Source organism: Protopterus annectens, chromosome 2.part0 (genome assembly GCF_019279795.1).
Source record: "Protopterus annectens isolate FY-2018-M chromosome 2.part0, PAN1.0, whole genome shotgun sequence".
In the NCBI taxonomy this organism is placed as follows: domain Eukaryota; kingdom Metazoa; phylum Chordata; order Ceratodontiformes; family Protopteridae; genus Protopterus; species Protopterus annectens.
In genome coordinates this window covers 1,966,545,267-1,966,617,355 of record NC_056728.1, presented here as the reverse complement: position 1 = coordinate 1,966,617,355, position 72,089 = coordinate 1,966,545,267, and positions in this window count along the sequence as shown.

Genomic DNA, 72,089 nt, shown 5'->3' with positions numbered 1-72,089 from the left:
TGGCAAAATATGTTCCTTAAGCCAAGCATGCCTTCTAAGAACAGACCCAGTGACAGCAGCCCTGCAAGATGCTTCTAAGGCATCAAAAGGACATTGCAAAGTATGTTTTCCAACTTGGATAGCAGAATGCATTAACATGTGTAAATCTTTATGTTCTGCACAACCAGGAATCAACATCATTCTCTGTTTAATTAGCTCCATAATATGCTGCTGATGCTTTAACAGATGAAACTGGCAATTTAAAGCCCTGATGTCAAGAGGAGCAGAGGTGTATATTTTCTTACCCCATCTATCTAAAGCCCTAGAATCCCTGTCCGAATGGGTAGGGCTTTTGGCTATTGTACCTTAATGCCTTTAGGTGCCTGGGAAATGGTCTCTGGATCTGCAGTAGGATTCTTAAAGAGAAACTTGTGGGAGTCAGGTACTCTCTAGTACCTGTCAGGTTTCCTGGCCGCTGGAGGCAAGGTATCAGTGTTAAGGCTGGATTCCAAGAAGACATCAACAGGGAGTATAGCTAGAGGCCTGTGCTAAGGCAAGTCTAAAAATTCTCTGAGTCTCTTTTTGGACTGTGGGTAGTCCTGGCATTGAACAAGGCAGGAAACCACTGGATAAACACTTTATATAATTAAAGCTTTCGGATACAATCCTTTCTCAATACAAAACAATGCATAGAACCAGCTCTTTATATATAGGTCCAAATATATCACATGACATGCAGCCAAAATCACATATGTCATCCAAATCACAAAAACATTTTAAAGAAACATTTTAAAAAAAACGTTTTTTAAAAAACTTAATACAAAAACTTGAAATACTTTAATAAAACTTTAAAAAATATATATATTTAGATAAAACTTCAGGCTAAGAGAGATTAGCTCTACTTAATTTAACTAAAATAGGTTTTATCTAAATATATATATTTTTTAAAGTTTTATTAAAGTATTTCAAGTTTTTGTATTAAGTTTTTTAAAAAACGTTTTTTTTTAAATGTTTCTTTAAAATGTTTTTGTGATTTGGATGACATATCATGTGATTTTGGCTGCATGTCATGTGATATATTTTGACCTATATATAAAGAGCTGGTTCTATGCATTGTTTTGTATTGAGAAAGGATTGTATCCGAAAGCTATCCTAAGTGTTTATCCAGTGGTTTCCTGCCTTGTTCTTTGCATTTTGGTAGTCCTGGCATTCCCAGCGAAAATGCTCTGCTAAGGTATGCAACATTTCACCAAAAGAAAAATCCTCTGGAGGGGAGGCAGAGGGGATGGAATCATCTGCATCTGAATCCCCACAGGTAGAAAAGGGAATGCCTGGTAATCAGAGGGAGCAGAGTCATCAGGCTCACGGTCTGTAGAATCAGAAGGAAAATCAATCCTTTGTCTTAAAGAGGGGGATAGCTGGCTTCCCCTAATTAAAGTTATTAAGTCAGGTCATCAGCCATTCTAAGCATTTGTTTCCGTGGCATGGGAGCTTGAGCATGCACTTTGGTTGTCGGTTTTATAGGTGAAGTGTGGACTCTGGGCCTGAGAAATTCGGTAGTTTTAGTAATAAACGAAGACGTTGGTTTAATACGAACATCAGAAGGTTGAAATACACCCTCAGAAGCTGGTGCCTGCACAGCGGCTTCAGACCCATCCAAGGTAGAGACATCTGCAGGTTCCACAGTCAAAGAAGCAACTTGTGGCATACCGGACTCTGAAAGGGTCTCAGCAGAGGCCTGCGAATCTGTAGAAGTGGGTATCAGGGGCTGCGAAGGCACCTCACTGAGTACTGGCCTATGCAGTCTGTCTCTGTCTTTATTGTTATGTTTTTTTGAAAGATCGGTAGTCGGATGGCTTATCGAAGCCATTTTGGAATATGGAGAATGACAGTGAAAGAAATTAGCAACAAAAATAGCCCGATGACGAATAGTTCGGGCGTTGAAGAAGGCACAAAACTGACAATGAGAAACATCGTGGTCTGGGCCTAAACAGGTGACGCAGTAAGAATGAAACTGAGGTATTGTCTTTCCACAGGCAAGACAATTATTAACTTTTTCTGACATCGGTTAGAGCAAGAAAAAAGGATCCCAACGGGGTACTTATCTTCTGAAACTTGAAAAACGAAAATTTCAGGAGGCAGCCAACTGACACTTGTGAACTGCTTCTGCTTTGGACACTGCATGGCAAGAAAGACTGATGTAATGGTGTCGGCTGCATGTTTTATACCCATGACGTCCTGACATCATGGAAGAAGTGACAGCATCTAACGCAGAAATCCGAAGACTCTTTTATTCAGGCTGACTGAGGGCTACCTGCAGGCAGATAACCCAAATGTGATGACTGCAACAGTGAAACCTGATGAACATCCGTCACTGTCCAGTGGAAAAGGGGCCTTTGTACATCTTACTGAGGACAATGAACCTGTTAAATTGCAAGTAGTAGTCAGCACATCTGGAGCTAAGTATGCATTCTGGGTATGCCCACTACAAAGCCAAAGCTACTTATGATACACTTAGTGGCCAAGAAGAGGTCACTGAACAAGGTGTGGGAACACAGACAGCACTTAGTATCACTGCTATATTCAATGGCCAAGAAGAACAGTTTAGTGGAACTGTCTGTTTACATCTTGCTGCTAAGGAAAGAGCATGTAGCCAGCAGCAGAGTGTAACAGTGTCTGATTGCCCTTTGGATTTACTGCTGTTGCATTTACTTTTATTTTGTTTAAGGTCTTTTCTACGTGTCGTGAAACAGTAGTACCCTGTGAAAATGTAGTTGACTATCTTCTCCAGTTCCAAAACTTATTGGCTGCGTTAGTGAGGTCCCTTCCTACTGTGAAAGGGCTGTCCTCTTTCTAGCAGCCCAGAAGTGGGTGGTCAGGCTTTGTTAGAAGTGCGTGTTTGAGCTTTGCTACTGGGAAAGGCTACATGATATCAGTAGTACAAAACAACAGCGTGCAAGTGCCCTTCCAATTTCTTGTTCTTGCATTTTCTTTTATTTTTTTTTAATTTATTTTAGCATGTACTTCAGTACAAACCTGAATACCCAGTGAACACGCAGCTCAATCTTCCTCATTTCCTAAACTCACTGGTGGTGTCTTTGATTGGCCTTCTCCTGCCCAGCGAGTTGTACTCTTTTAAGGCACTCCAGTGAAAGTGATCATAAGCAGAGACGAGCAAGTTAGCAGTGGCACTGTTACTCTTCCAAATTCAGGGTGTTTAGGTGATGTCTCATATTAATAGTTTTTATTAGTCTTTACTTTTGATTTACTGCTAACTCTTCTGCTATTCAATTCCACAAGTTTGGTTAATCAGAGAAAACACAGCGCTTGCACTGCCTACTGGTGAACAGACCACAAGTCATTCAGGAGTTCAGTATAATTCCTAGACTCTTCATGATCTGGTCACATGCCTAGCATTTTGTATCAAAACTTCTGCTAAATTAAATTATAGTTTAAGATGAGTAGCTCAAAGTTAATTTTACATCTAGGCTATTTACTCTTACTCACATAATACTCACATTTTTCATCCAGCCACTATATAAATGAAATGATTTCATGTTGCATTTAAATTGGTAACCTAACTGTACCAGAATTAAAGCATTAAAGATCAATTTACATATCTGGCTGTGCCCTTCTTTATTTCTATTCCCTGGACTATACTGAGTACAAATGAGTACATTAAGCATTTAACAGTCTTCCTTCTTTTTCAGGACTGTTTTTCATTACCTTTTCATGGGTTTTACTTCCCCTGTGGCATTAATAGGTTTGCAGAGCAGCATCTAACTCCAAATTGGCAGATTGCCTAAATTTTCAATGATTACTTGACAAGTAATGCCACCAACTCAAAATACATGTCGCCTCACACCCTATTAAAAATCACTGAATCTGCTAGCCGACTATTTGTGCAGCAAGCTTTACATAACATTAGATGTTCATGTACAGGACCACTGGTATTTCAAGTACTCTTACTAATATTCTAGGTGACACAATTATTCAACTTTTTGTTTATTCTTTTTGCTGCATTCCTACCTAAGGAGTACATCCCTGTAGATGGGAGGCTGTCTTTGCCATCCCCTTCACAAAAGAGGGAACAGACACTGTGTTAAAACCTGCACATCTACAAGCCACAGAAGTATTTTGGGTAAATTTATTTTATTTATTTTATTTTACATTTGTTAACCGGGCTAGTCTAACTGAATATATTTCCATTTTCAGCAGAGGCCCGGGGAGAAAAGCTCCACATATAGACAAAAGAGATACAAAATATGCAAAAATAACAGAGTAAAATCTGGTGGGAAATAGACAATGTACATTATTAAAACATAGGACTTCAACATCCTAGACATAGAAATGGACAACTTATTAAACATTATTTAACATTTTAAAACATAAAGAGAAAGCATAAAAAAGGAAAAGAAAATCAATAATAGAAAGAGTGAGCAGATTTATTAAAGTTATAGACTATCTGCAAAAGAGACATAACCATATGGAGGAAGGATATATGGGGGAAGTCCATATAAAGTGGAGAAAGTATGCCATAGAAGTAAGCAGAAGGCATAAAAGGAGAGGGAGAGAGAGAGATAACTAAGGAAGTTAGAGTTTTAATCAGGATTAGAGCAGGGACATATCCAGTGACTTTTAAGGTAAATTCTAAGTTTTTGTTTAAACAGAACAGGAGATGCAATGGAAGTAAGCTCAGTAGGAAGTTGATTCCAGTATTTACCAATGGTATTAGAGAAAAGGGAGTCACCAGCAAGGTTATTAGATTTGGTTAAGGTTACTAGCAGTTTGCTTGAAGAGCGAAGTGAATTCAGGTTAGAGTAAGGGGTAAAGAGGTTAGAAAGTACAGGTGTGTTATTAGGTTGGTAGAAAGCTCTTTGGACAAAGGTAAGTTGGGAAAGAAGCAACATGTTTACTAGTTCAAGCCAGTTAAGTTGCTGTAGGTTCAGACAGTGGTGAGTTCTGAATTGTTTACCAGTAACAAATCTAGCTATACTATTGTAAGTGTTAGACAGTTTAGAGAGATTATTTTTCTTAAGGTTAGTATAAATTGGTGAGGCATAGAGAAGAGTGGAAATAAGATGAGAGTGGGCAAGAGTAACTTTGGCTGTAGGGGTTAAGAAAGTTTTAATTCTATAGAGAGAGCCAAGTTTCCTGTTTACAGATTTAATGGTATTATTGATGTGACAGTCAAAGGTAAGATTGTTGTCAATCATGACACCTAGCAGCTTAGTAGTAGAGTTGGGTGATGTAAGGGTTCCATTATTAGATGAGATAGTGAAGTCTAATGTGGGGGATCTAGTAGTAGGCTTAAAGAGAAGGAGTTTTGTTTTTTTTTGCATTTAGAAGTAGGCAACGTTTTAAGAACCATGTTTCAACTTTGGAAAATACAGTTTGAGTAATAGTTTGAAGTTCAGAAATGGATTTTGCAGAACAAATAAGTGTGGAGTCGTCAGCGTTTTGTATGCATGTAGCTTGGGGAATAGCTACTTGTAAGTCATTTATAAAGAGGGAAAATAGAAGAGGTCTGAGAATAGAGCCTTGGGGGACACCAAGTGAAATTGGGAGAAGAGAAGAGAGTTTGTTATCCCAGAGGACAGCCTGTTTCCTGTTAGTGAGATAGGAACTAAACCAGTGGATAGCCTTAGACTCTAAGGAAAGAGATTCCAGAATCTTTAAGAGGAGAGGGTGGTATATCAAAGGCTTTAGACAGGTCAATAAAGAGAGCTGAAGAAAGGATGTTATTATTGCGATTCTTGTTAATAAAGTCTGTAAAGGAGAGGAGAGCGGTGGTAGTACTATGAAAAGGCCTAAAGCCATGTTGACAGTTAGTAAGAATGTTGTTTTTTGTTAAGTGGTTCATTAACTGATAGTGAACACATTTTTCCATGATTTTTGCAAGTGGAGACAGGAGAGCTATGGGCCTGTAATTAGAATATTCATTGGAGTTACCACCTTTATGTAAGGGTATGATGTGAGAGATTTTCCAGATGTCAGGTATGGTTTCTTCATTAATAGTTCTATTAATAAGAATGGATATGGGATAGGCTATTTCAGTGGCTGCTTTTTGAAGGAATTCCGATGGAAGCTGGTCAGCCGAGGGGGTACATGGTTTAAGTTTGTGGATACATTTCTGTATAAAGGTGGTGGAGATGGGTTGTAATCTAAAGGTTGGTAGTTTAGAAGATGCAAGGTCAGGGATGCTAGAATTGTCAATGGAGAGGCGAGAGGCCAAGGAATTAATAGTATCAATAAAGAATGAGTTGAAAGTATTGGCAGTGCCATGACAATTGTTTCATCTGTAAAATGAAAATGCTAACAACTACGGCATGCTAACAGACATGCATCCATGGGCTTTTATGTCTAGACTATCTACAACTATCTGTCTGATAGACTCCTATGGCACTCTAAGCAGATAATGGCCTGGTTGTTCCTGTGGTATATTTAGGATTTGCCAAAACATTTGACTCTCTTCCTCATAATAGTACGTAGTCTCAGTTAATCATTAATTCATATATCACTCACTGGGTTAACAGCCAGCTTCAGGGTAGGATTCAGAAGGGTTTGCTTATGGGTGACTACTCTGTGGAGGGAAATCTATCAAGCCTGAGGTTCCCAAGGGCTCTGTGCTAGGGCCGATCTTGTTCAACTTTGTCTTCTCAAACTTCCCTAAAGTTTCTTACTGCTAGCACTAACAAAATATGGAAAAGACAGTGAGTTTTGGTGCAGTTGCATTGTCTCTTTATGTCATTACCCACATAATTTTTAATTTACATAAGACATCACTTTGATCTAAAAACTTTGGACTGAATTTTTGGTGTGGCAAACACAAAGTTTTAATTTTTGACAGTTATAACCTGAAATATCCAATTTTTCCAAATGTTTTCTTATGGGTTGTTGACAAAATAAGATATCGAGACATGATTATCAACAACAAGGCTACTTTTAAGGAAAATACCATCTTAGTTAAAACCAAGGCACTACGGCGAGTCATTCTTTTATATATAAACCTTTTTTTTCCTGACACTCTTTCACCCTAACATGCATAAAGGCATCATCTACTCAGTGAGTACAATAGAGCTACATCTTGACTGATATCAGTATGCTGAAAACAGCATTAAAACAATTGTAATATAGTTCTTAGTGCCTTGGGTTTGCCTTACATTGAAGAGCTATTAACCTTCACAGTATTAACTATCAGAACCATCCATCGATCCATCCACAACCCTTTTTCCCATTTTTGAACATGGGGTCACGGTGTCACTTCAACAGTGACAATCTACTAGAGCCAAGGTTTACACCACTGGGTAGTTAAACCTGCTGTGGTGGTTCTTCCACTTTGCACACTCGCACCTATTGCCATTTTAGAGGGTCCAACTATAAGACAGTCTGGGAAAACTCTGCATAATTTATAAAGCTATTAATGATGAAGTACTTAGGGCCAATCTAGGTTTGGACTTAAAGGAAATTTTCAGAAGTTGTGCTCTGCTTTATGGACCAACTTCTAGCAAAATGTTAGATGTGCAAAGAACGTTTCATGCTTTTAAATCCTCACTACATACTTGGGTATTAGACCTTAAGTTTACTTTTAATTTTTAGGAGTCTGTGTTCCTTGACGGTTTTGGAACCTGAACACAGTTAAATATCTGCTACAGCCCTATGAACCTACGAAGATGTCAGCAATGTGTAGACATTCTAGTCGCCAGTATGTGTCTAGACGAATCCTGGCCTTACAACATGGAGAGTGCTTATGATGCTTCTTTGTGCTTATAAGAGGGAGGCAGGGCAGCACTGTTGCACTGCGAGGAAGAAACCCCCTCTGCCAGTGACAGCTGGTTTCCGTGACTGGATTAGCTAGGGGTTCCATCTAAGAAAACTTAACATAAACAGTGCCAACAAGAATGGATTCACTAAGCTAATGATGCAGTCTGCTAAAACCTTCTGATTTTAGATGACAAAGAAATTTAAATCTAACAAATCTTATGCTCAGCTGCCACAATCTGGTCCTAGAAAGTAGCACTGAAAAAATTTATTAATGGTGAACCTCTTACTTCAGCAACAGCACATAAGTAACCCCTCTCCCTATGTGACGACGAGCTGCCAAGGCAATGATATATGTCACTGGGCACCACTGCATCTCTTATTATTAGAATATAACTTCAAAAGGTTGATCTGCAAGTATAACATTTCCTCTGCTACTGTTCCATTACAGCACTTTTTTTTTTTTTTTTACTACTGCCAAAATTCTCTTTTCTGCTTGAAGAACACAAAGTGAAACTAGAAATCAGGCTGATTTTTATTCACAAGAAAATAGACAAAAAGGCAAATGATAAATCAAGGACTATGAGTGTGTCTGCGCTTTTTAACTGATGGAAATTTCAGCAATGCTGCCAGAACTGACTAGGAAATGTTGGGTTCCTATCAGCAGACCGAAGACGCATGTTTTCGAATGTGTCTTGGTCGAACTTACAAAACCGAAACTGCAAAATATCGAAATGACATGTAAACGAATTCTTTCCCTGGGAAAGAATTTGCTTGGCCGCTTCGGTACTTTGCCGTTTCCGGCACTGTAGTGCAGTCTCGGAGTTGGTATATTTAAGTACACGTCGGGGATGTGGGGGGCGAAGCCCCCCACTTAATATCATGTTTTAATGTGCTTACCTTTTTTTTTTTTTGAACAGCGATTTTTTTCCAAGGGAAAAAAAATCGCTGTTCTGACAGTTCGGTTTTGTAAGCTTTTGCTTACATGGGGTCGATTAATCACCGTTCGCTTACCTAAGCATTCGGTGATCTAATATAGACCCGAAATGCTGAAGAATTATCTATTAAGTGCTGCCATCTGGTGTCTAAAGTAAAAAATTCCTAGACCTGCTTAGTTATTTAATTAGGTGAGTCTTTGTAACATCTTATTCCTCACTACTATTAATATAAAGAAACAATCACTGGGTCATGAAGATGAGAATCAGTCCTAATGTTCATCATATTGATCGCTGTTGCAGTATCCTTAGGCATATGTGTTATATCCTGCCAAGAATATAACAGCCAGTTTACAAAGTGTCAGGGCACCACCTATCAAATAAACTGTCAGGCAGCTCAAACTGAGCTGACTAAAAGCCAAGGCTTTCGAGGAACAATGGTTGGCGTATGCTGTTCCTTTGTTGGGCAGATAAGATATTTGTGGGAAAAAAACTTCCATTAAATTTTTTGTTGATTATTAACATCTTCCTCTTCAGGAAAATTATTTTAAAGCTAGGTGTTTTGTTTTAATGGACTGTCACATGACTGCTTTGTACTTTAAAAAAATGTTTATGAAGTATTTAAAAAAACATTTTTTCTGGGAAGAAATTGTCTTTAGTTTACTTGTTGGAGTTGGCAAAGTGTTTCAAAGTGCTTTTTACTGTTTTTGCAGCTTGTTTTCCATGAGAAAGAGGCACCAGTTTTGGCTTGGCCACGGTGCAAGGTATTGGTCCATTGGTCGGTCCTTCTTCCAGCCAACAAAAGGAAAAGTTAAGCATAACAGACATTGCCAACACAGCAGACTCAACCACAGGTGGATGATTCTGCTGTGGACATTTGCTGTTCTTCAGCTCACTCATCTTTTAACCCAGATCCCTCTGGCACAGCACATGCAACCACTGGGGACTGGGGCTATTGGGGTTTCGTTGGTGGAGAGCCACTCTTGTTGGTCCTTGGAGAAGTAACACTTTTCTGTTTTGTCAAAATGTTGTGCGGAAGCTGTTGTTGCTATTTATAACATTGCCTGTCCCATTTTTTTTGCCAAAAAGAAACTGAAAACTAAACATACATCTACTCTTCGTCAAAGTTGCTTAGACAGGAAAAGTTTACTGGGTCTGGCTCAGATTTTTATTCTGGCTTTTGATCCTGTTTATTTACTGCTTCATAGTGAAAGAAAGAAAGAGAGATACCTCCTTTCCTGAAGAGATTCATGATTTTGAATCTGGACAGGAAGATGAAGGGACAAATACAGGTTTTCTCCTCAGTTTTCTGATTCAGACTCCAAGAGCAGCTCTGTTTCTGATTCTCTCTTTTGGGTTTCACTCCCTTTGAGACTATTACAAGGATGTATCAGTGTTTCAGTGGAAGTACACTGAGGTTTCTCAGTTCCTCAGAAAATGTCATGGCCTGTTACAGAAGGAATTTCCTGAACCTTCACCAATTCCTCCAGTTCTGTCAGCTCTGGAGGATGTGTATCTTCCTGTATTTTTCCTAATAGCCAGCCTGCTCCTCCTAAAAGGGCAGACAGACTATATAAAGTTCCCCAGACTTTTTAAGTTTTTATATACTCTTTCCAAACCTGATGCAGCAGCTATAGCTTCAGTTAATCCTACTGGTGCTAAACTATAAGTTAACTCCTATCCTGACTCATATGCTACTCTTTCTGTAAGGATGGGAAGATCAAAACAAACAACAAAAAAAAAATATTTTCTGTTTTGATATCACTGTTCTTTATTCACTTGGCCTGCTTCATTTGTAAGGATGGGAAGATTACTGATGGTTATGGCAAAAAAATGTATGTTTCTGCAATTTTAACTTTCATTATTTTGAATTGTCAGGCTCACGTTAATGTTTACTCTTACTAATTGTGAAGAGTATGAGGAATGTTTGGTCTGCAGTCTCTTCGTGACAAAACATCTGCTTTAAATTATTTAGTTTCTTCTACTGTAAAAATCACTGCTCTCTGTTTATAGTGTGTGTATGACTCCAATTTATAATTCTTCCAGGGCTATGGCCTCTGGTACTGTTTTGTGCACACTTGCCAGGCTGCATTCTCAGAGTCTCCTGAGAAGATGTGAATAATGAGATTTTATTTTTTCCTTTGACTAGAGACTCACTTTTTGGTTCCTTTGGTGTAAAGGTGATCAACAAGTGTGATGAAAGGGGTAAGTTAAATCAAAAAAATCTGTAAGATTTTTCTGCCCTCCCTTTTCAAGCTAAGTAATTCTCTAAATTCCAAAAAGAACTCAGGAACCCTGAAAACCAAAGACAATCCAGCTAGTAAGTTTGACTATTGAAGGGAATTTGTCCCCCTCTCACCCTGTCAGAACATCCACTCCTCTTTGGCAACAGATAGTTTCAGACAAATGGGTTCTGAAGATCGTTCATCAAAATTATAGATCTCAGTTAAGAGGACATTCCTCCTTACCATGAGGTTATTCCTCAAATGACTTTTCACCTGCCCTTTATTACATACATGTTGTTTCGCTGAGCGATAGAACCAGTTCCTCCTTCCCAAGTTGGGACATGTTTTTGTTCAAGGATATTTTTAGAGTCAAAGAAATAAGATGTTATTAGACTAGCTCTGATTCTTAGACCTGTTTGTGATAGTACCTATCTTCAAAACAATGTCCCTTCATAACCTGTTACCTCTTCTTCCTCATTCAAGTTTCCTGGTAACTCTACATTTAAAAGATGCTCATCACCACATTCCTTTTCATCCAGAATTTTTAAGGTGTTTCTAAAGGTCTGTGTGTCTGAATCACATTATCAATTCTCTACATTATCCTTTGGACTATTCACTGCATCAAGAGTGTTCACAAAGTGGCTAGCTTCAGTTATTGCTTGTTGCAGGTTAAAGGGTGTATACTTTTTTTTTCACATTTAGAAGACTTGCTTAACTGCAGAGTTTTTATCAAAGCAACAGGAATCACTCACTTGGGTGAGAGATCTCTTACATAAGCTGTGATTCCAACAGAAACATTCAGAAGTCCTTTTTGACTCCTTATAAAAGACTGTGTTCCTGAGGCATCAGGTGGACAACTCATTGCAAACAGCTTTCCTTCCACATTAAAAAATAAATCTGTATATGTATCTATTTGTAAGGTTTTCAACTCAGACTTTGGTGACTGCAAAGGAACACCTCAGGATTTTGGGTCTCATGGTATCTATGATTCTCATGATAATCCTGGCAAGACTCCACATGAGAAAGATACAATGGTATCCAAAGTCTGTTTGGTCCTAGCATCCACAGTATCAACATTCCTTGTCTTTTTGAACTCTAGTGTTGGGGTATGTCAGGAGAAAAAATAAGATTTGCTTGGGGAGCAACTTCAGGAAGAATAACAGTGCAAGGTGTGTGGTGGACCTAGGACAGATGCAAGCACATAAATATAAAAGAGATGCTTGCCCTGATGAAGGCACTGAACTCACTGAACCATCTGTGGTCCCCAGGACCTCTTCATATTGTTTCATACAGTACTACAGTCATGTGGTACATCGACAAGGAGGAGAGAACCAGGTCGTACCCCTTTGCAGACTAGCCATCTTAGCTTGGGATATAGCTTCATAGCACAATCTTATTCTACAGTCATCCTTCATTCCATGGCAGCTATACTGTGTGGCAGACAAGCTGAACAGGACAGGGCAGACCCTCACATATGCAAACTAGATCAGGGGGCTCTTCCAAGATTTGATCTATCTGTGGGAGTTCCTCTAGTAGATCTATCTATCGCCACCCTAAATAATCAGCTGGCAAGATTCTGCTTCAGGGTTCCATGCAAGAAAGCCTGAAAGACAGATGCCTTTTCTTTTCCTTGGATAGGAATGTTCTTGTATGCTCTTAGGTTCATAGGTAGGTACTAGGCTATCGGCCCAAGGGCCTACGTAAGCCTAGCTAACAAGGTTCCCTGTCTTATGCCACACAAGAAAGTTATTTTCCTGTGCCACTGTCAAGCAGAGACACAGAAGTGATCCCCGGGGTGTATTTCCTATTTCACATCCACTCATCAAGATTTTTCTTGAAGAGTGCTAATGAAGAACTTTGCTTGACATAGATGGGTAGCCTGTTCCAGAGTATGGGAAGTCTCTGGGACAGGAATCTATCCCTCCAGCATGTCCTGTTTATTGTGGTGAGAAGGTTTAGGTCCCTAAAGCGTGTAGCTCAGAGGGATTGGGATTTCTTTAGGTGTAGCATGTCCAACAGCTCTGGGTTTGACATAGCTTTATATGTTAGGCAGAGATCACCTCGGAGTAGGCGATATGTTACAGAGTAAAGCTGGAGTTTTCTGAGGCAGTCAGTGTAGGGCATTTGTTTGAGGCCAGTAATCCTCTTTGTGAGGTACTTCTGTGGTCTTTCCAGCTGCTGCAGATGTCTTGTGAGGTACATTCCAAAAGGGGCGTTGTACTCCATAATGGGTCTAATGAGTGTCGAGTACAGGGGAACAATGACCTCTTTTTTCCTGGATGAGAACCCTTTTATGATGGGGTGTGCCACGTAGAAGGACTTCCTGACTACTGTGGCGATGTGACTATCAAAGGAGAGACTACTGTCCACCTGGGTCCCAAGGTCTCTTATCACACATTCGGTGTTAGATTGCTGCCTATGTGGTAGTTCATGGGTACAGAGTTTTTACCAAAGGGATGACACTGCACTTTTTGGCATTGAGCTTGAGGCCATGGCTCTGACACCAGGCATCTGTCTCAGCGAGGCCCTTCTGTAGGATGTCCACATCATTTGGGGACTTGACTATGGCTCCTAGTTTGCAGTCATCTGTGAACTTCATTAGCCAGAGGCCTTCTGTGTTAGCCTGTACTTCAGAGAAGTAGATACCAAACAGGAGAGGTCCCAGGACGGAACCCTGTGGTACTCCACTTGTCACTGCTTTGAGGTCAGATATGGAGTCTGCAACTTTTACAGTGTGGGTTCTGTCAGTGAACCAGTTGGCAAACACATCTTGTGATGTAGGGATTTCCAATATCCAGGGTATGTTTGCAGATTCAGAAGAAATCCTCCAAGATCAGTGTGGTGACTCCCTTTCTGTCCCAGGCAACAATGATTCTTCCCTTCTTTTGGAAACAGTCAGGGGCAATTACCACACACTTTCTCATAGAATGGATCTACTCACACAAGATCAGGGGAATCTGATGTACACCGACTCCAATCAACTTCAACTGACTGGATGATAGGGTCTTAATTTCATTTAGGCACTTGTTTACCAAGGACATGCAACAGGTACTAATGGAGACAAAAACTCATGCTATTAGAAAATCATATATTAGCAAATGAAAATAGTTTTCTAGTTACTGCTAACATAAGCAGCACCCTTTTAGGGTTATATGTTCTCTGGTTTTACAATATTTGCATGAGTTACTTTCCTATGGCCTTCTTTACTCCTCCATTACAGTACATTTATTGGCCATTTCAGCATGTCTACTCATGGATCCTCCACTTTCAAGGCTTTCTCATGTCAAAATGTTTTTGAAAGGGGTTTTACTTAAGAGGCCTCCAAGAAAACTAGTAGCCCCTTCTTGGGATCTTAATTTTGTATTAGAGAAGTTAACACTCTATTTGAACTGGCTAATCTGGCTGACTTAAGGTTTTACTAATTGCTCTGATCTTTTCAAGAAGAATAACTGAGTTGCAAGCACATATGGTGAGTCATCCCTATCTCATTTCTACAGAGACAGGGTTTCCTTGAGAATTAATTGTTTTTTTATGCCTAAAGTGGTGTCTGAGTTTACTGTAAGCCAAGCTTGCCATTCCCCATTTTCTTTACTGATCTTAAAAATGAGAGAAAGGATACTCAATACCTTGGGTGTCCACTGATAACTCAAGCATTATCTTCACAGTACTAAATCTTTCTGCTCTTTGGATCTGCTGTTCTTTTCTTGAGAAGGTAAGAAGAAGGGGCAACCTGTGTCAATACAGTCTATCAACAAATGGTTGTCCAAGGCTATTGCATTTTCTTATACTTACCATAACAATTCTTTTTCCAGGCAGGATGAAGGCCCATTCTACCAGGTCCTTTGCTTCATTCATGGCTTTCTGGAAAGGGCTGGACTCTATGTAAAGAATTTGCAATGTGGTCCTCTGTACATACTTTTATAAACCAATATAAGCTTGATTCCATCTCTAGGTCTAGATTAGGCTTTGCAAAGAACCATTCTCCACGGCCTCCTGAACTCTCCGCTTTCCACCTCCCAATGGAGTAAGCTAGGATAATCTACCTATCTAGCTAAGGCTGCTCCATCAGTGATCAATATGATAATTAACTTACACAACCATACTCAGTTTAACTATAACAATTGATGTTTGAATGCTCACTACTGCAGTGGTTACTCCATCTCTTCATCCCCTTGTTTTTTGGTATGTTGCTTATGTCAGGATGTGGTTATTTATTTTTTGTTTTTCCTAGCATTATCCTTTCATAGCTCAGCTTCCCTCTCTCTGTTGGCAGGAAAACTATGAAGGGCTTGGTGCCCAAACTTGTCTTTTATTCAGCTCGGCTTGAGCTGACAGTTTGGACACGTGAAAGGTGCTCTGAAACTTTGGAAGCTAGCTGACTGTTACATCTTCAGTCGGATATAACCCACAAAGCTAAGGTTCCTGCAGTAGTAATCAGTTGAACATCTACTGTTATGGTAAGTTTACTTGCACAACTGTACTTTCCTCTTTTTTTTGGTTAGTCACTGCTCATTACGGTGTGAATCATTTCTGAAATTGACATCTCATACATTAGACAACTGACTTTTTTGGGATATGTTTTGCTTTTTTTCTACTGACAGTAGGGAATTCCTGGTGTTCTGTGCATTCTACTCATTCCAGGATTAATTTACAGCTGTGTTTCTGACCGACTGTGACCTTTAAATTAGGCTTCACAGTAGGTTGTGCTACTTCATACCTGGGCTGCTTTGTACTGCATCTCCTTGCTATACACTAAACTGTCCACTTCTACCCAGATTTGACCTTGCTACACTATGCACTGCCCAGGGGTGCTTTATGCTGTATAGAATAGTTTGTTTTGTTTGTTTTAAAGTGTTTGTAACTATTAACTTACATTCTCTACTTTCATCTTGGTCCCTTGCTGTAGAGAGCATGCATATGTACCTTTAAGAAGCATTTCCAGATGTAATACATGCACATAAATACAGAGCACGTGCAGGCAGCAGTGCCATTTTGAGAGAACAGCCAGAGTGTTAACATGTATGAATGTGGTAGTCAGTCTGTCTATAAGTTTGTTTAAAGTTTAAGTTACAAAGCCTCATTTCTGATGTGTTTGTGTGTAATAATGCTGCGTGGACAGAACCCACAAATGTTCGTCTGCTTTATCCTGACTAGACGAGCGACATTGTGTCAGAACTGGGATTAGAAGAACTGCTACTTCAAGCCATGAGGTGCAGAGTTGAAGGTGAAGGTAGACTAAGCAGGTTGAGTGAATTAGATCACAGACAAATGAAAAAGGGCTAGAAATTAGCTAAAGGTAAAGAAAACTGCACAAATATTTGGCAAAGAAAATTAAATGGCGCATTTCTAAGGCACAAAATGCATTATTAATCAAACGAATAAGACAACACGTATTATTACGCAAATTAAAGACACAAACTGACATTATTAATTAAATGAAATGTTTGAAACCACAATATTTGATACAACTAGCAAAGCTATTCATATGGGGCTCAGAATTATCTTTGGTTTGCTTAATGAGCATGTTTAGAGTAAAATGGGCACAAGAAAAGCATAATGAGCATGATAAGAGTTAAAAAGGTGCAACGAGTACAATAAAAGGGCAAAATTAAGCTTAAAGGTGACTGCATGTTTTTTAGTAAAAGACCATGTTTTGGGCACAAATTACTATTTCGCATTGACCGAAGCCATTCAAAGCATAACTAGAGTTGTTTGAAGTATCTCAGAGTGTGCAAAGTGTTTGCAGGGTGAATGCTTTATTACGGTGCAACTATTTCAAAGAGTTTGCTGTGTGCAAAGTATAGCTATACTGCAAAGTCCAGTCAAAGTACAGCCATTTTGAAAAGTTTCTTGTTCTGTGTGCATTTACTCACAGAAAGCCGCCATTTCAGTTTCTTAAACTGTGCAGTTATTTCGCAAAGTACGGCCATTTGAAAGGTTCTTGTGCTGTGTACAGTTTATTTGCAAAGTGCATTCATCTCGAAGTGTTTCTCACTCTGAGCTTCTTCTGTTGTGTACAGTTTATTTGCAAAGTACAGTCATTTTGAAGTACTTCTTAAACTGATAAGGATTGGTTTCATAAAGTAAAGTGATTGCAAAGTGTGCTTGTGCCAAGGAGACTTAAGAGTTTGTTGTGCTACTTGAATAATTACAAGTACTGGCATAAAGTTCTGGCATATCTATTTGTGTGTGTATGTATGTATGTACAAGATTTCAAGCACCTTCAGTACTGTGTGTTGATATGGCAGAGGCATTTCGCAAACCAAGTCCACTTATGTTTGATCATAATACAGCAGAGAATTGGAGAGTATTCAAGCAGGAATACAATATTTCATACAATCAGCTTTTTCTGACAAAGATGCATGTACAAGGGCATTCATTTTGCTTAACATCGCTGGGTCAGAAGCTATTGAAAGAGAGCATTAATTTGTGTGTGCACCCGAAGTATATGCAGGAGAAGGGGCAAACCTTCATATTACGGTACCGGCTGAATCAAGGGAAGACCCTGAGTGCTTAAAATGCAAAATTTATAAAAATGTGCAACCCCAGAGAAATGTTACATTAGAAAGGCACTCATTTTATACAAGAGACCAAAAGCCAGTTGAAACTTTTGCAGCTTATATCACTGACTTGAGAAACAAAGCTAAAACGTGCAGATTTGTTGACTTGAAAGATAAGTTAATAAAGGACAGGCTTGGGTGTGGTATTAATAGTGTTGCAGTGAGAAAGATTTTACTTTGTGACAGTGATTTAACACTGAGCAAAGCCATAGATATTTGTCAAATCCATGAGCTCACAGAAAGGAACACAAGTATGTTTACAAGTGGTAAGAGCATGGTTTTATCAGCCTCTAGAGCAAATGTATACAGCATGCAACACGTGGCAAGCAGAAATAGGCCTAAGCACATGGCAGCTGCCACCCCTGCAGGCTCCCCAAGGAAAACCCGTACCTTTCTAGTAAGTTCCAAGAACAGCTCAGTACAGTATAAGAGTGAGTCAGCAAAATCCAAGTCAAGTCTTATTGTTAACTGTTGTAATTATGGTGCCAACCATGAGTCTAAAAGAGAGAACTGCTTAGCATTTGGTCAACAATGCCGCAAGTGTAAAAAAAATGGAACCATTTTCAAAAGTTTTTGTAAATCAAGCAAACCTCATTCAGTTATTAAGAAAGGTCACTCAAAAAAGGCATGTTGATCATATAGAGAGTTGCAACCCTACTTTCTATGTAGATGGTGCATCAGTGGTTGATGAAAAGGTTAATGCAGTAGATTTGTTGGCAAAGAATGAAGTATTTTGTACTGCACTGATGAATGGTAAACTCAGAGAGCTCAAAGTAGACACTGGTTCAAAGTGTAATGTAATGTCAGCAGAAACTTTTGCTAAAGTGAGGGCTGCTGAGCAACTTAATTTGGTCAGTTGTGCAAACCATGTTGCTTATGCCGGTGAAGAGATTTAAACCAAAGGCTCAATAATGCTTTCATGCTATTCAGCTGGGAACAGTTACAGCTTGCAATTTTATGTACTCTGAAGGCCCGTGCAGTCATTATTAGGTCTTAGAGACAGTTTAAGAAAGAAACTGCTTTCTCTTACCAAAGAAGTCCATCATGTAAGCACTTATCTCAGTTCCAGCCTCAGTGACACTATTTTCTCAGAGTATGCTGATGTGTTCAATGACAAGCTAGGTAAACTTCCAGCAGGACAGTCAACGTCCAGTTAGACAAAATGGTACAGCAAGGTGTGATTTGTCAAGTCACAGAACCAACTGAGAGGATGTCGTTCATGATAGTTGCACATAAGAAAAATTCAGATGAAATCAGAATATACATTGACCCAAGCGACATGAACAAGGCATTAAAAAGACCTCCTCATCCTATGTGTACAGTCGAGGAGATTGCTACCATCATGCCAAATGCTACATTTTTTTCTGTCTTAGATGCAAAGAGTTCATTTTGGCAAGTGCTGTTTGATCGCAAATCTTCGCTTCTGACTACATTCAATACCCCATTTGGTAGATACAGATTCCTCAGGATGCCTTTTGGAATAAATTCTGCCAGTGAAGTCTTTCAGCGTGCAATGGAGCAACTTTTTTCAGGCTACCCGTGTGCAATAATAGTTGATGATTTACTGATTGGAGGTAATGGTGAAGCAGAGCATGACATGAACCTCAGGAAAGTTATGGACAGAGCATGTGAAGTGAATTTAAAGCTCCATCCTCTGAAGTGCAAATTCATACTACCAGAAGTTACTTATGCAGGTCATTTATTTACCAGTACAGGCTTATGACCAGATCTTTCCAAACAAGCAACCATTCTTGATATGCCAGCCCTACAGCGTTTTCTTGGCATGGTTAATTATTTAGGCAAATTTATCCCTGACTTTAGTGAGTTATCAGCACCTTTAAGAGAGCTGACATGGAAAAATATTGGCTGGTCATGGTTAGAACACCAGAGAACATTTGATAACCTCAAACAGCAAATTGCTAACCCAACTACATTAAGATACTATGTTCACAAACCAGTAGTTCTTTCCTGTGATGCTTCAAAGTTCGGTCTTGGTGCAGTTATTCTTCAAAAGAGCAGACCAGTTGCCTCTGCATCTAGAACTCTTACCCAAACTGAGATGCAGTATGCTGAAACTGAGAAGGAATTTTTGACAATTGTGTTTGCAAGTTCGAAGTTCCATGATAAGCAGCTCACCCTATTATTCAGGCATGACCAAAAGGCAACTTCAGGTGCACTCTCCAGTCCAGCTGGTGAATCTGGGTATCCTGAGGCAATGTTACAACTGCCGCATGTACATAGACAACCCTCTCCTCCTACCACAAAACACTAACATATGCGAGAGATGCAATTATACAACCAAACTGGAAACAAAGCTGTCTCCACCTAAGACTGGAACAGACAGTCAAGAGGAGAAGGTTAACACTTGCACCACAACTCCAGCTTCACACAGACCTACTAAAACAGCACTGGCAAACAATACACATAAATACACAAAATCATACTCAGAAGCTCTAAATAAAAACCTGCAAAAGCATCAGAGACCTTCAAAGCAGGCACCCAAACAACCTGCACTTCCTGTCACAAACCAGACAACACATAAAACACAAAATAAGTGTGCCGCACAATCACAGCCCTTAAGGTGAAATAACATACCTAACACACTAGTAATAGGTGACTCTATAGTCAAGCACACTGATGTCCCACTCACTAGGCTGGACAAGCAGAAGGTTACTGTTAGCTGCCTGTCGGAAGCCAGAATCTGCCACATAACACAAGCACTCAGGTCACTCCAGAACATGTACAAATATGACTGTGTCATTGTTCATGTTGGTGTGAATGACTTGAGGCGTACCTCCCTGGACTACATGAAAAGAGACATGGAAGAGCTCTCTGATCATGAAGCCCAGGCTGGTATGACCCTGACCCTGAGTAGCATCCTGCCCTCACCAAGAATGATACCTCAGTATAAATAAAAAATGATCAATTTCAACAATTGGCTAAGCTTCTGGTGTCATTCAAAGGGGATCCAGTGTCTGTCAGCCTGGGACAACATGCTCGACTAGCCGCATTGCTTCGCATGAGACGGCTTGCACCTGTCACCCCTAGGCTTTCGAATACTGATCAAGGCTCTTGCTGCCCCCATAGTGCCTTTTTTAGGCAAAGCTCAAAAGTCAAACCCACCTCCGTAAACAGCACAATTAACAAAAAACTGAGGGTTATGCTACTCAATGCCAGGAGTTTAAAATCTCAAAATGCACACACTCAAAACACTCCTCAGAATAGAGAACGTCTACATCTGTGCTGTAACTGAAACCTGGTTCAGGGCTCCAGAGAGCACACCAGCACTACCGGGCTACAACTCATACCACATGTTTCGGCTACAGAACACGGACTGAAACACAAAAGGAGGGGGTGTATCCATATTATTCAAGGATACCTACACCTCCAGGTTACTGGCGCAGCATGATACCCCTGAGATCATCCATGTGCAACTAACATTGGGCAAGTCTGCAATGCAAATTGTGGCCTGCTACAGATCACCCTCCATGACCCAGGACCACCACTCCACCTTTCTGGAGACAATGGAAAACATGAAGGTCCTACTGAACACCCTGATACTGGGCAATTTCAATTACCCTACCATTCACTGGGAAAACTACTCGAGTATAAATTCCCAGGCCCAGCGCTTCTTGGAATTCATCAACTCACACGCCCTGGATCAGCTGGTAAACTCCCCTACCAGAGGTGAAAACGTACTGGATCTGGTCATCACCAACATGGGCGACAGGTGTTCCACACCGGACGTCAACCCGTCACTGGTTAGATCAGACCATAAACTAATCACTCTGGATGTCCACACCCCACCACCACCCCCAACTAAGGAAACCACAGTAAAAAACTTTTCTAAAGAAAACTTCACCTTACTTAAGACAGAGGTGGTCAGTTTCACAGCACCCATGCTAAAGGATAATGCTGCCCAAGATGCAGAAACCTTTACAAATGCACTCTATGAGCACCTACAATGATGCATGGATCATGCCATTGCTAGCAAAACCAAGACTCACTCCTCTAAGAGAAGGAAACCAGTTTGGTGGACCCCTGCAATAAACAGGCTATACAACAGAAGGACGAAACCAGTTCAGAAAAAAAGCAAATCCCAAGAAGGAAAGACATCCCTGATCAGTATCAGTAAAAAGCTAAGGTCCCTCATGAAAGCATCCAAGGCTAACTTCAAAAGAAAAATAGCCAAGGATTTAAAAGATAACCACAAAGCCTTCTTTAGCTATGTTAAGAATCTAAGTGGCAACTCGCAGATATACATTGAACTTAGTGCAAAATAGCACAAATTATACAATTCCTCCCCTAAAACGTACACGCTGATTGGCCAGCCCAACCAGCGTGCCCGTTGTAAATCCCTCAATATACTAACGGAAAAAGGTCCGGTCGCCCGGACTTTTTCCGTTAGTATAAAACACTGTCTCGCTATGTTAAAAGAGTTTAACATAGCGACACAGGTTTAAAAAAAGGAACGGAGATCTCCGTTGCTTTTTTGAAAGCTGTCTCGCTATGTTAAACTCCTTTAACATAGCGACACAGTGTGTAAAAAGCAACGGAGATCTTGAGATCTCTGTTGCTTTTTTTTTTTAAAGCTGTCTCGCTATATTAAATGGGTTTAACATAGCGAGACAGCTTTAAAATAAGCAACGGAGATATCCGTTGCTTATTTTAAAGCTGTCTCGCTATGTTAAACCCATTTAACATAGCGAGACAATTTAAAAAAAAAAAGCAATGGAGATCGCAAGATCTCCGTTGCTTTTTACTGTTTCGCTATGTTAAATGGGTTTAACATAGCGAGACAGCTTTACAATAAGCAACGGAGATCTCCGTTGCTTATTTTAAAGCTGTCTCGCTATGTTAAACCAATTTAACATAGTGAAACAGTGCTTTTGCCCACAGCTCTGATGTACTGCGTAGGCATGCGCAGTACATCAGAACTGCCGCAGAATACCAGACAGCTGCGGAAGGGCAGTAAAGAGGCATTATACAATGCCATTATTTAAGAAAATTAATTATTTCTTTTCTTAAATAATGTCATTGTATAATAGCAATAACCCACTTCTGGGTGTGGGTAATGCTGGATTTACCCACGGTTGACTTTGTTTGGTCCCTCGGGCTTCGCCCTCGGGACCAAACCACGCCAACCGTGGGTAACTCCAGTATTACCCACACCCAGGCGTGGGTTATTGCTATAATATACTGAACCTACTGATATTGCCAACATCCTGGCATATAGATTCAGTGCAAACTTCACCCCCCTCTCACCTCCAAAAGGGCCCACAACAATACTGGAAAAGTGTAGTGTCCCAAAAATCAGAGATGCACAGGTGAAAACAGCCCTTTCAAAAGCCAAAAACATGGCATCAATGGGACGAGATGGTGTCCTAGGCTGCGTCTTGCACAAACTACAGAACGAACCAACCCCCCACCTAAACACTCTGTTCAACCTCAGCCTCTCCACAGGCTATGTGCCCATAGAATGGCGTACAGCAACGGTTATTCCTCTCCACAAAGGAGAGACCACAACTGACCCTGGTAACTATCGCCCCATAAGCCTGACTAGCCTGGTCTGCAAGGCTATGGAGTGCATCAGCATGGAACTCATTAACAAAGACATTGGGAACCTCCAAACACTTGACCCAACCCAGTTCGGCTTTGTTAAGGGCAGATCATGCAAACTAAACCTGGCTGACTTCTTCAAGACAGTCACCAAGGCCATAGACGAGGGAAAGGTATTTCACACAGCCTACCTTGACCTCGCCAAGGCTTTCAACACCATTCCCCACTCGGGTATTACAGAAAAACTCACCAGCCTGAACATAAACCCCTACATCACGAGATGGGTTGCTAACTGGCTTACAGACAGAACTCACACGGTAAGAATAGCAGGCTCCAGGTCCGACTCTAAACCAGTCACAAGTAGTGTGCCGCAAGGCTCGGTCCTGGGACCCCTACTTTTCGGCATACACTTCTCAGAAGTACAGGCAAACACAGGAGGACTATGGCTAACCAAGTTTGCCGATGACTGCAAACTGGGAGCCATAACTGACTCTCCAGCTGACACGGATATCCTCCAAAAGGGCCTTACTGAGATGGACACCTGGTGTCAAAGTCATGGCCTCAAGCTGAATGCCAAAAAATGCATAGTCATCCTGTTTGGGAGAAACAAAACACCCATGAATTACCACATAGGTGGCAACCCCCTTAATACAGAAGAGGTAATAAGAGATCTGGGGACCCAGGTAGATAGCAATCTCTCCTTTGACAATCATATTGCCAAAGTAGTTAGGAAATCCTTCCACATGGCATATCTAATTACTAAAGGGTTTGCATCCAGAAATAAAGAGGTTATAATGCCCCTCTACTCGCCACTCATTAGACCCATCATAGAGTACAGTGCCCCATTTGGGATGTACCTCACAAGACACTTCCAACGGCTGGAAAGACCACAAAAGTACCCCACCAAGAGGATTACTGGCCTCAAACATATGTCCTATGCAGCCCGACTGAAAAAACTCCGGCTGTACTCAGTGGCAGATCGCTAACTCAGCGGTGATCTTTGCCTGACTTACAAAGCCATGACCAACTCAGAATTGATGGACATGCTCCACCTAAAGAAATCCAAGTCACTACGAGCCTTTCTAGTGAGCCAAACCTCGCCACAATAAACAGAACATGCTGGAGGGATAGATTCCTGTCACAGAGACTCCCCATGCTTTGGAACAAAATTTCAAATTACATCAGGCAGAGCCCATCACTAACACTCCAAGAGAAACCTTGACGAGTGGATGGGTAACAGAAACTACACCCCTGGGATCACTTCATTGTCTCTGCTTGACAGAGGATCAGTTAATTAATCAATGGGGTGGCGAAAGCCGACACACTCTAGCTAGGCTTATAAATGCCCTCGGGCAGATAGCCTAGTACCTGCCTATGAACCTATTATATATATGGCTGAGCAATCCAACAGAAACTGGCTATGTAACTGTGACATCTCTGACTAATCTTTTATAGGTACTTCTAAACTACTATCACTTCTCTCTCTCTAAACACTCTTTTTGTCCCTAATAAGGCACCTCTTCCTTTCTCTACTACTCTAGTAACACTTCCCCCTCTCACAACACTCTGCTTTTCTTACTAAGGATCCTCTTCCTTTCTCTATTCTAACTAATTACCTATGTATCCCACCTTCCTATACAAACATTTATTACACCCATAGCCTAATATCCATCTTCTGCATACCAGCACTTTTTTCTTGAATACCCCGTTTTATGCTTGTACCACCTACTGCTCTCTACCAACTCCTCCACTATCAACATATTATTTCTCCTTAATATACCTTTTCCTCCTCTCCTTTACTCACAGTTGCCCCTCATCGACTTGTCCATTAACTCATATTTCATACTTACCTTAGAAATTAAATATATATAATCGAATTAGTCTAGAATTAAATTCTGTTTGTGAATGTAATCTATCCCACTTGTGTCCTTGCTGGACAGGGGAAACATATGCTGACTTTGAGGGAACATGGGGGAAATTCTTGGCTAGGCTTATAAGGGCCTCTGGGCCAATAGCCTAGTATCATCCTATGAACCTTTCAATGTTATAACCAATAGATGTAGGCATGTATGTATGTTATGTATGATACCATGTATACCAACTGTCTTATATAAAATGTAGCCTCTGTATTTGGTGCTTTTCTCCCCTGGCCTCCACTGAAAAAGGACCCGTGTCCAGTCGGACCTTCACAGTAAAGAAATGTAAAATAAATAAATAAAAATCAACCTCTAGTTACTTAGGAACTGCCTAATGCTCACCACCCACCAACAATTACTGGACATGAATTGTGAGAGGTTTAATTATGTACATAACCAGGAGGTCTGCCTCTCACTTACATAGATGACAGCACACAGTCACCCATACCTCTGCAATATCATACTAAACCAACATGCACTTTGGTTAAAAAAAAAACATCAGTCTTCAAGCCTCAAAGAACCAGGACTACAGAGCCACACAAGCAAACCATTAATACAGCTTCACCATATACACATACCTCTGTGAGTCACCAGGCTGCAGAGTGCAAACTTTCCACTGCCACTAAGCCTGATTGTCCATTTAGAAGCATCTTAACAACTGATAAGGCCATCACTAGGCATAATGACTGTTCACTCACTAGGCGTGACATACAGATGGTGACAGTTGCCTTTTCAGTGCTGGGAACTATGACGTCATGAGGCCCCAGCAGTCCCTCAAACAGGACAAAATTACTACAAATCGGTGAATGTCTCACAGGTGTAAATGACCTCAGGCACTCAACCAAGGAGGAGACGCAGAGTGATATACTGCAGCTTGTTATTTATGTGACAAATTGAGCTAAGGCTTTCCTAATGTTGCTGAAAATAGCTTTCAGTGATACTCCTTTGTAGTACTGTTTGTTGGAGAAATTACCCTACAGTATTTGTCAGCCTGATAATGATATTCCATTTCTGCAGATATACCATGTCTAAGTGACAAATGCAGTGAAGCTACAATATTGGCAGCCAAATTACCCAAACTGACTTGTAATATAAGAAATAAAGCACATGGCTTTCAGAATTCAGCACAACAAAAGAACTGATCTGGTTTAAATAAAAAAGCAACTGTAATGTGGAACCAAATGCATGTTTAATATTCTTTTATCACTCCAAAATCAATTTTATTATCAATTCAGAAACCAGAAGAGTTAAAGGGACCCCTAGACTACTTGTGAAATATACAAAGCATTCCTCAATACTACAAAAGCAGTAGTAGTCCTGAAGGCTACAAACAGTTCCACTACCTCAGAAACTACTGCAAAAACTACATTAGCCACACTAATGTCAAGTATATGAAATGGACAGCTAGCATTTCTGGATAATCTTAAGATATTCTGGGAAGAAGTTAATAGCATAAATAGCAGGAATAAAGAACACATTAAGTCAACTGATGTCAATGAAGGGGAACAAGTCACTGATTCTGGGGGGTGGTGATGCTAAACATCTGTTAGACATCTGCCAACAAATACAATATTCAGGAAGCGCCAATGCCCCCCACAGTGTCAGATTTGCTAAACAGATATTTGGTATCTGTTTTCTGCACTACCTTTCAGTTTTCTGAAGCACTTTTGCTAAAGATAAATAAGAGGCATTATGAGCTACCCTACTGTGGTCACCCTCTCTCTGATACTACTTGTTTCAAAACAAGTTTATTCCCTTGCTTCTAATAAATAGCAACTTTGATGTATTATCTAAAGGACTCCAAAACAAGGCTGGATCCTTTAGAACAATTTGCATTCTTTCCCACTTAACCAAAGATTCTCTAAAAAGCCATAACTACTCTGATCATAAACTACCTCAGCTGTTATGAACTCACAGGATCAACAGTGCAGTTTCAGAGCAGATTTGTTCTTCTTGTCCTAACTTACAGTTTTGGAGTGACTGACTGGCCCCAAAATATGTTGGATAGATTAGATAGGAAAACAAGAAGGATGCTTCATGCTCACCAAATGATTTATAAAAATCAGTGCATACCAAGATTATATATTCCCCGTTCGGAAGGAGGGATGGGCCTCCATGAAACTGATTACATGTACAGATCAGCAGTTGTGGGACTCCACACATATCTGCTGACCTCACAAGACCCAAACATAGTGAAAGTTTTGAAACATGAGAATAAATCTAAGATTACTTCTCTGCTTAATCTAGGAGAAGCATATTGGTGTCAAGCAGGAATGGAAATCAAACTAGAAGCAGATAAAAATCGGGCAACAATTGAATGCGCCAAAAAACAAAAGAAAGAATATAAGGTGAAGAACCAGATAAAAAGGCAAGATACGTGGAAAATGCATAAATACATTTGCAAGTAAAGAAAACTTCTGGAAGAACCTCATGTTGATCAGGAACAAACACAGGAATGGTGAAGGAGAGGCGGATTCAAACCAAGAGATGAAAGGTTAATATTGGTGGCCAAAGATAGTGGGTTACGTATAAGCTGGTTTACAAAGTCCATTGAGCATGTGGGAGAAATAGACAAATGTTGGTCTTGTACAACCAAACTGGAAACAGTCGCACACTTCATTGCTGGGTGTGGCATACTAATGGTAGAAGGACTGTATAATGAAAGACATAATAATGTGGCAAGACTGTTGCACTGGGGATTGTGCAAACATTATAGTACTGAAGTGGTTGAAAAACATTGGAAACATGAGCCACAAATCATCACAGAAAATTATGGTTTACATCACATGGGATCACCCATTACCAACAGTTCAAAAGACAGATGCTAGAAAACTGGATATAGTGGTCCATGAAAAGAGGCCAAAAGTAGTACTGATCATTGAAATCGCCACACCCAGTTACTACAGTATCTTGCGTACAGAGCGAGACAGTCATAAACTATCAGGATCTGCAGGCAGAAATGAGAGCAATGTAGAAGAAAGATACCAACACAGTTCTAATAGTTGTAGGAGCAATGGGTCTTATAAAAAAGTGTCTACAATCGTATTTAGATGCGTTACCAATACATGTAACCCCATGCGAATTGCAGAAGTCATTACTGGCCACATTGCAGGTGCTGTAAAGAGCACTTTCGGCTGACAACAAAGAGTGAAACAATACTAATTTCTTGGACTTTAATCATATTTTGACTTGGGGATGGGGTTCATTCCCGTCATGGTATTAGAAACCCAAAAGATTTGGAGAAATTTAAGAAGCAGGTAACTGTACGTATAAAGCACCAATAGCCCTTCAGATCATTTTCTGAGGGCCACTGCACTATTATTCCTCCTGAAACTGCTCCCCAAGCAAAGTTCAAGGCGTCTGTGATGACTGACTACTTTGTAACATGGAAGGATAAGGGGAGACCAAATGTTAACTAGTAACATTTTGATGCATCTCACAAAAGCATTCAGTTCAGTAAAGTGAAACATCAGCAGTCATTAAGATGAACTAAATCTTTATGGTGTTAAAAATAATATCAATAACTCATTGACCACTTTAGGAATAAATCACTCAGGATCATTAACAACCAATATCAGTCCTCCATGCACCCAGAGAAACAGTGTCTGAAGGGAGTCTGTACTCAGATCTTTACTGTTCTCATTTTTCACCAGAACACTTACAATCAATATAACCAAATGCCATGGTATCTGCTATGCTGATGATCTGACATGATGGGAATCCAACAAGGATCATTCCATTACTTCCTCCTGAATGACTAACTTGCTCTTGTCTGCCAGTGTTTAATGGCGCTGGTTTTAAAGGTTACTTAAAAAAAAAAAAAATTAAAGAAAAAGAAAACTGAGTATGGTATTTGATACACACACAGAGCCATGTACCTTCAGAAAAGACTGGACCATTTCAACACTAGAAGGTATATGCATATTGAACAAGTAAATACCTTTAGGTACTCTGAATTGCATGCTGACCCATCCCCCACCCTCTGTGTACATATTAAAGGAGAACAGCACCCACAGACTGAAAACAAATCTGTTTATTTCATCAAGTCTTGATGTTTCCTATATTTTAACACCACTTTTGGACTCTATATACTTTTTTATATTTTTAAATGTAGTTCCAGAGTCTGCCCACATGGGGTCCAGCATCTTGACTTTTTAGTCTGCCTCTAGGTATCCGAGAATGCAGTGTTTGTTTTTCAAATATTACATCATAGCCCCTAAGCTCCTGTCAATGCACTGACTATACTCATGTTTTCACATATACCCTGCTTTCTTTTAGTCAGTTAGGTTTAATTACCATTTTCTGCTTTTCAATGACTACTTAAAAGGCAAATGGGGATAATCAAACAAACAGTATTCTTAGTGCCTGTTACTTCCTTTTCTTTCTAAAGTGGCCAATTTTCATTACTTTGTTATGCCTGAGTTGTAGTCCTTAAACTCGTCTCAGCTGTTTGGTACTGTGATTCACATTCATGTGCCGAGCATACTGTTCTGTGTGATTACCCGTTTGTATTTTAAGTCATTTCTAGGGGTATGGGGTCTTTTGAACAAGTTCAGCAGTCTGTCATGATATCAGCTCAACAAGTCTGCAATATTCTACAGTCTCTCTTTTGACAATAAAAAAGCAATTCCCTTTTACACTGATATGACTAAAATTCTTAACTATAGCTTTCCAAGTTGCAATTGTTTTAAAAGAAAAACTACCAGTGTACTGGACAATACATTTTTAGAGTTTAATCTACAGAACAGATAACTACTTATTTTTCTTCTGTTTGTTACCCAGGTAAATAAACTGATCCTTTGTGGAACATTTTTAGCCATCATAGACAACAAGGGCTAGGGTAAAAGTAACATACAGACAGTTTAGAATAAGTCATCGTTCAGAATGTCTGTGGCAGAAGGGACTAGAGTACCTGTAGAGAATTTACACAGACACAAGTTGACCTTCTTACTCCACTCTGACAGTAAATAGAAACCATGGATGAGATTCTGACCACTTAGCTGCCCTGCCCAGAATTAATATGTTACAGCAACAATGTCCCAGGAGGCTAATACATTCTTTTAGCCCTCACTTAAAATCATTAGCTTTAAGATGAGGGCAGTTTGTAAAAATGTTATAAGGAAACAATCAATGCCCAATGAAAAAGCTACGATATAACATTCTCACACTCTTTTCTTGAACTACATTCAGTAGTATCATAGTCAAAGGGTGATTAAAGTGACTCAGTGCAAATAACCTTCTCCCTTCGATCCATACACAAAGAGTTCCTAAGCAACATTAGTTGCCTCATACCAACAGGTTCTCTGAGTTTGGCTAAGTTGTCTTCTGTGTTTTCTTTAGATGTTCCGCTTTCCTCCCACATTTCAAAGACATGCAATAGGTGTGAGTGCGAGCATGTGTGTGTCTGTGTGTGTTGTGGGGGGGTGAAGAATAATAACTACAGAAAGGTTAGCTACCCATCAATGGCTCCAGATGACGGTCACTGCTGATGTGACACATCGACCCCATTTACAAAATGAGGAAAAGGGGGTTGATGCTGATTCCGATTTACAGCTAGCTGATCTCTTAACCCTGACACCAAGACACACACAAACACATTTATTAAAGACATTTTATGCTGCAAGTAAGAGTTTGATTACATTTTTTTCAAAAATATAATCTCCTTCTTTACAGTTACTTATTTTATTTTATTTTATACAGCAAGTAGCTATTTACCAGTTACCTGCCAAACACTGGCTGTACCATACAAAGCCAAAACACAGCAATGAACCCCCCCACACACACACACACACACACACACACACACACACACACAGACACACACAGACACACACAGACACACACAGACACACACAGACACACACACACACACACACACACACACACACACACACACACACACACACACACACACAAAGATTTATTTGATGCAAGCAAAGTCATGCAGAAACTTCTGATTCGACTTCTTTTCAGAAAATATACTCCATGTCCGATAGGAATTTATTGTACTAATTTTTACTCTACACCCGCTTCCCTTACACTCTGTTAGCATCTCTACTTTCACACGTATCTGCCACACCTCCCCATTGACATTTCCTACTATCTCTAATTCATTTAATTCCTAAATTTGTCTATGTACTTCTCATACCTCCCTTAAGTTTTTCCACATATAAATAATATTGTGGCCTGTATCAGTCAACAACCGCCACCAGTACTGTTGGCCAAGAGGGTACTGGCAGAAATTGGGCTACTGTTGGCCGAAGGAGGAGAAGAGGTGGAAGGCATGCCTGATGGCAGGTAAAGGCTAGGACTGTGACAGTGAGGGTCTGAACTTTGAAAGTTGGCAGTATGACTGGTATAGGGAGAGAGCTAGCTGGTATGGTGGACTGAAGGACGGTTGGTATATTGTGTGTGCAAGAGACCAGATGGAAGGGGAGCAAGGCTAGGTGCATCGGAGGCGGTTTCATATTGTTTTATCATGGTGTGTGTGGGAGGAGAAATAGGCATTATCCTGAAGGAACAGTATGCTAAGAGTGTTTTGGAGGTGAAAAGAGTGTCGGATAGAGTGATGTTTATGAAGCTGGAAATTGATGGCATAATGATGAATGTTGTTAGTGCATATGCTCCACAAGTTGGGTGTACAATGAACGAGAAAGAACATTTATGGAGTGAGTTAGATGAAGTGATGACTGTACCCAAGGGTGAGAGACTGGTGATTGGAGCAGATTTCAATGGGCATGTTGGTGAAGGGAACAGAGGGGATGAGGAAGTGATGGGTAGGTATGGTGTTAAGCAAAGGAATGCAGAAGGTCAGATGGCAGTGGATTTTGCAAAAAGGATGGACATGGCTGTGATGAATACGTATTTTGACATACAAGAGTGGAGGAAGACGCACACAGGTGGATTATATCTTATGTAGAAGGACCAATCTGAAGGAGATTGAAGACTGTAAAGTGGTGGCAGGGGAAAGTGTAGTTAGGCAGCATAGGATGGTGGTTTGTAGGATGACATTGGTGATCAAGAAGAGGAGGAGGAGTGTGAGGGCAGCACCAAGGATCAAATGGTGGAAACTGAAAAAGGGTAATTGTGAGGTGATGTTCAGGGAAGAGTTAAGACAGGCACTGGGTGGCAGTGAAGAGTTACCGAATAGCTGGGTAACTACAGCAGAGCTAGTAAGAGAGATGGCTAGAAAGGTGCTTGGTATGACATCTGGAAAGAGGAAGGAGGACAAGGAGACCTGGTGGTGGAATGAAGAAGTACAGGAGAGTATACAGAGAAAGAGGTTGGAGAAGAAGTGGGATTTTCAAAGAGATGAAGAAAGTGGACAAGAGTATAAGGAGATGAGGTGCATGGCAAAGAGAGAGGTGGTGAAGGCTAAGGATAAGGCGTATGAAGAGTTGTATAGAAGGTTGGACACTAAGGAGGGAGAAAAGGACCTGTACCGATTGGCTAGACAGAGGGACCGAGCTAGTAAAGATGTGCAGCAGGTAAGGGTGATAAAGGATAATGAGGGAAACGTACTCACAAGCGAGGAGAGTGTGTTGAGCAGATGGAAAGACTACTTAGAGGGGTTGATGAATGAAGAGAATGAGAGGGAGAGAAGGTGGGATAATGTGAGGATATTGAATCAGGAAGTGCAATGGATTAGCAAGGAGGAAGTAAGGACAGCTATGAAGAGGATGAAGAACGGAAAGGCTGTTGGTCCCAATGACATACCTGTGGAAGCATGGAGGTGTTTAGGTGAAATAGCAGTGGAATTTTTAACTAGATTGTTTAATGAAATCTTGGAAAGTGAGGGGATGCCTGAGGAATGGAGAAAAAGTGTTTTGGTACCAATTTTTAAGAATAAGGGTGATGTGCAGAGCTGTAGTAACTACAGAGGAATTAAACTGATCAGTCACAGCATGAAGTTATGGGAAAGAGTAGTGGAAGCTAGGTTAAGAATGGAGGTGATGATTAGTGATCAGCAGTATGGTTTCATGCCAGGAAAGAGCACTACAGATGCAATGTTTGCTCTGAGAGTGTTGATGGAGAAGTACAGAGAAAGTCAGAAGGAGTTGCATTGTGTCTCTTTGGATTTAGAGAAAGCATATGACAGGGTACCTAGAGAGGAGTTGTGATATTGTATGAGGAAGTTGGGAGTGTCAGAGAAGTATGTAAGAGTGGTACAGGATATGTACGAGGGTAGTTTGACAGCAGTGAGGTCTGCGGTGGGAGTGACAGATGCGTTTAAGGTGGAGGTGGGATTACATCAAGGATCAGCTCTGAGCCCTTTCTTATTTGCAATGGTGATGGACAGGTTGACAGACGAGATCAGACCGGAGTCCCTGTGGACTATGATGTTTGCAGATGACATTGTGATCTGTAGTGAGAGTAGGGAACAGGTGGAGGAGACCCTGGAGAGGTGGAGATGTGCTCTAGAGAGAAGAGGAATGAAGGTCAGCAGGACTAAGACAGAATATATGTGTGTGTGAATGAGAGGGAGAATAGAGGAATGGTGAGGATGCAGGGAGTAAAGGTGGCGAAGGTGAATGAGTTTAAGTACTTGGGATCAACAGTTCAGAGTAATGGTGAGTGTGGAAGAGAGGTGAAGAAGAGAGTACAGGCAGGAGGGAGTGGGTGGAGAAGTGTCTCAGGAGTGATTTGTGACAGACGAGTACCAGTAAGAGTGAAAGGGAAGGTCTACAAGAGAGTAGTGAGACCAGCTATGTTATATGGGTTGGAGACAGTGGCACTGACAGAAAGCCATGAGTCAGAGCTTGACAGGGCAGAGTTGAAGATGTTAAGATTTGCAGTGGGTGTGATGAGGATGGACAGGATTAGGAATAAGTATATTAGAGGGTCAGCCCAGGTTGGAAGGTTTGGAGACAAAGCCAGAGAGGCAAGATTACGTTGGTTTGGACATGTACTGAGGAGGGATGCAGAGTATATTGGGAAAAAGATGCTAAGGATGAAGCTGCCAGGTAACAGGAAAAGAGGAAGGCCTAAGATAAGGTTTATGGATGCGGTGAGAGAGGACATGCAGGCGGTTGGTGTGACAGAGCAAGATGCAGAGGACAGGAAGAAATGGAAACAGTTGATCTGTTGTGGAGACCCCTGATGGGAGCAGCAGTAAGAAGAAGAAGATCAGTCAAATTCTAAAGACTATTTCCAAACGGCTGTCAGTTAATGTCTTTTGTTATTCCCACTGCAACAAAACTATTACAGAGAGGGTCACAGAACATTCTACCAGGGCCTTGGCTTCATCTATGGCTTTCTGGAAAAGGCTGGACTCCAGAAGTATTCTGTAAGCAGCAATATGGTCTTTTGTACATACTTATACAAAACACTACAAAGTAGCTTCCTTTTCCAAGTCCAGGACATGCTTTGCTAGAACCATTCCCCAGGAGTTCCTCATCCCTTCCCCTTCCACCTCCCAGTTATTCTAACCTGTGGTACTCTACCCACATATCAGTATGCAGAGCATAGTACAGTTGTGTAAATAAATGTGCCGTAACAGTAGATGTTCTACTGATCACTGTTGCAGTAGCTGCTACCTCCCTCCACCCCTATGTTTTTGTCTTTTTTATGCCAGGGTGTGGACATTTACATTTTGTTATTCCTAGCAATGTCTTCTCAGGTCTCGGCCTCCCTCTCTCAGTTGGCATGAAAGCTCTGAAGGACTTGGCACTCTGTCTCTTCATTTAACTCAGCTTGAGCTGACTAATGGTTTGGGTGTGTGGAAAGTGCCCTTTAGCTTGGGAAGCCAACAGGCTGTTATATTCTATACAGGATACAGCCCATATAGTTTAGGCTACTGCAGCAGTGATCAGTATAAAAACATTGCATATTAAATTGACAAAATATAAACTAAACAAAAATTAAAATTGTACCTTAAACATTTTCTGAAATTAGTTATAAATGGGAATGCTACAACACTCTGAATATACATGCAAAGTTAAACCAGACAACCACATTCAATAGGACTCAATGCTCTAGAAGATAAAATAAGTATGCTTATTAAAACTTTTTAAGAATTAGATTTACTGAGTTATTAAAATATCCTACCTTCAAATCCATGGCAGCTGAATTAGAAAGCCTGATGAAATACAGCTTGGACACTTAATACAACATACAATATTAACAGAAAACAATCAGTTAAATTGCAAAGTACACTACCAACTACTATAGGTGTCCCACAAGGATCAATACTGGGTCCTTGACTATTCACCATTTTCACTAACTACATACTTCCACCCTGCATGCATCACTTATACAGCACGCAGATGACTCCACCCTAATCAGATCAGCCCCATCCATAACCACTCCTCAAAATCTTACCCAAGAACCCTTCTGCTCTGTGGAACAATGGATTACCGATATCCAACTCATTCTAAACCCCAACAAGACCAAATTACTCCTTTTTTCCCCCAATAAATCCAAATCCACACCTCCTACCTTCATTATCACCTCCAAAAACAGGACCACAATCTCCTCCTCCCCTCACACTAAGCTGCTCGGGGTTGAAATAGATAATCTAAACTTTAATGTCCAAATCTCCTTAGCCCAAACCCACCTCTTGTCTACCCTAATGTATGCATCACCAATCCTAATTCATATCAGGAAAACAGACCTAAACAAACTAGAGTCATGCTACAATAAAATTGCAAAATTCGCTAACAACTCCACTTTTAGAAGTCGTCACTGTCTTGGCCTGAAGCAACTACAATGGTTAGAACTCCCTCAGCTAATTAGCTATCACCAATTAGTCCTCACCTTCAACATAATAAGGAACCCTCAGAAAACCCCAGTCCTAAACCAACTTCTAAACCAATATTCTGCAAATCACCCTCTACGCTCATCCAACAAAACCCTGCTGTGCATAACCAAAGCCAATAACACTGCAGGGAAAAGTCTGTTCTCCCACACCATTGCTAGGAAATGGAATAACCTCCCCCAAAGTATCTCCTCTGCACCATCCATCTCACTTTTCAAGACATCACTAAAGTCACACCTCTTGCAATCAACTCTGTCACTGTATCACATAAAATCTTTTCTGCTCTCCTCCTGTCTTGCCACACCTCATCTCCTCACTGCTTACCTCAGCTATTCTGTACTACTGAAATACTCCATATCAGGAACTATCCTACAAACTACTTCTCACGCTATGACATATCTCCCGAATAGCATTATTTTCCAGATTCCATTTCTTCATTTTTATGCTTTGTACTACCAATACAGAATTCAAAGTTTTGCTATCTATATACCAAGCTTGCTTCAAATCAAACTAAGGTACGAAAAATCTCCTTGATTGTATATATGCCACTGTAAAGAAATTTTCTGTCATTCGTGGATTATGTGTTGACATATACAGACATGGAGCTCTGATTGTATATATGCCTTTGTACAGAAATTTTTTTGTCTTTTGTTGTATTTGTACTGTTATGTTATGGAGCTTTTCTCCCCGGGCCTCCGCTGTAAATGGATCTTGTTCTAGTTGGACTTTCCCGGTAAACAAATGCAAAATAAAACAAAAATAAATAAATAAAATTAGTACCGTATTGATTATTTTTTATAATCTTATTATGGCTTGGCCTTTTACACATGAATTACTGAGTCAGATTTGGGCATGGGTGAATGCTTGACAGAATACATTTCTGAGACCTCAGTTCACCAATACAAAACTTGGAATGAATGACAAGAGCATACATCTGACGAGATGGAAAGACAAAAAAAATGGATGTGGTCGTATTCCAAGACTGGATGGCATTCCCAGATGATTTCTAAGACCACAAAAAGACTTGCTCTTGGAATGCTTTCTATTTCTGACTTCTGACTTGTCTCATCCATGTACAGATTTTCCCAATCATTACTGTATTAAAAACAACTGCTGGTCTCAATTTTAAGACAAACCACTGGATGACTGTATGATTAAAACTTGATGACTGTAGCTAAATCTAAAAACTGAACAAAATGATGCAACAGGAATATCTCTGTTTGAAAGCCATCAGCTGAGCAAGAGCTAAACTAAAGCTGAGCAATAGCTAAACTAACACCAGTTTACAAAAGCACATATATGGTGCTTCAGGGTACCATCCACTTTACACGACTGAGTTTTCATAACCTGTATGCTATGCATAATCCTCACAAGCTGCAGTACTCGCTATATTCTTTGAGGAAGATGTTTCTGTAAACTGCTGTTTATTTACCTGGGGGAGTCTGACTGAACAGTGTTGTTATTGTATTTTAGGAACAAACATTTTTTTAAGAAAGAAAACACTGTCACTAAAAATTCTGTCCATATTTTAAAACAATTTTAATATAAACTGGAAAGGTGTATTTTCAAAGAAAGAATTATTTTATTTATCATTTGTTGACAGAGTTAGTGTCTCTAGGGTAGTAGCTTCTTTTCAGAGGAGATCCAAGCTGAAATTGTTACTATTAGCAGAAATTTGGCCAGGGCATCAGGGAAAGTACAGTTGTGAACACTTACCATATGTTCGAGTGTATTCACTGTTGCAATCCTAACTGATGGGATTTTCTGCACTGGAAGCCCTTGGCCAGCCTGATTTCCAAAGAATTTTCTCTTCCTCCTGAAGCCAACAAATGTCCTGTCTGAAGTAACAAAGTCTGGATATAAAGGCAGTACTTTATCTCCCCCAAAAAGATGGAGCCTCTAGTAGGTCCCTAAAGTCAGGGGCCTAAGCTCAAAGATTCCAGAGTATATGCCAAGGAGGAGGGAGTAACCTGGAATCAGAAAGGAGAATAACCACCCTTAACCCATAGGCAAGAGGGGAAGGAGGAAGGGAAAGAAGACTAACAGTGAATGCACCCAGACATCTACATTTATGGTAGTTGTTCATGACTGTACTGTTCTTTGCGTTTCACTGCCGCAGTCCTAACTGATGGGATGACTTCCAAAGCTGAAAGAAGGGTGGATGGAAGAATTAAGGAGAGGAAAGTAAGCTTTGTAAGATGGCAGTGGCAAACCCTGCTCTGGACTTGGAAAAGGTAGTAAGATGGTAATGTTTGGTGCTGATATGCACAGAGGACCAAGCAGTGGCTTCCAAAATGTCCTTAGTGGCCACCCCTTTAAGAAAGGCAGCAGATGTAGCAGTAGCCCTAGTGGAGTGAGACCACACAGAGTCTGGAGGCTTCTTACCATGATAGCTGTAGTAAAATGCGATACAGTGAGAGATCCATTTACAGACTGATTCTTTTGAAACTGGTCTCCCCTCAAAGCTACAAGCAAAGGCCACAAAAAACTGGTATGACTTCCTGACATTCTTGGTTCTGTCCCAGTAGTAATGCAGTTGCATATGTACATCAAAATTATGAAAGATCGTTTCTCCCTTGCTTTGAAGGTTTGAAAAGAATGTAAACAAGTGTATGGTCTGGTTTAAAGAAACCTCTGTCATCACCTTTGGTATAAAGGAAGAAAGGATTGGTCCCAAGAGAAACTCTTTCTGGGTGGAAAATAATGAAAGGTTCCACTCACATAAGGGTCTGAAGCTTTGAAACCCTTCTGGCTGAAGTAATGGCTAGCAGGAAAGCTGTTTTCCAGGTCAGGAATTTTATATCTGCAGAGGCAGCTGGCTCGAAAGGTGGGAGAATGAGCTTCTCCAGAATGAAAATGAGGTCCCTTGGGGGAACAGGAGGTTTCCTTGGGGCCTAATGTGGAAAAGTGAGGAGGCTAAGAAGGCAAACAGGCTGAAAAAGCAGAAGCATCTATTTCAACAGAGGAATAAGATAGTCCTTTTGCAAAAAGGATTAGTAGTATGACAGGATCAAAGGGATTTCAGCTTGCCAAGGGCTTTGTTCCTTTTTCTGAACCATATAGTGAATCTCTTCCATTTAGCTAAGTAAGATTTTGTAGTGCTAGGTCTCCTGGCTTCTTTTAGAATGCCCAGGACCTGTTTGTCGACTGGTGCCCTTTTCATGGGATCAAAGTATTATCTAAGCTGTCAATTTAAGTGCGTACAGGTTGGGGTATATGATGGTACACTTGTTTTGTGTTAACAGGTCCAACTGCCGGGGCAGCACACATGGTTCCCTTTTGATTAGACTCAGCAATGGGGTACCACTGCTCCCTTGGCCAATCTGGGGCTATTAGAATGACCCTTGGCCCTTCTTCCCTTATCTTTAGCAGTAAACTGAGGGAAAAGGGTATTGGGGAAGGAACAGAGGAATAGACCGGTCCAAGGGAAGGAGAAGCCATCTGTCTTCAAGACTGACCTCATTTTGGTCCTGGAGCAAAACTTTTTCAAGTGAGTACTTTCTTTGGTGGCAAAAAGTTCCATCTGTGGCACACGCCATTCTTTGGTTATACTCAGAAAAACTTCCTGATGCAGTTGCCACTTGTGGGGGTCTGACAGACTCCGTATGAGGTGATCTGCCAGTTGACTAGTTTATCCTATTTAGGTACTGTGCCATGAGGTGCACTCCTATGGAGTTTGCTGTTTCCCAAAGATCAGTTCTTTTAGGTTGATGTGTTTGTGTTTGAACTGGGAGTCCCTTCTGCATTGAGTCTGGAAGTTACTGTAATGGGCTGCCCAAGTTATGTGTGAGGCATCTGTTGCCACACTTTGGCCCTGATGGATGAACCTGAAGGGAAGGCCAGGACTGAGGGAGGATGATTGGGCCCACCAGGAAAGATCTTTCCTGAGACAAAGAAGAAGCTTTATCCTGAAGATGAGGAATTGAGAATGTTGGCACCACACATTTCTGCAGTACCACTGCAGTTTCCTCATATGTAGTCTGGCCAGGGGGATCATGAGGATCCAAGTGGCCATGTAGCCCAAGGCTCTGAGGTACTCCCTGGCTGTGAGATATTTCCTAACAATGAGGTTTTTGAAGTACAGAGCTAGAAAGGTAACCTTCTCTAAAGGAAGAGATAAGTCCAGTAAAACTCCTAGAAACACAATCCTGTTTGTGGGGTTGGTCTGAGATTTTTGGGTACTGATGGCGAATCCCGCACTGAAGTCAATATATTTTGGGTGAAAAGCAGATCTGCTTTGTGGTTTCTAGATCTGTTGCCTGAATGAGGCAATCAACTATGTAGGGGTAAATCTGAATGACCTTTGTCCTGCAAAAGGCTATCACTTGGCTAGGCATTTTGAGAAAACCTTGGGTTAAGTAGACAAGCCAAAGGGCAGAGCACAGAACCGATAATGCCTCACACCTGCTCTGAAGTGTAAGAACCTCCTGTGAGATTCTTCTATGAGGATGTGGAGGTATGCATCTTTTAGATCAAAGGTTACCATGAATGAATAGGGGAGATCAAGGGCAGTAGTTTTTGTAGTGCTGGCATTTTGAATTTTGGGACCTGCAATAATTGGTTGTGTCTTGAAAGGTCTACAATCAGCCTCCAGGTTCCTTCTTTTCTGGGAACTCGGAAAAGTCTGGAATAAAAACCTTTTTAAGACCTCTGCTTTTTGGTTTGGAGGAATATCTGGGAGACTAACACATTAGGGACTGTTTGAACTAGAGTTTGTAACCACTGTGAATGATTTTTGGAACCTACTGATCCCTGGTAGTGAGGATCCAGTTCTTGAGAAAGAGGGACAGTCACCCTCCTATCCTGGGAGGAGAATACAAGATGTGGGGGATGGGGGGTGTCATGTAAGAATCAAGACTGCTCCCTGCTGTGTCCCTGGAGGTGGGATTCCACAAGTCTAGTGGAGTCTGCTTGCCACTGTCTAGGAAGCTGACGCTGCCTTTGACTCCTTTCCCTTCAAGATCTCCTATGTTTAGGTTTAGACTGGGAGGCCAGAAAGGACCAGTATTTGCTAGGGTAACTGCAGCTGAAAAGAGAAAGTTGAACTCGAAGAAAGCCCTTTACCATTTGCATGGATTTGGTCACCCCCAATTTTCTTAAGAACAGCCTCAGTCTTGGGACCAAAAAGAAAGTCTTTGTCTAAAGGAGCATCCAGGAGACTGGATTTGACATGTTAAGGAAGGGACTGCTCCCTCAGCCAAGAATGTCTTCTAATGACTGATCCTGTGGTTGCTGCTCTGCTGGAAACTTCCAGAGCATCACAGCCACAGTGCAAGGAGTGCTTAGATACTTGAGAGCAGATGTTGCATAAGTCCAGCATTTCCTTTCAAAGGGTCTTATTTTCAGTCCTCACCAGTTTTTGTTCATCTGGTCTAAAATGGTTTCTTGACACTTCGCCATATGAAACTGGCAGTTCAGTGCCCTCACAATGAGGGTAGCAGAGGTATAGACCTTCTTTTCAAACCTGTTGAAGGCTCTATTTTCTTTGTCTGTTGGTAAAGGTTTTTAGAAGTAAAAGCTTTTGTTGCCTTTGGGCCTTGAGAACCACTTCAGGATCTGCCACAGGGTTCTTAAAAAGGTGCTTGTGGGAATCCAGAACCCTGTAAAATCTATCAGGTTTATGAGGGGAAGGGGGAAGAAATTCTGGTTACAAAGAGGAATCCAGCAAGACATCATCCAACACTTCTGTGACTGGAGAAATGGCAAGGGGTTTATGCCCAGGGAGACTTAAAAATTTCCTAACTCTCTTCTTGACTGTGGGTCGTGATGAGCTTCCCATTTGAAGTGTTTCCTCAGGGCAAGTGAGGTTTCCCCAAAGGAAATCTCCTTGAGGGGGGGCTGAAGAAAGGTTATTCTGAGATTCAGAATCCCCAAAAGAGGCAATAGATACTGTTTCCTCAAAAGTGGATTCATCATTATCATAATCCTCAGACTCAAAAGAATCAGAAAACGCCTGGGGAGAAGTATCCCTCTTTCTTTTACCATGAGAAGATTCGGGGAGAGGGAGGAGTCTGGATGTGAACAAGGAAATCAAATCTTCAGCCAATCTAACTAGGTCTTGCTGATATGCCTATGTTCAAGGTGTGTGAAGCATTTTTGTGTGAGGCCTTAGGCTTAGGCCTAAGCATGACATTCACATAGGACCTGGATGGGCAACCAACTCTGAGGATGGTGAGCCGAGGCAATAATCTCCTGATAAGAGACCCCGTCATCAATTTTAGAGTGGTCGTTGGAAGACGGAACCTGCAAAATGGCTCCAAACCTAACTGACAAGCTAAGTCCTTCAGCTTGTAAGACAGTAGAGGGACCTAGTGGTGTATCGGACTCTAAATGGGTATCAATAGAGACATGTGCCACAATGTCAGTTGCTGAAGGGGGCTGCTAAGGCATCTCACCTTCTTTGACAATCCTAAACGGCAGAGGCCTCCCAAGCAACTGCAAACTCAGTACACCACACAAACAACACATAAACAACAAAATCAGTGTGCAAAGCAGTCACTGCCCTTAAGGCCAAATACAACAACAAACATACTTGTCATAGGTGACTCCATAGTCAGACACACTGACGTCCCGCTCACCAGACTGAGTAAGGAGAAGGTCACAGTAAGCTGCCTGTCGGGCGCTAGAATCCGCCACATAACGCAAGCACTCAGGTCTCTCAACAGCAGGTACAAGTACGACTCAGTCATTGTCCACGCTGGTGTCAACAACCTGAGACGTACCTCCTTGGACTACATGAAAAGAGACATTGAGGAGCTCTCTGATTATGTAGCCCAGGCAGGTATGACCCTGACCTTGAGCAGTATCCTACCTTCACCTAGAATGATGCCACAATACAGTGATAAGATGATCAGCTTTAATAATTGGCTTAAATTCTGGTGTCATTCAAAGGGGATCCAATGTCTGTCTGCCTGGGATGACATGCTGGACAAGCCACGCTGCTTTGCAAGGGACCGCTTGCACCTGTCACCCCTAGGCTTCCGGATATTGGCAAAGGCTCTTGCCACCCCCATAGTGCCTTTTTTAGGCAAGGCTCAAATTCTAAACCTACCACCCTAGAACACAAAAAGTAAAAACTAAGGGTAATGCTGCTCAATGCCAGAAGTCTCAATCTCAAGATGCACGCACTCGAGGCCCTTCTCAGTATGGAGAACATCGATGTCTGTGCTGTGACAGAAACCTGGTTCAAGGCTCCTGAGAGCATCCCAGCACTATCAGGTTTCACCTCATATCATGCGTTCCAGCCCCCAAATCCGGACAACACCAAGAAAGGAGGGGGGGTGTCCATATTCATAAAGGACACCCACACCTCAAGGTTGGTGGCAACGCACGATGCATCGGAGACCATCCAGGTGCAATTAACCATAGGCAAGACTGCTCTGCAATTTGTAGCATGTTACAGGCCACCCTCTCAAACTCAGGAACCTCACATGGCCTTCCTGAAAACATTGGCGGGGATAAATGTATCTCCAAACACCATCATACTAGGTGACTTCAACTACCCTAATATAGACTGGGAACACTACTCAAGCCCAAACACTCTAGCCCAGAGGTTCCTGGAGTTCATAAACTCAAATGCCATGGAACAACTAGTCACCATCCCCACAAGAGGAGAAAACATACTTGATCTCATCATCACGAACATGGAATCACAATGTTCAACACCGAAGTATACCCCTCACTGGTGAGATCAGATCATAAACTAATCTCGCTGGAGGTCCTCATCCCGCCCCACCTGAAATAAAAAGACCACAGTGAAAAACTTCTCAAAAGCCGACTTCACACTTCTAAAAACTAGTGTGGTCTCCTTTAAGGCCCCTGAGCCAGTGGTAAACATTACTCAAACCGCTGAATCACTTACAAATGCCTTCTACCAGCACGTACAGGACTGCATGGATCAGGCAATCCCAAACAAAACTAAGACTCTTTGTACCAAAGGCAAGCGTCCAGTCTGGTGGACCCCAGCCATAAACAAGCTCTACAACAAAAGGAGGAAGCTACTACAAGATAGAGCAAAATCATTGAAAGGTAAGACACCTTTGATCATTATAAGTAAAAAACTAAGAGCTCTCATAAAATCATCCAAGGCAAATTTTGAGAGAAAAATCGCCAAGGACTCAAAAGACAATCATAAGGCCTTCTTTAGCTATGTTAGAAACCTAGGAGGAAACTCCCAGATATGCTCAGAATTAGTTCAAAATGATGTGAAGATTACTGAACCTACACACATTGCCAACATACTGGCTGACAGGTTCAGTGCAAACTCCCCCCCCCAAAAGGAGAGATATCTATATCAGAGGATTGTAGCCCTTTAAACATCTCCAACGCCCAGGTGAGAACTGCTCTCTCCAAAGCAAAAAACACAGCATCCATGGGACCAGATGGTGTCCCCGGCTGTGTGCTCCACGAACTCAATGAGGAATTAAACCCGCAGTTAGGACAGCTGTTTAATCTTAGCCTCACCTCAGGATACGTACCCAAGGAGTGGCGCACGGCAACTGTGGTCCCACTTCACAAGGGCAGTGCCTCCACCGACTCTGGAAATTACCATCCCATTAGCTTGACAAGCCTTATCTGCAAAGCCATGGAGAGGATCATAATGGAACTCATAAATAAAGACATAGGGAACTTGCAGACTTTGGATCCAACCCAGTTTGGCTTTGTCAAAGGCAGATCATGCCTTTTAAACTTGGTTGACTTTTTCGAGACAGTCACCAAGGCCATTGATGAGGGAAAGGCAGTCCATACAGCCTACCTTGACCTGGCAAAGGCCTTCGACACAATACCCCACTCAGGTATCATCGAAAAACTCATCAGCTTGAATGTAAACCCATACATCACAAGATGGGTTGCAAACTGGCTAAGTGGCAGAACCCACAGGGTCAGAGTTGCTGGAGCCATGTCAGACTCAAAGCCTGTCACAAATGGTGTCCCACAGGGCTCAGTCCTGGGTCCACTCTTGTTCGGCATCTACTTTTCTGAAGTACAAGCAAACGCAGGAGGGTTATGGCTGACAAAGTTTGCAGATGACTGCAAACTGGGCGCCATAGTCGAAAACACATCTGACACAGATATCCTTCAGAAGGGCCTCACAGAAACGGATAACTGGTGCCAGAGCCATGGCCTAAAGTTAAATGCCAAGAAATGCATAGTCATACCCTTCGGGAAAAAGAACGTTACCCCTAGCTACCATATAGGTGACAATCCACTGAGCACAGAAGAAGTCATCAGGGATCTGGGGACCCAGGTTGACAGTAGCCTTTCGTTTGACACTCATGTTGCTAAAGTAGTTAGGAAAACCTTCTACATTGCCCACCTGATCATGAAGGGATTCACATCTAGATCAAGAGAGGTCATCGTCCCCCTGTACTCATCACTCATTAGACCTATGATTGAGTACAATGCCCCATTCGGAATGTATCTGACCAGACACCTGCAGCAGCTGGAAAGGCCCCAAAAGTTCCTCACCAAAAGGATAAAGGGTCTCAAAAATATGTCTTATGCTGCCCGACTGAAAGAACTCCAGCTCTATTCAGTCTCATACCGCTTGCTCAGAGGTGACCTGTGCCTGACATATAAGGCCATGTCAAACCCTGAATTGATGAATATGCTTCACCTCAAAAAATCTAGATCCCTCAGAACCACAAGGGCGGGAGACTTAAACCTTGACACGGTTATTAATAGAACGTGCTGGAGGGACAGATTCATCACCCAGAGACTCCCTATGCTGTGGAACAAAATCCCGGTACATGTGAGGCAGAGCACCTCGCTGGCCTTGTTCAAGAGGAATCTTGACCAATGGATGGGAGATCGCAGATATACCCCAGGGATTATTTCAGTGTCACTGCTTGACAGAGGCACAGCAAAATAATAGGCATAGTTTTATTCAAACTAAAGGGGTGGCGAAAGCCAAATAACTATGGGCTAGGCTTATAAATGCCCTTGGGCAGATAGCCTAGTATGAACCTATGAACCTATGAACACCTGCCCTTTGTCATTACCAGGAGGGGAAAGGATTCTTGCCTTAGGGCAATGTCAGTTTGCTTCAGGATCTCTTTCTATGACACTTTGGGCATGCAGATCTGACAGTTAATGCCCCTGAATGTGAGAATGGCAGATGTGTATACCATTTTCCCTTAGTCCAATCTAATACCCCACTGTTTTTATCATTTGGTAGGGCAACAGAGCTGGAGCTAATTTGGAGGACTTGGTTGTATCAAATGAAACCATGGCTGGGCCTGCTACTGGATTCTTATACTGATTCTTATACTACAAAGCCTGCTGAACCCTTAAATCTTTTCAAGTTTGTTTGAAGCAGATGGCTAAGCACAAAGCTCCATAGAAACAGCCATGCAGGCATCTTCAGAGGCCTCATATACTGGAGTTACATTTAAAGTTTTGGACTCATCCAAGCCTGAGCCCAAAAGATCCAAAAACCTCATTTTTGGTCTCAAGTGCTAAGGACTCCATTTTAAAATGCTTCCTCATTAGAACAAGGATCTTCCAAAAGGAAGCATTATCTGGCAGTAAGTGTGATGAAATCATCTCTTTTTCATCGGAGTCATGGCCAAGGAAGGAGGACATTTTGGGGGCATATGATGAAAATTCCTTCCCCTTTGGAGGAAGGACCTGAATCTTAAGGTTACATATAAGAATGCATTGCACTATCCTGCCTAGAATGTGCAGACAGTGATCCCAAAAATCTTAAAAAAAAACAAATAATAGCGATTAGTAATACAGGACACAACAGTCATTAAAGAAGTAAATACAAAACAAGACAGACAACTAGAAACAATCAGTGCTACTCTGGAGTGGCACTAAACAGGCTTAGAAAAGCATAAGGGAACAGCCCACCATCATTCACACCACACAATAGAACTCCAGTTCAAAACATACACAATTGAACTCAAAATCAACAGCCTGGAAAACCACAGCAGATCGTGTAACTCAGGCTTATCAGAGAGGAAACAATGAACAACTCAGTAAGTTTCAATTAAAAAAAGGCATTGGGAGGTTGACATAATGGGTAAGGTGTTTACCTTACAAACACAAGGTGCAGAGTTTGATTCTCACATGGGGTAATTGGCTAGGCTTAAAATGGCCCGCAAGGGCAGTTAGCCTAGTACTAATCTATGAACTCTATGAACTCTAAGCCTAGAGGACTGGCAGATAGCTAACTAGTATCACCAGAGGCCCTCAGTTTAGGGTACTTTTCCTTTTAACCCCTAGGGAAATTAACTTCAGCTCAACTGGCAGACTGCATAGTACATGAAGACCCTAATGACTCGCTAAAATCTCAGCCCTACACTTTATTGTACTACTACTAAAGCCAGCACAGAATTGACAATTAAGAATGTCAAGTTCTGGGCCCAGACAATTCACACAACAATAATGAAAGTCCCAGTGTGGAATCTGCTTACCACAGCAAAGACAGTTATTAACTTTCTCTAACATAAGTCAAGAAACACATGAGAAGTCCCCATTGGGGTACTCAGCTTTATACATCTTCTTTCTTTGGTGCTGACTGACCGACGCACTGACTAGCACTCTGCTTCTGGCTTTTATGGCAAGAAAGAACTGAGGTCATGATGTCAGCTGACTCTCTTTATATCCAGACGCTATGATGTCAGACAGGGCATCTGTCAGCTTCAGGAGAAGGAGAAAAAAGTACAGTTTTGTACCTACCATAAATGTAGATGTTCGTGTGCTCATACAGCTGCAGTCATTACAGATGGGTTATCCTGCCGTCAGGCGAGGCCTCGGTCGGCCGAATTCCAAAGTCTAGGTCCGGCGTCAGTTGTCGTCGCTTCTTCCCTGCCGTCAGTGCGGCAAGGGTTTAAAAGAGGCAGCCGACGCCATTTTCTTCAGTTTTTCTTGCCCCAGATGTCAGGTGCCCCCAGAAGGAAGGCAAAACATAATGTTATGCAAACATGCAATGTAGATAAATCAAAAACAGTAGTTGCAAGCAAATACACCATAAAAGAATACCCTAAATAGGTTGTATGATAAAGGTGTTTGTCATAAGGCCTGTCCTAAGAGGGGATGGTGGGAGGGTAACCTGGACTGCAGCTGTATGAGCACTCGAACATCTACATTTATGGTAGGTACAAAACTGTACTATGTTCATCATGCATACAGCTGCAGTCATTGCAGATGGGTAGAATCCCAAAGCTAAGTAAGGGTGGTAGGCACCAAGTGGAACTAGGAGGGGTGAGAATGCCATGCAGGACTGCTGTGGCAAAGCCTGCTCTAGATTTTGAGTATAGTGGAAGGTGGTAGTGCTTGGAGAAAGTGTGCACTGAACTCCAAGTAGCTGCTTCCAAAATGTCCTTGGTAGGGACCCCCCTGAGGAAAGCTGCAGAGGTGGCTGTAGCCCTGGTGGAGTGGGATCTGATGTATACAGGCACAGATTGTCCATGAAATGAATAACAAAAGCATATGCAGTGGGCTATCCATTTTGAAATTGTCTGTTTGGAAATAGCCTTTCCTTGAGCACCTGTAGCATAGGACACAAAGAGCTGCTCAAATTTCCTGAATGGCTTTGTTCTGTCCAAGTAATAACGAAGTCTGTGAATGTCCAAGGAATGTAGTAGTCTCTCCCCGTTGTTCTGTGGATTTGGATAAAAGGTAGGTAAATGAAGAGTCTGATTCAAAGCTACACTGGATACTGCCTTGGCATGAAGGTAGGGTTGGTTCATAAGGAAACTCTGTCCTGATGGAAAATGATGAATGGTTGCACAGCCATGAGGGCCTGTAGTTCCGAAACCCTGCGTGCTGAGGTAATAACCAGAAGGAAGGCTGTTTTCCATGACAAGTATTGTAGCTTTTCTGAAGAAGCCGGCTCAAAGGGAGGCAGGGTCAGCTTTTCCAATATGAAGTTGAGGTCCCAAGCTGCGACTGGTGGTTTCCGTGGGGGTTTTATATTTTTTGCCCCTCTGAGGAACTGCCTTAATAGAGGATGTGAGAATAAAGGAGGATCTGTATTGTATTGTGCAGAAATGGCTGAAGCGTGGATCTTGATGGAGGAGAAGGAAAGGCCACTGTTTAACATCTCAGCTAGGTATTGTAAAATTTGTGGTATATTCATTACCCAAGGATTCTGGCCCTTTTCTTGATTCCAGGAACAAAATCGTTTCCATTTGGCGGAGTAGGCTTTTCTAGTAGAGGGTGTTCTGGCCTCCAAGATGACATCCTGCACCTCCTTGGAGAGGAGAGTCTGTTGGGAAATTAAGGTATTCCCATGCAGCTAGATTTAGGGTTTTGAGCTGGCTGTGAAGGGTTTTGTAGTTGTGCTGGGACAACAGAAGAGGGACTAGAGGCAGGATCCATGGTGGGGAGTGTCAGGCTCTTTAGGAGAGGATACTAGTGTTGTCGTGGCCAGTCTGGAGCAATGAGAATCATTTGTGGCCTCTCTGCTCTGGCTTTTAATAGAACTTTGGTCAGAAGAGGAAGAGGTGGAAAGGCATAGACTGTCAATGTTGTCCAATTGAAAGAGAGTGCGTCCACTTTCCAGGCCTGTGGATGATAGGTCCTTGAACAAAATTTTTCCAACTGGTAATTTCTGTGGGTAGCAAATAGATCTATGTCTGGCTGCCCCCATACCTGAGTTATCTTTGAGAAAACTTGAGGATGCAACTTCCATTCGTGAGGGTCTGCCATATTTCTGCTTAAGTTGTCCGCCAGTGTGTTTTCCTTCCCTGGCAGGAATTGTGCCTGTAGTTGAATTTGCAATTCCAGTGCTGTGTTCCACAGGGTCATGGCTTGCCTGCACAGGGGGAATGAATGAGTTCCCCCCGGTTTGTTTATGTACCACATGACTGTGGTGTTGTCTGTCCTTATCAATAGCTGGCCTGGATGCAGTAGGTCTTTGAAGGTCATAAGAGCATTTTGCACGGCTAGCATCTCCTTTTGGTTGATGTGTAGGTGCTTCTCTTTTTGGGACCATTTTCCCTGAATGCACTGATCTGCCATGTGTGCTCCCAAGGCGTAGTCTGAGGCATCCATTGTGATGATTTGAGTTGCTTGAGGTACACAGAAAGGGAGACCTGTGTTTCTTTGGCTTGCTTGAGCCCACCACAAAAATTCTTTTTGAAGGCATGGAATGAGTGGTATCATTGTTTCCAAGCTGTGGCTGTGTTGAGACCATAAGTTTTTTAGGTACCATTGTAGTTTCCTCATATGCAGCTTTGCACATGGTATTAGTAGGATGCAAGATGCCATGAATCCCAGAGCCTGCAGGACTTTCCTTGCAGTTAGTCTGGTGAAAGTTGCCATTTTGTTGAAGTATTGAGATAGTTGCCCTTGTTTGTCTGGCGTGAGGTAGGCCATCTGGGTGGTTGTATTTAAGCTGGCACCCAGGAAAATTATCTGTTGAGAAGGTATTAGTTTTGATTTCTTTTTGTTTACTGTGTATCCCAGGTAGTTTTACAGTTTTACTACAAACACCAGATGCTGCAACAGAATGTCCTTGCTGTCTGCTTGGATCAGGCAGTCGTCCAGATATGGGTAGATTTGTATTCCTTGTTGTCTGCAGAAGGCAATTACTGATGCCAGGCATTTTGTAAACACTCTGGGCGCAGTAGATAAAACAAAGGGCAATGCAGAGAATTGGTAATGGGTTAAACCTGCAAGAAATCTGAGGTATCTTCTGCAATCTTGTCTGATAGGGACATGCAGGTATGCCTCCTTGAGGTCCAATGTTACCAGCCAAGACTCCTTGCCCAGCATGGGAAGAAGCTACTATAATGTGGGCATCTTGAATTTTGGCACCTGTAGATATGTGTTTAGGATGGAGAGGTCTAAGATGGGTCTCCAATCTTTGTCTTTCCTTGGTACCAGGAATAGTCTGGAATACAAACCTTGACCTTGTTCGTTTGCAGGTACCTCTTGAATCACTTTCGTATCCATGAGAGCGGAAATTTGTCTTTGTGCCTCTGCCCTTTGATTTTGTGGCAGGTTTGGCAAGCCTCTCATTTTTGGAAGGGTTTGAAAGTGGAACCTGTAGCCTCTGTCTATAATGTCCAGAATCCATTTGTCTTTTGTAACAATGTGCCAGTTTTTTGAAAATAATGCCAGTTTTCCCCCCAAAGGTGCTGCCATTAAAGCTTTGTTTGGCAGGCATAGGGGGAAGTCATTGTGTCTGTTTTCTAAATGACTGTGATCTATCTTCTCCACCTCTTGGGGTTGGTGCTTGACACTGTCTAGCTCTGTAAGATCCTTGAGGTTGTTCTCTACCCCTTGGGCATCTGTATCTGCCCCTTTGAGGTCTGTCCGTGGCTGGAAAGGACCAATTTTTTGAAGGCCAGTTTCTGCTGAAGCATGGAGGTTGTACCTGCAAGAAATCTTTCACTGTTTGCATAGATTTCGCTTTTTCCTCCATTTTCTTTAGTACCTCTTCAGCTTTAACACCAAACAATACATCTTTTTGAAGTGGTGCATCTAATAACTTTGCTTTGACATGATCTGGTAAGGTTTGCTCTTTGATCCAAGCATGTCTACGTATAACAGATCCCGTAACAGCAGCTCTACGTGAGGCCTCTAAAGCATCAAAACCACACTGCAAGGTATGTTTACCCACTTGCTCTGCTCCATGCAACAAATCCTGCAACTCTTTCAAATCTGGTTGTTCTGTTTGTGTCATTTTGCTTTTCAGCTGAGATAACAAAAACTGTTGGTACTTTAACATATGAAATTGACAGTTTAATGCCCTCATGGTTAAGGTGGCAGATGTATACACCTTTTTCCCCCACCTTTCTAATGCTCTGGAATCTCTCTCTGAAGGTAAAGGGTTTTTAGCAGTAGAGGCCTTTATTCCCTTGGGACCCTGTGAAATTGTTTCTGGGTCTGCAGTATGGCTTTTATAAAGGAACTGGTGAGAATCAGGAACCCGGTAATACCTGTCTGGTTTGACAGGGGCTGGAGGTAAAGAATCTGGATTAAGGCTGGCTTCTGCGTACACATCCTCCAAAATATCTAAAACAGGAGGGATAACCAGGGGTCTATGCTGGGGGAGCAGTAGAAATTCCCTGAGCCTTTTCTTGGAATCTGAGTAATCTTGGCCTTCCCAGTGGAAGTGTTCCCTCAATGTATGCAGGGTTTCCCCAAAAGAGTAGTCCTCAGGGGGGGAGACCGAGGGAATAGACTCTTCAGCATCAGAGTCTTCAAAAGGGGAATAGGCATAAACCTGGTCCTCAGAATGGTCTGAGGTAATAGAAGCCTGGTCTGAGGAAGGGAAGTCTTCCTCCAATCTGGGTCTTTTGTCAGAGGGGGGTTGAGAACCCCTGATGAGAGTTATCAAATCCTCAGCCATTTTAAGCATCTGCTTTTTAGGCATGGGGCCTTGAGAGGAGGTCTGGGGACCCTGTTTTTTAGTTTTTATGGCAGCTTTAGATTTAGTGAAGGATTTAATAGAGAAGGTGGAAGGCCTGAAGACGCCTTCAGAAATGGTAGGTCTGACTAAATTTTCAGTTTCCCCGCCAAGAGTGGCATTGGTATCTGCAGTGGGAATGGAGACCGAGGAGCCTGCAACCTCGGGTACTGAAGTCACCGGTAAAAAAGTGTAGGGGCTGTGTAGGCACCTCGCTGAGAACCGGAGAACCGGTAGTCGGCCTAAGCGTGGTCTCAGTACTCGGTGCAGACCTTGGATGTCGGTCCTTTTCTTTGCGTCTTTTGCTTAAAACTGGTGTTGGAGTATCCGACGACATAATATAATTACATTTTTTGCCAAAATAATGAAGGGCGAACTCCGCCCGGCACTTAATAGTGCGCTTGTTGAACCCAACACAAAAACGGCAGGCCGAGACATCGTGGTCTGGCCTTAAGCAAGGTATGCAGAAAGAGTGGAAATCCTTATGCGGTACTTGCTTCCCACAAGAAATGCAATTATTAACTTTGTCTGACATCGGTCTGAGGCAAGAAAAGTTTCCCCAACGGGGTACTTAGCTTTAAAGAAGACTTCGGCTGAAATACTTTCGTAAATCTCAGGAGCTGGTCGACCGGCACTTGCGAACTGCTTCTGCTTCGGGCACCGCGCGGCAAGAAAGACTGAAGAAAATGGCATCGGCTGCCTCTTTTATACCCCTGCTGCACTGACATCAGGGAAGAAGCGACGCCGGACCTAGACTTTGGAATTCGGCCGTTCGAGGACCCGCCTGATGGCAGGATAACCCATCTGTAATGACTGCAGCTGTATGCACGATGAACATCCTCTGGTAGTCAGCCTGGCCAAGGGCTTCCACTGCAGCAAATCCCATCTGTTAGGACACCAACACTGAAACAAAACATCCTCACTTACTCTTTTTGATAAGTACTGTGGTATCTTTTATATACACCTGAGCTACCATCAACTCAGGCAGATGGGGCCTTAGTTTAACATCTCATCTGAAGGACCATATTTTAAGGAGTGCATCACCCCCCTTATGCTGCACTACAGTGTCAGTAATCAATCTATCTGGTATGGGAATACAACCCACAGCCTTCTACACTGAAGACAAGTGTGCTACCTGTTGCACTACTGACACCTTGATTGTTCACCAAAATGTATTAGTTTCAGGGAACAGGTAATGCTATAAACAAGCTACTATTAATGTGCACAGAAATTTATGGTGACAAAAATGTCAACTTTTTCATACTGGTAATCTGTGTTGTTTCTACAAAGCAATTAAGCAGTGAACCTAAAGATATGTGTAGTAAATATGTAGCATAGCTCTATGCATTTATTCCATGACTAGTCTGTGTCATTCTTCTAAACTTTTATCTAGTTTGAAAGAAAAAAGAATCCAGCACGCTGAGCATGAGTAGCAAACATAAGGTTTATTGTAAACCAAACCGGTTTCAGCAACTAGCTTTCTTCAGTGGCTGATTTTGCAACACAATGAGTCATATATATAGGAAATATAAAGTAGGTGACCTGACATCACTTCCTGTATTTTCACAATATAGCCACAAAACATAAAAAATAAGAATTAAATTAATGTTTGACAGTAAATATTTCCAAAAATAAAACATTTAGTTATGTTTGAAAAATGCATTATTTAGCTACAACCATTCATGATAAAATAATATGAAGTACCATGTAAATGCTAGTAAATATAATAACAAGCATTCAAAAAAGTAATAATTATTGACAAAGAAAATGACCAAAAAATCTTTTAAACACGGTACCATTGTTAATATAATGTGATGAATAACACTGAGTGAATCATTGTAGTTTATCATTGAGACCTGGTGGGAATAAGCCACCTAATTTCAATATCCAACTTTTATCTAGGTTTCCAGGCATTTCATTTGCAGCCCTGAAAAGGCTGCAAGCCTAAAAGCATCATAAAACATCGAGTTTATATAAAGGCTAGCCCTACAATTGTATTTAAAGCTGGGAACTGTTTAGACATTAACATTAAAACAGGATTCTGAAGAAAACAACCTAGCTATATCTTCCAGAGTATAGTAACATTTCTGAATGTGTGCAAAGAATTCTGATAAAATGACAATGCAATCAACTGCGACCACTAGCTTTCTTATAGGTTATTGATGCACAAGCATTTGAAAAAAACACAGCATGATCACAATTGAATGAGAACACATTACCCCTACAATTCACCCATAAAAAACGGGAGTAAACATTTTTGCATAAGAGTAAACCCTCCTGAACCAATTTTTGCATCAGAGTAAATGATCCTGAACCATCCATGTAGGGCACCTGCACTGCCTAAACTTATATATACTAACTCCATGGATGCACACAATAGGGAAAGGAGAAACTCCTCATTATAGGGCACAGCAGTCACAAGCAGTCCCACAGCACCTAAGAAGCTAATTTTCAATCTGCACTAAAACGTGATTGTGACCAGCTGCATTTAGGCAGCTACAACTCAAATCACCTGTACAGAAACCTCTTACTTAAGATGTTCAGCAAACAAATTGTGGGACAGTACATGAAAACAACCATTCCAAAAACTATAGAGGGGATTTAACATACTGAAATGTTAAGACTCAAATTATTCACTTCCAAGATGGCTGCACTTTGAGTAACAACTTAATTCTAGCACTCCCAGTGTGAAAACAGAAGCTTGGCAGAGAAGACCAATGGACTTTTGTGTCTCTGCATAAATTTTAGTAACTGGCTCATAAGTGCATTGCCTGGATGCCAGGAAAAAAAAATAGAGGACCCGAAGGAAAATCAGCTACAAAAGGTAAGAAAAAGGCGCTGATTGTGAAAAGTACTGCAGCTGTTCAGCAAAAAGCAGTGCAAGCTCCAGTATCCTAGAGGAAAGCATAAGACAACTGCACACAGGCCTTGTTAAAATAAAAAAAAAAACACTGATGGAATATATCAACTCAAACAACAAAAAGCTGAAAAAATGGAAGAAGCTTTAAACAGATATTCAGATGAGGTGATAAAACGACAAAAATCTGAGAGTGAAATGAAGAAAAGGCTGGCTGAATATGAGATTGCTCAAGAAGAGAAATTTCAAAAAACAACTAAATTAGAGGACAGAGCATGTAGGGAAAGCCTGAGATTTTCAGCTGTACCAGAGAAGCTGGAAGGAACAGACTGCATTCATTTTATGAAAGCACAAATAAGAAACTGGAATGGTATTCCACAGCATGAGTTCCAATTGAAAGGGCACATTGTGTGTATGCTCCATACCTGGTTATGAGAAAACAACCCAGACCTTTATTAGTAAAGATGCAATCCTACCAGCAGAAGGAGTTGATTCTGATAAAACTGTGGCAGAAGAACAAAGTACTAAAAGTGGGAGACAGCAGATTGTCTGTGGAGAATGATTACTCTTATACTAGGCAGAAGAGGAGTAAATTTATTCCGCTATTCAGGGAATGTCAATAAGCAGGCATGAGATTCAAACTGCTGTACCCAGCTATCTTCAAAGTATTCTTCCCTGGAGGGACAAAATCATTTCTGATGAGGTATATGCCAAGGAGTAAATACAAAAGTTTGTCCAACAAAAAGTGAGCTGTGAAACAGGAGATTCTGTTTCTTGTTCTTCTGGTAATAAAGACCACAGAGAGACGTTGCCAGTTGCCAGTGAAACCTTTTCCAATGTTTCAACAGAAAATGCTACAGAGAAGGAAGGGAGCACAATAATTGACTAGAAGAATCAAGAGTATGTTGGAAATGAAGCAGAGACAGGATTTGGGAGATGGAGATTAACAGGAACAAAACCAATAACTTAAAAATTGACAAATGTGGGATTACAAAGCAATAAGTATATCTGTGAAATATGAGCTAATCGGAGTAAGGGCTTTGAGCTAACTGATCTGTGACATATAACATTAAGTATCCTGTTTTTTGCTTATTTCTAAGTTATTTATAGCACTTTTGTCTGCATATACTTTGTTAGCTAGTTTCACTGTGTGTGAGGTATTAACTAGAAATTTTCTAAAATTGTTAAGCATCTGGTTGGGTTTGCTTGTTCCGATTTTGTTTCCCACCCTCCCTTCCTATTTGTATCCTGTTTTTATACTTGGTGGCTTTGCAGTTGCCCACCCCTACTGTAAATTTGATCTGGGACACTCCTACCAGTCTAGTGTCATTACCACATTCTACCTAATCCAGGGAGAACATTTGAGAAGGCCAACCCAATTAGTTTCTGTTCCTCCTTTCCCCTTTACAAAAAAAAAAAAAAATTTTCTAAGCTTGTTTGCTGCCTTTCCTGTAAGTCGTCTAGTCCAGATACAGATTTGCTGTATCCAGGACTGTTTGTAAGCTTCTGAGCCCCCAAGCCTTTTTGTGTTGGAGGGAAGTCTTCTAGCTTAATTTTGTTTCTCAGAACTAGCCAGTTTTCTAGTTTCAGCACTCAAATATGTTTCTTTGAGCTCATCACTTGTTCAGAACTCATTGTAAGCACTAAATAAACTTCAAATTACTACATCACTCAACTTTCCTCACTTGTCTAGAGGAAAATAGTTTTTAGTGCTTAATAAATAAGCACCTATCCAGGCATGTCTAAGGGTCAGCTCGCAGTGTTTTCTCCTGTCAACCTGATGAATCTGGGCATCTTGGGGCAATGCAGCAATTGCCTCATGTACACTCACAGCCCTCTCCTCCTACCACCCAACACTACAAGCTGTGAGAGATGCATTATATTAGCCAAACTGGAAGCAAAGCTCTCTTCACCCAAGACTGGACTAGACAGTCAAGAGGAGAAGGTAAACACTTGCACCACACAACACTCATCACATAGTCTCTCAAAACCTACACCACCAAAACACAGAAACACAAAACATACACCTACATTCCTGGAGGCTCTCAAAAAAAAAATCTATGCAAGCAACAGGGACCTCCAAAGCAGAAACGCAAGCAACCTCCACCCCCCAAGCACAACCCAAATGACACATAGCCCACAAACTCAGTGTGCCACTCAACCACAGCCCATAAGTCATAACAACTTACCCAACACTTTAGTCATAAGTGACTCTATAGTAAGGCACATGGATGTTCCAGTCACTAGGCTAAACAAGGAGAAAATTACTGTCAGCAGCGTGTCAGGTGCCACGATCTGCCACATAACGCATGCACTCAGGTCACTCCACAACAAGTACAAATATGACATATGACTCTGTCATTGTCCATGTTGGTGTGAATGACCTGAGAGGTACCTCCCTGGACTACATGAAAAGACACATGGAGGAGCTGTCCGATTCTGTAGCCCAGGCAGGTATGACCCTAGCCCTGAGTATCACCCTGCCATCACCCAGAATGATACCACAGCACAAGGACAAAATGAGTGACTTCAACAATTGGCTATGCTTCTGGTGTCATTCTACGGGGATCCAGTGTCTGTCTGCCTGGGATGACATGATCGACAAACCACGATGCTTTGCCAGAGATGGCCTGCACCTGTCACCCTTGGGATTCCGGATACTGGCTAAGGCTCTTGCCACCCCTATAGTGCCTTTTTTACGCAAGATTCAAATGACAAATTCACCACAGTAACAGGTACAAGCAAGCTAAATCTGAGGGTAATGCTACTTAATGCTAGAAGTCTAAACCTCAAAATGCACTCACTTGAGGCACTCCTTAAAATGGAGAACATCGACATCTGTGCAGTGACAGAGACCTGGTTCAAGGCTCCAGGGAGCATCTCTGCATTACCAGGCTATAATTCATACCAAACCTTTCGGCCACCTAACCTGGACTGAAGCACTAAAGGCGGAGGCATGTCCATATTCATTAAGGATATCCACACCTCCAGGCTAGTTGCTCAGCATAATGCATCCGAAATTATCCAAGTGCAACTAACTCTGGGCAAGACCGCAATCCAAATTGTAGCTTACTACAGATCCCCCACTATGTCCCAGGATTCCCACTCCTCATTTCTTGATACACTGGAAAATATTTGGGTACAACCTAACACCATAATAATGGGCGATTTCAACTACCCCACCATTAACTGGGAAAACGACTCATGCACCAACTCTTGTGCTCAACGTTTTCTGGAATTCATAAATTCCAACGCCTTGGATCAACTTATCCACATCCCCACCAGGGGCAGATATATCCTAGACCTGGTCATTACCAACATGGGCAACCGGTGTTCCACACCACAGGTCAATTCCTCGTTGGTCAGATCCGACCACAAGCAAATCACCCTACACATCCACATCCCACCCCCATCCCCCATTAGGGAAATCATCGTAAAAAATTTCTCCAAAGCCAACTTCATGCTTCTTAAGACAGAAGTGGCAAACTTCACAACACCCATGCTGACGGACGATAGAGGTATGACTGCTGAATCCTATACAACTGCACTTTATAAAAATGCATGGATCCTTAACAGAACCAAGATGCTATCCTCCAAAAAAAGGAAGTCAATCTGGTGGTCCCCTGCCATAAACAAACTCTACAACAGAAGAAAAAAACTGTTGCAAAAAAAAAAGAGTAAAATCCCATGATTGGAGGAACTCCGTGGTCAGCCTCAGTAAGAAGCTGAGATCCCTCATAAAATCCTCCAAAGCTAGTTACGAAAACAAAATCGCCACTGATTCTAAAGACAACCACAAAGCATTCTATAGCTATGTCAAGAATCTCAATAGCAACACACATATCTGCTCCGAGCTACAGCACAATGGCACTAAATACACAGAACCAACTAATATTGCCAACATCCTGGCAGATAGGTTCAGTGCTAACTTTACCCCTCTCTCATCCCCTAAAGGGCCCATCTCTATACCGGAAGAATGCAAAGCTCCTGTAATCATGGCTGCACAGGTAAACACACTCTCCAAAGCCAAGAACACAGCATCCATGAGGCCTGACCACATCCCAGTGTGTTCTACATGGACTACAGAACGAACTGGCACCCCACCTAAGTACCATGTTCAATCATAGCCTCACCTCAGGCTGAATGGTGCACAGCAACAGTTATCCCACTCCACAAAGGGGGAGCCACCACGGACCCCAGGAACTACCGCCCCATTAGCCTAACGAGCCTGGTCTGCAAGGCTATGGAATGCATCACCATGGAACTTATAAACAATGACATTGGTAATCTCTAAACTCTGGACCCTACTCAGTTTGGGTTTGTAAAAGGCAGATCATGTCTCCTAAACTTGATAGACTTCTTTGAAGCAGTCACCAAAGCTGTAGATAAGGGTACGGTGGTTCACACAGCCTATCTAGATCTCGCCAAGGCTTTCGACACAATCAGCTACTCTGAAATTACAGATAAACTCACTAAACTAGGTATAAATCCCTGTGTCACAAGATGGGTTGCCAAATGGCTCACTGACAGAGCCCATACTGTGAAAGTAGCAGACTCTAAATCCAACTTCAGACCAGTGACAAGTGGAGTACCACAGGGTTCAGTCCTAGGTCCTCTCCTGTTTGGTATGTACTTCTCTGAAGTACAGGCTAACACAGAAGGTCCTTAGCTAATAAAGTTTGCAGATGACTGCAAACTAGGAGCAATAATCAAAACCCGTAACGATGTGGACATCCTACAAAAGGGCCTCACTGAGACAGATGCCTAGTGTCAAAGCCATGGCCTCAAGCTCAATGCCAAAAAGTGCATTGTCATCCCTTTTGGTAAAAACTCTGTACCCATGAACTACCACATAGGCGGTAGTCTACTTAACACTGAAAGTGTGATAAGAGACCTTGGGACACAGGTGGACAGTAGTCTCTCCTTTGATAATCACATCACCACAGTAGTCAGGAAATCCTTCTATGTGGCATACCTCATCACAAAAGATTTCTCATCCAGGAAAAAAGAGGTAATTGCTCCTCTCTACTCATCACTCATTAGACCCATTATAGAGTACAACGCCCCTTTTGGTATGTACCTCACAAGACATCTACAACAACTGGAAAGGCCACAGAAATACCTCACAAAGAGGATTACCGGCCTCAAACAGATGCCCTACACAGACCGTCTCAAAAAACTCCAGCTTTACTCTGTCGCATATCACCTACTCAGAGGAGATCTCTCTGCCTAACATACAAAGCTATGTCAAACCCAGAGCTGTTGGACATGCTCCACTTAAAGAAATCCCAATCCCTCCGAGCTACACACTCTAGGGACCTTAATCTTGTCACCACAATAAACAGAACATGCTGGAGGGATAGATTCCTGTCCCAGAGACTTCCCATACTCTGGAACAAACTACCTATCTATATCAACAAAGCTCCTCATTAGCACTCTTCAAGAAAAATCTTGATGATTGGATGGGAGATGGGAAATTCAACCCGGGGATCACTTCTAGCACTCTTGTGTGGGGTCATTTACTGCACTGTTATAACTTGGATATTACTGAACCTGCCATTTTTGCTTGGGCTGAGGAGAGTCTCTGTGTTCATCACTTCTATGGCTCTGCTTGACAGGGGCACAGGAAATTAATTTTCTTGGTTGGCAAAAGCCAGGGTACCGTTTGGCTAGGCTTATATAGCCCCTAAGCCCTAGGGCCAATAGCCTAGTACCCACCTATGAACCTATGACAGAACAAGAAAATCTGGAAATATTGGACTTCTTTGGAATTTCTTGGACTTGTGAGGGACTCTAAATTATACACCCTACTTCATGTCATTAACGTTCAGAAAAATACTTAAGGGAGGGGAAGAGGAAGGAGAAAGTTCACTATAAGTAGAGCAGTATTTTTCTTAATAGTATTATTTTTACAGTGCATGATTTTCTTTGCATGCTATAAAGTGGTTTTCTCTGTTGATTTTAAGTGTAGTGGGGATACTATTGTAAACAGGTGCCCCTGTTTTTTTTCTTTCTCCCTTCTTCACTTTCTCCATGTTCATTTTCAAAAGAATGTAGGCACTGCAATGTAAAAAAAAATAAATAAATAAAAATAAGAGACTCTGGTCAAAAGAGCATGACAAAAGAAAAATGATGTGCTTTTTTCTCATTCTTGCATGGGGAATGACTAGATTAAAGCCCTAACTTGATCTAGTAACAAGTTTTAAGAGAAAGCAAGTAAATTAAAAAGAATAATGAATAAGTTTTTTTTCTAACAAATAAATGTATGCTTAGTAGCAATTCTGCTTCTGGTCCTCATGATGCCATGGAAACAATTTAATAAAGAGAAACTGGCTACAATCTGATAGAGAAATTGTCTAGAAAAAAAGAGAAATTGGCTACAATCTGATAAGGAGAAAATGGCAATAAAAAAAAGAAATTGGCTAGGAGATAATGTTCTCTGAAAGCATTCAGGTGTTTTCCCAGCTGAGAGAGCAATAAATATAAGACAAAACCAGACAGCACTTAGAAGCACAGGCTGCACCATGCATCTTAGCATGGATAACCTTTCTTTTAGGTTAACTAAAATCTATGAGTATGGCTATTGGTTTGGGATGCTTAATACAATGATGCTTTCTGTAATGTCTTTAAATTTTAATGGTTTCACACATAAATACAAAAAAAAAAAAAGAGTACTGGAGTATATTAAAATGTAGAGTGCAAACCGCTATGCTACAGGAGACACACTTAGAAAGAACTGAACATGGGAATTTGATAAAGAAAGGTTTTTGGGATGGTTATTCATCAAAATACCTGGGACAAAGGATGTGTCTGGGTGCCCAGAAGGGAAAGTATAACAAAGGAGAGTAGGCTCTTGAAGAAATTTATGAAAATATTTGGCATGGAAGATGTGAATTCAGTACTAGTAATTCGGAGTGAATTTACACATTATTCCCCAAAATACCAAAACTGGGCTAAGCTAGACAGAATTTACATTTCACAAGAACTTGTGTGTTTAATTAAAGGTCTTCATGTGCAGCCAATAACTATTTCAGAGCAAGCGGCAATAACAACTAAAATACAAACACAAGGTAATGAAACACTTGCACTTTCTCACCTATCTGTTGAAAACAGTGGAATTTAAGGAATAGGCAGTGGAAATTATTCAGGGGTTACTCAAGAAGATAGACATTTCTTGTGAAAATATAGGTAGGGAGTGGAAAAAAATTAAAACGGAGTTTAAAAATAGAGTGAAAATAAAAGAAAGGAGACATGGTTAAGAAGTAACAAGAATTATTTAGAGGGACTGACAAAAGTTAAAAGTATTGCAGAATAGCAGGAGTCTCACAGAGCAAGAGGAGGAACAACTGCAGAATACTAAACAGAAAATAAGGGATTACCTCGATAATATGCATGAGTTTAGAAACATTGCTGTTAAGCAACTCTTTTTTGACAACAACTCTAGAGCACAAAAACTTTTAGCACAACGACTCTGGCAACAGAAAGTAGAAAAGGCTGTTTCCAAGCTTAGGAAGTCTATAACAAGGAAAGTAACGAGATCTTGTAGAGGTATTAGAAATATTTCGGAAATTATCAGAAAATCTGTATAAAGCAGAGGAAGGTAGAAATAAAAAAAAAGTACCAATGGAAATGTTTATGGAAGAATTAAATATGCCAAGGTTAGAGGTAGATGACACTGAATTACTTACAGTTCGGATGAGAGGAGATGAGATAAATGGTGATACATAACCAATCTACAGGAAAGTCCCCTGGAATAGAAACTAGGAGAGAAAAAATTATAAAGATCTGGAAGGTTTTGTTTAGCAGTATTTTAAGAGAAGGAGAAGTACCAACATCCTGGAAGTAGGTGGTAGCTGTAATACCTAAAGAGGGTAAAAGATCCATCAGATCCAACTTTGTACAGGCCATTTCAATACTATGTCATGATTTTAAGACTACAGAGTGTTGATGTCTATAACGGCTAAAAGAATGGCAAAAGTGATGACAAAACTGACAGATATGGATCAATGTGGTTTTATGGAGGGGAACAAACATTTGACAAAATTAACAGAACACTGATGATCCAGATAAGACAATACCACTATTTTTTGTGGGTCGTGATGCAGAGAAAGCATATGACAGAGTACGCTGGGACTTTATGAGCAGTTCAATGGAAGCATTTGCATTCACTGATAAAACTATAAGGTTGATTAGCAGGATATCAAGGGATCGGAGGCGAAAATTAAAGTGGGTGGGGTCCTCTTGGATAATTTAGTGCTTGGGCAGAGGAAGAAGGCACAGGTTTCCTCTTTTCCCTTTTGTTACTTGCATTATATTTAGAACCACTGGCAGAGAAAATAAGGGATTCAGAAATTCAAGGATATAATTGGTATGGTAGTCAAGAAAAGCTGGCTCTATTTGCAGATGATATTATTTTATACCTGAGAAAAACAGAAAAGTCTGCCAACTAGATGGTGCAGTGCTGCAATGGTTTGTGTTGTCTCCCCACAGCAAGAGGTTCTCTGGTTCGATTCTTGGCTGAGATTCTTTTTGTGTAGAGTCTGCATGTCCTCCCTGCATTAGTGTGGGTTTCCTCTGGGTGCTCCAGTTTCCACCCACATTATAAAGACACGCATCTTGGACATTTCTCCCTGAGCCTCCACTGAGAATTGGCTCGTTCTAAGTCGGACTTTCCTGGCAAACAAATATCAAATAAAAATAAATAAAAGGACATTACAGTGTTGTATAACATTTTTGAGACAGTTCCAGATCTTTTCAGGATACAAAATTAATGAAGTTAAAGCATAGGCAGTAGGCAAATTATGTACCTACATACAAACTGGTTCAGCAATATCCATATTTATAGGGACATGATAAAATGAAGTATTTAGGAGAATGGCTTAAAAATGATCCTGGTGTGGCAGCTAAGGATATGTGGGAAGAAATTAAACAAAAGATAATACAAAAACTGAGAAATTGGAAGTTTTGTTATTTGACTATGGATAGTAAGATACAAGCAGTTAAAAGGTTTTTAGTCTCTTTAGTCTTACACACAGGTCAGGCATATGTTATCAACCAGAGGCAAAGTTGGGGATAGCAATTAATAATGAGCTGAAGGATTTTACCTGGGAGGGGAAGAAGGCAAGAGTCTTGTTGGATAAGCTGATTCTTCAAATAGAACAAGGTGGATAGGGATTGCCTGATTTGAAAAGGTATTTCAGAGCTACAAAATTAAGGCTCTTATACATAGGAGAAGCAGAAACCTATAATTTAAAGTGGAAAGGGATGAAGATGAAACAGGGGGAAGCTCAAGAAACAAGGAGAGACTGGGATTTTGGATGCAGGTCTTTAAGGAGAATAACAACAATCAAACAGAACAGTATATTCGTAAAGTACAGAAAGTATTCTAAGAACCAGCCAGCACAGGAATGGAGGAAGGAGATTCTGCTGATATGGACTACTGGAATTAGAGATAGAAGCAACAGGCAAGAGGGGGCCGGAACTTATTGCAGAAAACTGGCAAAGGAACCAAGGTATGGGGATCAAATAACTAGAGAGGGAAAGGTAACAGAATAGGAAGATGCAAAGAATTTATTTGGGACTGCAGGTTTGAGATTGCCTTCCCTAAAAAGGGCTGATATCAGAGTATAGGCAAAGAGAAAGAAATAAGGGGGTCCTAAATGAAAGACCAGCACTGGTAGAGTTTTTAGTAGAATCTAGAACACAAGCTGCCGTTAAAAAAGGAATAATTAAAACAGCATGTGAAATATTGTAGGACAACTATAAGAATCAATCATAGGAGATTAGAAAGGATTGGGAAGAGAGACTGGATAAGTAATTTACAAAGAAACAATGCGGGGATATATGTACGTCTCCCAAAAATGCAACAAAATCTAGAAGATTTAGGATTTTTGCTTGGAAATGTTTACGCAGAATATTTTTATACCCCAAGTAGAGTCCAGAGAAGGTTTCATCAGGTAGACAGCAAATGTTGGAGGTGTGACTACTCTATCAGAGATAACGGGGGAGCAAGTGGGGATAACTAGGGAAATGATTTTTGTGTGCTATGATACAGAATCGGAATTGCCTAGACATAGTAATTCCTTAATGAGTCAAATTATGGTGGCTGCCAAAAAAGCAATTACTACTTCTTCTTTCGGCTCTTCCCGGTTAGGGGTCACCACAGTGGATCACCTGTCTGCTCATGATTGGCAGTGGAGTTTTACAGTGTCGAGTTGCCAGCCTGGTACCCAACCTTCCATGGAAGGCACACACATGCACGCACTCACATCTAGGGCCAATTTAGAGTATCCAATCCACATACAGCATGTTTTTGGGATGTGGGAGGAAACCGGAGCACCCGGAGGAAACCCACGTGACCACAGGGAGGACATGCACACTCCACACAAAAGGAACCCCAGCCGAGGATTGAACTGGAGAACCTCTTGCTGTGAGGCGGCAACTCTACCATTGCACCAAGGAAATCAAAGTCTAAAGCAACTGTACTAGAAGTAGTGAATATAGTAACACAGATAAAACAACTGGAATTGGGATCTTTAAAAAGGATAGGAGCAAATTACATATGAAAAAATGGGACTTGTGGGAACATAACATACAGGGGAGGAATGAGGTTTAAAAGAAGGCACTACAGACTGTCAGACTGATGCACAAGTAAAATGAGTGATTTAAATAAGAAAGGGCTTAAAACGCATCTGAAATAACTAATAAAAATATGAAGAAGATGATTTCAAGTTGGCATTGCAACTAAAACCAATAGTATTCCTTTTCGAAATGGAAAAGAAAACAGCCATTTGTGAATAAATGCTGGGAGTCTGTTGGAAAAAATGATGATTTGAAATGCATTTCAACAGGTTCGGTACAGCCTTTTTCTGTTTGTCTGAAACTGATTACATACATGCTACTATTATTGTGCATTTGTTCCTCGAACTCATACCTTGTTGTTTTTCCTGCTCATACCATTTTGTTTCTTCCACTTGTACCACGGTAGAAAATGATAAGGGAGGCTAGAAGGATGTTGCCACTTAAATGTTGTTGTTGTTGTTGTTTGTCTTTCGGCTTTTTCCCGGTAAGGGGTTGCCACAGCGAAACTCCGGTCTGCTAATGATTGGCAGTAGATTTTTACAAAACGCCGAGGTGCCAGCCTGACGCTCAACCTTCAACGAAGGCATGCCCATTTACACACGCATGTCTTTTGAATGCTACCCAACTGCAGGGAGGACATGCAGACTTCACACAGAAGGCACTCCCAAGCCAAGCCGAGAATCGAACGGGAGAACCTCTTGCTGTGAGGTAACAACGCTACTGCCGTACCACTACAGCAATAATGATGTTGCCACTTAAATATACATTATTTTTTCAAAGTTGAAACTGAATATGAAATGGTGTTTCAATGTTATTACTACGTATGATTTTACTTGAATTAGCAACTTATATTTCTTTCAGGTATCTTCTCCCAAAAGGCAGCTAAGAAAATGATGTACAAGGTACCCAATTCATTCAAGTTACATGAAACTGAACATGACATACTGTTTTAGTGTTACAGTACATTTTTTAAATTAGCAAAAGGTATTTCTTACATGTACAACCCCCCCAAAAAATGCATTAAAAATAGTGCAACAGGAAATGATACTGTTTTTATAATTAAAAAGCAAAACTTATAAATCTTTTGGCTAAGACATCAGAAATAAAAAATGTGGTCATCTGGTTTATTTGCATATTTGGACTGTCCCTTCATGTTGGCCTGGACTTCTGAGAAGGAGATGCCAAACAGGAGAGGACCCAGGACCAATCCCTGTGGGACTACATTCGTGACTGGTCGGCAGTCTGACTTGGAGTCTGCTACTTTCACACTGTGGGTTCTATCTGTGAGCCAATTTGCAACCCAACTACGGATACAGGGGTTAAAGCTTAGTTTGGTGAGTTTATCAATAATTCCTGAGTGGGGAATGGTATCAAATGTCTTGGCCAGATCGAGGTAGGCTGCATGAACTGCCTTGCCCTCTTCCACAGCTCTGGTGACTGACTCAAAGAAGTCAACCAGGTTAAGCAGGCATGATCTACTTTTCACAAAACCAAATTGAGTGGGTTCTAGAGTTTGGAGATTCCTTATATCCTTGTTAATTAGGTCCATAATAATGTGCTCCATAGCTTTACATATCAGACTCATCAGGCTAATGGGGCGATAATTTCCAGGGTCTACAGTCGCTCCCCCTTTAGGGAGAGGGATGACTGTAGCAGTGCGCCATTTGGTAGGGACAAAGCCTGAGGTGAGGCTGTGACTGAACAGGGCACACAGATGTGGTGCAAGTTCACTTTGTTGTTCATATAGAACACATCCAGGGATATTGTCGGGTCCCATGGAAGCTGTATTCTTGGCCTTGGACAATGCAGCTTTAACCTGTGCAGCAGTAATGCTGGGTGCCTGGCATTCCTTCGGTATTGTTATTGGTCCTTTAGGGCGGGAGAGAGGGGTAAAGTTGGCACTGAATCTGTTGGCCAGTAAGTTGGCAATATCTGTTGGCTCAGTATAGGAGGTACCACTGTGCAGTAACTCAGAGCAAGCCTGGTTATTGCCATGGAGATTCTTGATATAACTATAGAAGGCTTTGTGGTTGTTTTTAGTGTCTGCTGCAATTCTGCCTTCATAGCTGGCTTTAGAGGTTTTGATGAGGGATCTCAACTTTTTGTTGAGGCTAATAAGGGAGTTTTTCCAGTCCTGGGACTTCACCTTTTTCTGCAACAGTTTCTTCCTTCTATTGTAGAGTTTATTAATGGCAGGGGACCACCAGTTTGGCTTCCTTTTTTTGGAGGAAAGCGTCTTGGTTCTGTTGGGTATGGCTAGTTCCATGCATTTATGTATGTGTTCATACAGTGCATTGGTGTATGATTCGGCAGTCATGCATCTATTTTCCATTGATATGGGTGTCATGAAGTTAGCCACCTCTGTTGTTAGGAGCCAAAAGTCAGCTTTGGAGAAGTTTTTCATGGTGGTTACCTTGGCAGGGGGTGTGGGTGAGATGTGGATTTCCATGGTGATTAGATTGTGGTCGAATCTAATCAGGGAGGAATTGACTATTGTTATAGAGCAACGGTTGCCCATGTTAGTAATAACCAGGTCAAGAATGTTGCAGAAAATACTCAGTCTACACTGGTGTCTTAGATGGATAAACTCCTGATTACTATCCAGGTGACCTGGGTTCAATTACCGGTTCAGGAGTTGAGGCAGGAATGGATAGTATGTCCAACCTGGGAGGGAGGGTGTTCATTTGGCTAATACTTGCATGGTCGATTTCCCTGGCAGAGTTTTGGAAAATTCTGTGGGTGCGTGTGGTATTTGATGTGGCCAGGGTAATCCTGCAACAGTTACCGTTTGTGAAAGTGAGGAGTGAACTGGCATTATCATCAATTGCACTACTCACTGCGTGTTGTTGGGCAGGCTGGCGGAAGGATGTTAAGAGGAAAACACTCCTCGGCAGCAATGTGAGGCTGCCCCAGATGCCTCCGTCCCTTGACCAGCCCTGAGCATAGATCAGAGTTAGTTTGGCAGAGGTTAAGTCAAATTTGTTAAACCCAGTGACTAAGGAAGTAGATGACAGTCAGAAATACTCTTGAATTTATTTCTGTATTATGGTTGCTTTATTTGGTGTTCTCACTTGAAAGGCATAATCCAGACACCAGAATAAATATATTAAGTCAAAGGTACTTTTACTTATATTATGGCCTGGTAACAAACTGTTGATCCTATTACTGTCAGTAATTATGGTGCTAAATTTGAACATTACAATTACTAAAGTCCCCAAGAAGAAAAATTTCAAAGTAAGTTTACTGCGAGCTCTAACCGATTACACAGTTAATAAATACTTTTTAAGTAATGAATGGTTTTTAATGCATTACGTATTTATGAATTTATTTTACTTAACATTTGTCAACCAAAGCAATACACTGATCCAGGGCTAACTAATTTCAGACACAGCATGAATGGGGCAGTGTGTGTGAAAAATAACAAAACTCGAGATAGTAACAGACAGACATGAAAATGTTAAAGTATGTGAATGCCAGTCCCATGTCCATGGTGGGTACCTGCTGAAATTCTGAGGAATGCAAATGTGATCTTCAAAACATTGTAATTGAAGCCGCAAATATAGGTGACTACATAACATTTTTTTATTTCCCCTTTGTTGTTCGGGTTAGTCTCACTAGGCTAGTATCTCTTTTCAGGAGAGACTCGAGGTGGTATTTATACTACTGGGGAAATTTGACCAGGTCATCAGGAACTTCAACCACTCTGTGGAGCTGCTACATGGTGCCAGAGGGCTCCTAAACCAACGAGGAAGAGGCCTAAGGGAAGCATTAGCATGGAAGAGGAGAGAAAACTATGGATAGTTTGGAGGTGGAAATTGAGAATTTGAAGAAAAATTTGTTCAACATGGAGCATCACAATGTAAATAAACATTGTGATGTTGGATGATACAATAAACACTGTGTTGTGGATGATATAAAGAAGCAGCATTTAGCTGTCTATATGGAGAAGGAAGTAAGCAAGTCTGTTGTAGTGGTGCAGATAACTGAACTGGTGTCAGGAGGGCACACAGATGATGTTCTGTTAAAAATAATCAAACAGGATGATCCAGGTGGCAATTCTGCTGTTTCGTGGGATGATGTTGCAGATAACTTTTTTAGAAGTGTGGAGGATGGTAATGTGGAGAAGGAACCAGGTGATGTGGTAGCAGGGAATGCCCCATTTAAAACCTGTGCAGCAGTGACAAAGTAAAAGAGGAAAGCAGCAACAAACTGAAAAGGTGTCTAGTTTTGTGGCTGCAGATAATGGTGTAACTAAAACATATGCAGCAGCAACAGCAGAAAAGAAAGGAGAACAGCAACAAACTAAGTAGGTTCATAGGTAGGTACTAGGCTATCTGCCAGAGGGCATTTATAAGCCTAGTCAGAGTGTGTCGGCTTTCGCCGCCCCATTGATTAATTAACTCAGCCTCTGTCAAGCAGAGCCAATGAAGTGATCCCAGGGGTGTATTTTCTGTTACCCATCCACTCGTCAAGGTTTCTCTTGAAGAGTGTTAGTGAGGGGCTCTGCCTAATGTAGTTAGGAATTTTGTTTCAAAGCATGGGGGAGTCTCTGTGACAGGAATCTATCCCTCCAGCATGTTCTATTTATTGATGTGGCAAGGTTTAGCTCACTAGAGTGCGTGGCTCGCAGAGACTTGGATTTCTTTAGGTGGAGCATGTCCATCAATTCTGAGTTGGACATGGCTTTGTAAGTCAGGCAGAGATCACCTCTGAGTATGCGATATGCCACTGAGTACAGCCGGAGTTTTTTCAGTTGGGCTGCATAGGACATATTTGTCTGATGCCAGTAATCCTCTTGGTGAGGTGCTTTTGTGGTCTTTCCAGCTGTTGGAAGTGTCTTGTGAGGTACATCCCAAATGGGGAATTGTACTCTATGATGGGTCTGATGAGTAGAGGGGCACTATAACCTCTTTATTTCTAGATGCGAACCCTTTAATAATTAGATGGGCCACATAGAAGGATTTCCTAACTACTTTGGCAATATGATTGTCAAAGGAGAGATTACTATCTACCTGGGTCCCCAGATCTCTTATTACCTCTTTTGTATTAAGGGGACTGCTGCCTATGTGGTAATTCATGGGTGGTTTGTTTTTCCCAAATGGGATGACTATGCATTTTTTGGCATTTAGCTTGAGGCCATGACTTTGACACCAAGTGGCGCAGCATGATATCTCTGAGATTATCTATGTCAAGATACATGTCAAGCAGAGTGCCTCTTTGGTCCTCTTCAAAAGGAACCTTGACAATTGGATGGGAGAAAGGAAATTCACCCCGGGGATCACATCAGTCGCCCTGCTAGACAGGGGTCCAGGGAAGTAAATAGCGTGGGAAGAAATAGCCAGGGAATTGTTATGGCTAGGCTTGTATAGGCCTTAGAGCTGATAGCCTAGTACCAACCTATGAACCTAAGTGTCTGTCTCAGTAAGGCCTTTTTGAAAGATGTCTGTGTCAGCCCAAGAGTCAATTATGGCCCCCAGTTTGCAGTCATCGGCGAACTTGGTTAGCCATAGTCCTCCTGTGTTTGCCTGTACTTTTGAGAAGTATATGCTGAACAGTAGGGGTCCCAGGACCGAGCCTTGTGGCACACCACTTGTGACTGGTTTAGAGTCGGACCTGGAGCCCGCTATTCTTACCGTGTGAGTTCTGTCTGTAAGCCAGTTGGCAACCCATCTTGTGATATAGGGGTTTATCTTCAGGCTGGTGAGTTTTTCTAAAATACCCGAATGAGGAATGGTGTCGAACGCCTTGGCGATATCAAGGCAGGCTGTGTGAACCACCTTTCCCTCGTCTATGGCCTTGGTGACTGTCTCAAAGAAGTCAATCAGGTTTAGTAGACATGATCTACCCTTAACAAAGCCCAACTGGGTCGGGTCAAGTGTTTCGAGGTTCCCAATGTCTTTATTAATGAGTTCCATAATAATGCACTCCATAGCCTTGCAGACCAGGCTAGTCAGGCTTATGGGGCGATAGTTACCAGAGTCAGTTGTGGCCCCTTCTTTGTGGAGCAGAATAACCATTGCTGTGCGCCATTCTATGGGCACGTAGCCTGTGGAGAGGCTGAGGTTGAGCAGCGTGTTTAGGTGAGGGGTTAGTTCGTTCTGTAGTTCAAGCAAGATGCAGCCTTGGACACCATCTGGCCCCATTGGTGCTGTGTTTTTGGCTTTTGAAAGGGCTGTTTTCACCTGTGCTTCTGTGATTTCCGGGACACTACACTTTTCCGATATTGTTGTGGGCCCTTTTGAAGGTGAGAGGAAGGTGAAGTTTGCATTGAATCTATCTGCCAGGATGTTGGCAATATCAATAGGTTCAGTATATTTTGTGCTATATTGCACTAGCTCAGAGCATATCTGTGAGTTGCCACTTAGATTCTTGACATAGCTAAAGAAGGCTTTGTGGTTATCTTTCGCATCCTTGGCTATTTTTCTTTCGAAGTTAGCCTTGGATGCTTTTATGAAGGACCTTAGTTTCTTACTGATACTGATCAGGGATGTCCTTCCTTCCTGGGATTTGCTTTTTTTCTGAAATAGTTTCCTCATTTTGTTGTATAACCTGATTATGGCAGGGGTCCACCAGACTGGTTTCCTTCTCTTAGGG